We start from the raw sequence: 61,409 nt of genomic DNA, 5'->3' as shown, positions 1-61,409 counted from the left end.
ATAAATATTCAGATTTGTGGTCACATACTATAGATATTCATAAAATATTGTTTTAATTATGTTAGGATAGCTCCTAAGTTGACATTTTTATTTGTTTTAGCCAAAATAAAACATGTTTTAGTGTAATCGAGCTTCAAAAATAGCAGGAAATGTTTGCTATTTCAGCAAACAGTGACTACTGTCCGTTTTTCAGCAGACTTTCTGCTGTTTTAGCAGACTTTTCTGTTGTCCCTACTAACAAATTTCTTTGGGTGTAGCGTTCGTCCTTGTGGCCAAAAAAAAAAAAACACCCTCTACAAAATTGACTGTTCACTATGTGGTTTAAGGTATAAAAATATAATTTAATCTTGATTTTATAGATTTATTTTTGATTTTAGAGGCTAATGTCGATCTTAGTACCCACATTAAAGGCCAGTACCCAGCTCTTTTGAAAAATTTCCTTCCCATAGGAAATGCGTTGCTATTTGTACTAATGAAATATTGGGCAGCGTTCAATACTGCAAGCCAGTACACTCTAATCAAAATTTTTAACCATAACAGGGTTATCAAGAACATTTATTGTTCACAACTCATGGCAGCAACCATCATCATTTATGAGCAAGGCCTGTAAAGAATGGAGCGTATTTTATATAAAATTTTTAGTAGCGATCAACTTATTTTCAAATTGCTTTGCATTATTCTTCTCTATACTCTACCGAAAATTTTACAATATGTGCATACACCCAAAGAAATTTGTTATTGGAAACAGCAGAAAAGTAAAACTACAAAACGTCTTCTGAAAAAGGTAAAGCAGTAACTGTTTGCTGAAACAGCAAACATTGTCTGCTATTTAAAATAATTGTTAAACTAATACACTAAAGCATTTTTTAATTTGGCTGATACAAATAAAAATGTCAACGTATGGTAGGGGCTATCATAACTCAATTATAACAATAATTTATGAATGTCTATAGTATTTGCCCAAACATCTGAATATTTATCAAATTGAGGCATAACAGCAAACAAAAACTTCTTCTGGTTCTTAAATGTGCTTTGGTTAAAAATTTATAACCTAAAAATTTTATAAATTGTTGTTCGTTAGAAGTACAAAAATATAGCAACAGACATTGACTGCTATTTTTAACAGACTTCTTTCTATGAGTGTACCGACCTTAAAGAGTCAATTCCAAACAATAAATTAAAGGATGAAAAATATCCGTACACTCAAAATACAACTATTAATAGTAAACACTGATTGTTGTTTATCGGCCGACAAAAAAATTCTGTTTTAGCAGTCTTATATAGTGGAATATTACAAACAGTCTGCTATTTTGTAACAACAGATAATCTGTTGCAAAGGCAGTTGTTTGCTGAAATTTTCTGCTTTTCCGATTAAAATTATAAATTCACTCGGGTGATAAGATAAGCTTAATTCGTGATCACCACCAAAAACTCAAAATTCGATCCAAATCCTGAAAAAGGCAAATTTTTATAAAACAAAAAAACACCTTTTGCTCATATATCCTAAACTAAGCATCGTAGAGCAAAAATAAGGTATATTCGTGATCACCCCTACAAAATCGAAAATTCTATCCAATTACTGAAAAAATATGAAACAAAAAATTTACCAAAACAAAAATTTTATTTCTATAGAAAATAGTGTCAAAAATTTATTTCTGTAGAACATTTTTTCAAAATTTTATTTCCTTAGAAAATTTTGTCAAAATTTTATTTCTATAGAAAATTTTGTCCACATTTTATTTCCATAGAAAATTTTGTCAAAATTTTATTTCCATAGAAAATTTTGTCAAAATTTTATTTCTATAGAGAACTTTGTCAAAATTTTATTTCTATAGAAAATTTTGTCAACATTTTATTTCTATAGAAAATTTTCGCAAAATTTTATTTCTATAAAAAATTTGTTAAAATTTTATTTCAATAGAAAATTTTGTCAAAATTCTATTTCAATTTTCTATTGTTTCCATAGAAAATTTTGACAAAATTTTAATATATACAAAGAAAATTTTATCAAAATTTTATTTCTATAAAAAATTTGATCATAATTTCAGTTCTATAGAACATTTTGTCAAAATTTCATTTCTATGGAACATTTTGTCAAAATTTTATTTCTACAGTAAATTTTGTCAAAATTTTATTTCTACAGATAATTTTGTCAAAATTGTATTTTTATGGAAAATTTTGTCAAAATTTTATTTTTATGGAAAATTTTGTCACAATTTTACTTCTATAGAAAATTTAGATCTTTTTTTCTGGGGGTAAGGGAAGCGAAATTAAAAAAGTTTTGAAAGTCTTTGGACCGTTTTATGCTAATAACAGGTTGGCCGGTCTAACAAAGAAAAACACATTTTTTTGTCAAAATTCGTTTTTATTATTCAACATAGTTCCCTTCAAGAGCGATACAACGATTATAACGACCTTCCAATTTTTTGATACCATTTTGGTAGTACTCCTTCGGTTTTGCCTCAAAATAGGCCTTAGTTTCGGCGATCACCTCTTCATTGCAGCCAATTTTTTTCCCTGTGAGCATCCTTTTGATGTCTGAGAACAAGAAAAAGTCGCTGGGGGCCAGATCTGGAGAATACGGTGGGTGGGGAAGCAATTCGAAGCCCAATTCATGAATTTTTGCCATCGTTCTCAATGACTTGTGGCACGATGCGTTTTCTTGGTGGAACAACACTTTTTTCTTCTTCATATGGGGCCGTTTTGCCGCGATTTCGACCTTCAAACGCTCCAATAACGCCATATAATAGTCACTGTTGATGGTTTTTCTCTTCTCAAGATAATCCATAAAAATTATTCCATGCGCATCCCAAAAAACAGAGGCCATTACTTTGCCAGCGGACTTTTGAGTCTTTCCACGCTTCGGAGACGGTCACCGGTCGCTGTCCACTCAACCGAGTGTCAATTGGACTCAGGAGTGTAGTGATGGAGCCATGTTTCATCCATTGTCACATATCGACGGAAAAACTCGGGTGTATTACGAGTTAACAGCTGCAAACACCGCTCAGAATCATCACCACGTTGTTGTTTTTGGTCAAATGTGAGCTCCCATTTTGCACAGAGCTTCCGCATATTCAAATATTGATGATTGATATGACCAACACGTTCCTTTGATATCTTTAAGGCCTCTGCTATCTCGATCAACTTCATTCTTCATGGACTTTTTTTTTATTTTTTCGTCGGTAACCATCTCTTTCGGGCGTCCACTGCGTTCACCGTCCTCCGTTCTCATTTCACCACGCTTGAATTTTGCATACCAATCAATTATTGTTGATTTCCCTGGGGCAGAGTCCGGAAACTCATTATCAAGCCAAGTTTTTGCTTCCACCGTATTTTTCCCTTCAGAAAACAGTATTTTACAAAACACGAAATTCCTTTTTTTCCATTTTTTCACAATAACAAAAGTTGCTTCACAAAAGACGCTCTATCTCACAAACTAATTGACTTATAGATGTCAAATTTTGACACGAATCATTTGAAGGTTGGTACTATGTAAAACTAATATGCATTTAATGCTAGCGACGCCATCTATGTGTCAGACCGGGGACTTATCAGCCAACCTGTTAGGAGAAAATTGTCTCATTACCATTTTCGTCGTGAAATAAATTAACAACATAACCTTTTTCCACATGTTTGATTGTTTTATTTTAATTTAATTAATTATTATACACATTATTTTAACGATACTTAATATTTGGATTTTTTTTTAATAAATTATTGAAAATTATAAATAATAATCTTAAAAATAATCTTAATATCTATAAACATATTTAGGTATATACATATGTACATATATTAATTTAATTTTTGGTTATAGAAACCATCAGAGTAAATAATCCTTCCACAAGACAAATATTTCCGGTGATGTTATTATTTCTGAATTATCTTTAAATGTTTGATATATTCTTCCTGGTAGGATCTTCTTAAATTGTTTTCTTGTTGGATTTATTACCGTATGCTTAAACATTTTCCCATCAATCTGGTCATTAGTAGATATGTGATTAGCTTTTGAAATTAAATTCTTCAATGTCGTTGTTTCGTGTGTTGTGGATTCGGGAATTGCAATAAAATCGGCAATAATATTTGAATCGTCAGTATTGCCAGGTTTTTGTTGTGTTTTAAAATCATTGAAATGGAGATCCTGAACATTTGCAATTTCTTTGTTGTTCATGGCATTCATTTCGTTATCCAACCTATCCTTGGGTGTTTTTGATTTGGAAAGTACGATGGGGTAAAATGTTTCCTTTACACTTGGTCTTTGTGTTATAGGACTTCCATTGAGAATATTACTTAATGAAGTTGAGTCATCATATTCAGCAGAATAGTTAGTCTGTTCTTGAGTTGTGTGATTCATTGGTTGAATATGGAAAACAGTCGAGTTTTTATCAGGTTTTACTACAATTGATTTATTCTTATATACATTATCGCTGAAATTTCTCGACTCGGAAAATATGCTGGAGTGACTGCTGTTGGTTGTACTTGGTCTAGGGGTTATGTCACTGGAATTTCTCGAGTTGGAGTAAAGGTTTTCGTTTACACTTGGTCTATGTGTTATGGAATTTCCATTGTGTTCGGTTTTGAAATTCGCGTCCTCGTTGATAATACTGTTACTTGAAGTTGATTTGCCAAGGGATATCCCTTCTGCAGAGTAATTAGTTAAAGGATTTACCTCTTCTTCTCTCAGATCGATGTAATAAAGATCAGGAGCCATTCCAATTTTATTCTTATTCATTGTAATATGCTCATTATTGATATCAAGACTGTCGTTGAGTTTTATCAATTTGGAAAGGATGTTTGAATTTACACTTTGTCTTTCGGGAATAGAATTTCTGTTGCTCTCTTTGGGAATACTGCTATTTGAAATAGGTTTAGTTGAAGAAATATTTTTACCAGAATGAATATCAGGAATTATTGAATTATTCTTCTGGTTCGCCTGGTTGAGTTTTCCTAATTTGTTTGTATAAAATTTTCCATGTATGCTTGATCTATGAGCATTGTATGAGCTTAGGAAATTTCCATTGTTTCCATTTGAGAAAGTCGTAATGGAGCTCATTTCAATTTTTGACGGTTTTGTGTCATGATTCTGGTTTAATACTTCAGGATTTTCCACAATATGGTCTGAGTTGGAGTGACTAGTTTTTGATTTCATTGTCAATGGAATATGGTTAGTAATTATTTTTCCAAACATATTGTTTATTGTGGACTCAGGTCCTCCTTTGATTGAATTAGTTTTTACTGGCACGAAATTCCGCATTTGTATTGATTGCAAAATCTTGGAAACATAGTCCTTTTGAGTTTTTCGAGAATTAACAATCTTTGCTTTTGGAATATATGGCTCATAAATCTTGTATTTGTATAAATTACGATTTTCCATAGATTTCGTCACTATTTTGACAAAGTCCGGTTTAAGGATATTGTTTGTATTTAAAATTTCAGATTTTCCAAAGTTTGCCTTATTTTTTCTACTCGATAACGGATACATTGATCCACAGGATGTATTGATTTCATGTTGTAGAATAAGAAATATGAATATAATTTTAAACATTTTTATACAAAGATTAACTGATGACTGCGTTATTCCTCATGATTATAACCACCTTAAATACGTTAACGTCTTCCTAATATTTGTGATCTAATTTACCTGTTAAAATTGTTCCTATCCCACGTTTCCTCACAAAAGAGTTAATAAAAAAATTCCTTCAAAATTAGAAAATCCCAATATTGTTCTCACTCATTTGGCTCTATGAATGATCTTTGAAATCACGCAATGTGAGGTCTTAATGAAGAAAGGGGTTTTCCACTTACATATGTTCTAGCACATGCCAAGAAATATGAAAATATTAAAATTAATACCTGAAATGAACAGCATGGGAGTCTCCCAATATGTTACTAAATGGGTTAGTCCATTGATTGGTTCGGGTCTTACTAATTGAATGAAAATCCTACATCATAATAATAATTCAAGGACAAAACAAAACAAAGAATTTTCTTTCACACAAGAAAAAAGAAAATGGGAGGAAAATTTATAGCATGTGTATACTGAAAAAAGAGTAAACCCTCCAGAGCACTAGAACCAATTTAAATTAATTTTAGGAACCTACTTTTTCTTAGTTAAAGTTACTCCAATATGAATAAGATTCCTTCATTTTAATATTTTATGTTCACGTAAGTTAAATTAACTAAAACGAGAAAAAATATACAGACTGAAACAAGTAAGGAAAGTCTAAAGTCGGGCGGAGCCGACTATATTATACCCACTTTGTAGATCTAAATTTTCGATACCATATCACATCCGTAAAATGTGTTGGGGGCTATATATAAAGGTTTGTCCCAAATACATACATTTAAATATCACTCGATCTGGACAGAATTTGATAGACTTCTACAAAATCTATAGACTCAGAATTTAAGTCGGCTAATGCACTAGGGTGGAACACAATGTTAGTAAAAAACAAGTAAGGAAAGTCTAAAGTCGGGCGGGGCCGACTATATTATACCCTGCATCACTTGGTAGATCTAAATTTTCGATACCATATCACATCCGTCAAATGTGTTGGGGGCTATATAAAAAGGTTTGTCCCAAATACATACATTTAAATATCACTCGATCTTGACAGAATTTGATAGACTTCTACAAAATCTATAGACTCAAAATTTAACTCGGCTAATGCACTAGGGTGGAACACAATGTTAGTAAAAAAATATGGGAAACATTTAAATCTGGAGCAATTTTAAGGAAACTTTGCAAAAGTTTATTTATGATTTATCGCCCGATACATATGTATTAGAAATTTAGGAAAATTAGAGTCAATTTTTCGTTTTTCGACAAAGCAGTGGCGACTTTACAAGGGAAATGTTGGTATTTTTGTCGAAATCAGAAAAACATATATATGGGAGCTATATCTAAATCTGAACCGATTTCAACCAAATTTGGCACGCATAGCAACAATGCTAATTCTTTTCCCTGTGCAAAATTTCAACTAAATCGGAGTTAAAAATTGGCCTCTGTGGTCATATGAGTGTAAATCGGGCGAAAGCTATATATGGGAGATATATCTAAATCTGAACCGATTTCAACCAAATTTGGCACGCATAGCAACAATGCTAATTCTTTTCCCTGTGCAAAAGTTCAACTAAATCGGAGTTAAAAATTGGCCTCTGTGGTCAGATGAGTGTAAATCGGGCGAAAGCTATATATGGGAGATATATCTAAATCTGAACCGATTTCAACCAAATTTGGCACGCATAGTAACAATGCTAATTCTACTCCCTGTGCAAAATTTCAACTAAATCGGAGTTAAAAATTGGCCTCTGTGGTCATATGAGTGTAAATCGGCCGAAAGATATATATGGGAGATATATCTAAATCTGAACCGATTTCAACCAAATTTGGCACGCATAGCTACAATACTAATCCTACTCCCTGTGCAAAATTTCAACTAAATCGGAGCAAAAAATTGGCCTCTGTGGTTATATGAGTGTAAATCGGCCGAAAGCTATATATTGGAGCTATATCTAAATCTGAACCGATTTCAACCAAATTCGGCACGCATAGCTACAATGCTAGTTCTACTCCCTGTGCAAAATTTCAACCAAATTAGGGTAAAACTCTGGCTTCTGGGGCCATATAAGTCCATATCGGGCGAAATATATATATGGGAGCTATATCTAAATCTGAACAGATTTCTTCCAAAATCAATAGGGATCTATTCTGAGCCAAAACATGTGTTCACGGACAGACGGACATGGCTATATCGACTCAGGAGCCCACCCTGAGCATTTTTGCCTAAGACACCATGTGTCTATCTCGTCTCCTTCTGGGTGTTGCAAACATATGCACTAACTTATAATACCCTGTTCCACAGTGTGGCGCAGGGTATAAATATGGGAAACATTTAAATCTGAAGCAATTTTAATTAAACTTCGCAAAAGTTTATTTATGATTTATCGCTCGATATATAGGGTAAGTGCAGCAAATGTGGTATAGGCTGGTAATGTGGTATAGTAGATTTTTTCTCTATCTAACAACGTACGAAGAACTAAACCAAGCTGAATAGATTGTGGCTGTCAGAAAATGAAGCTATCAAAGATCAATTTGATGTTTGCAACTCTTTCTTTGTGCCAGTTGAAAGAATTACCATTTACCCGTGTTCGAAGGTTTTTTTTGTGGTTCTTAATCATTTCGTTTTGTGTGAAGATATATTTTAAATTTATTAATTTTCGGATGTAAATAACTGACGAGTATTAAATAAGCATAAAATGTATGCAATTGCGATACACATATTGCATTTATTTTTTTTTTACAAAAAAATCTACATTATGGTGTACCACATTACCTGCACATTTTATGAATCCGTGCTTAATGTGTTTTTTAATAAATTCGCAAATATATCCGAAATTAAGGGTTTCTAATTTTTCGCTCATAGTTGCGTGGATGGCTAACACTAGTAAAGTGAATGTGGTAAAATCTTAGCCTCGTCGAAGAAAAACAAAAAATTTGGCTTTCGAAAAACAAATGGGTATACCACATTTGCTGCACTTACCCTATGTATTAGAAGTTTAGGAAAATTAGAGTAATTTTTACAACTTTTCGACTAAGCAGTGGCGATTTTACAAGGAAAATTTTGGTATTTTGACCATTTTAGTCGAAATCGGAAAAACATATATATGGGAGCTATATCTAAATCTGAACCGATTTCACCGAAATTTGGCACGCACATCTTAGCTCCAATGTTAATTCTACTCCCAATGCAAAATTTCAAACTAAATCGGAGTTAAAAATTGGCCTCAGTGGTCATATGAGTGTAAATCGGGCGAAAGCTATATATGGGAGCTATATCTAAATCTGAACCGATTTCAACCAAATGCATAGCTACTATGCTAATTCTACTCCCTGTGCAAAATTTCAATTAAATCGGAGTAAAGGATTGGCCAATATGGTCATATGAGTGTAAATCGGGCGAACAATATATATGGGAGCTATATCTAAATCTGAACCGATTTCAATAAAATTTGGCATACTTGACTACACTACTAATAGTACTCCTAGTGCAAAATTTCAACCAAATTGGAGTAAAACTCTGGCTTCTGGGACCGTATTAGTCCATATCGGGCGAAATATATATATAGGAGCTATATCTAAATCTGAACCGATTTCTTCCAAAATTAATAGGGTTCTATTCTGAGCCAAAACACATACTTGTGCCGAATTTGAAGTCGATTGGACTAAAACTGCGACCTAGACTTTGATTACAAAAATGTGTTCACGGACATACGGACATAGCTATATCGACTCAGGAGCCCACCCTGAGCATTTTTGCCAAAGACACCATGTGTCTATCTCGTCTCCTTCTGGGTGTTGCAAAAATATGCACTAACTTATAATACCCTGTTCCACAGTGTGGCGCAGGGTATAACAATATTGTCATGATAGCAAGATTTCATGTCTATAAAATAAGAATGCCAATTTTGTTTGCTATAGAAGACGCATTCCTTTTTTCTTGTCCAAATGAAGTGGTACTGTCCTCTGTGTTAATCGACTTAAAATGGATATCTTAACATGATAGAATTTTTTATTAAGGTCAACTTGACTTTAATAACTCTGAACAAGTATATACAGCAGTAAGTTCGGCCGGGCCGAATCTTAAATACCTACCACCATAAATCAAATATAATACCTTAAGGCCGGTACTCTGTTCGGTTTTCGCGTTGAAACTCCATACAAAACCAAAAAATGCGAAAAATTTGCGAAATTTTTTCCATTTGTGATACTTTGTTTTTTCGTGTTGAAAAACTGACGTTTATAGCACGGCGCCATTTGCAATGTGAATTAAGAAATAATTTATTTATTAAAAACTATTTGTGCGGGTTTATAAATCAAACACGGACCATATTTTTGTTCCGAAACTATACAAAGGATCAAAGGAATAGCAGATCAATTGCCCAAGGAAAAATAAAATGTTATTTTGTAAAAACAAGCAACAACCACCAACTTAATCCAATATCGCTCCCTGTAAAATAGCGCTCCAAGCTACCTAAAAAAACGCCGCTTTCTATGTGCGAAATAATGGTTTCCATAAAAATTTTTCGCAAGAATGAACATAGTACCGGCCTTTAGTTTGAAAACTCTTCGTCGTAGCGGGTTACTTGATAATATATAGATGACAGATATTCTCCTAAGCAGATCAGTTCAACGACACCCAGAGTAGGAATATGATCACCTCAAACATGTTTCAAGAGCAAAATGTTATATTCGGGCGGGGAACACGTAACATGTTTATTGCAATCATGTTATTTTCTCAGAAATTATGCATCTGATTTTGGCAACAATGTACATTTTTGGCGAGAAAACAACATTTTTGAGACAAAAATGTTCCATGTTGTCTGTCCAAAAATAACATTTTGCTCTTGAAACATGTTTGAGGTGATCATATTCATTCTTAAGGTGCAGTACGCTTCCCGGTTTTTTGAGTTTTAGAGGAATCATAAACATTTCGTTTAAGTATGCAAGAAAATGATCAAATAACGCCTTGATTAAATACCGCCATTATTCAAATAATTAGAAGAAGTAAAATCTGAAAATTTTACTTCCAGTTTCAAGCAATTTTCATGATTAGTGCGCCTTCTACACCCTCAAGAAGTGAAATCGGTCTATATGGTGACCTTACCAAAAACCATATAGTTAAATCGGGAGATCAGTCTATATGTGTGGAATGTCAAAAACATGCACCGATACACACCTAATTGTGGGTCTAATAAACCTACAGAATCTAGACCCCAAATCGGAGGTTGGGTTTATAAGAGGGAAATATAATACACAATATATTCTGAATATCTATTTATGGTTCTAAAAAACCTCCAGATTTCAAATTTCTAGAAGACCAAGAAGTAAACTCGGGAAATCGGTCTATATTGGGGCTATACAAAAACATGGACCGATAGGCACCATTTTCGGCACACATATTTGTGGTCATAAATTACCTCTAGATTTCCAATTTCAGGGAAATCGGGTAGAAACTATGGTTTATAGAAGCCCAAGAAGTAAAATCGGGAGATCGGTCTATATGGGGGATATACCAAAACATGGACCGATATACCCCATTTTCCACACACCTATTGGTTGTTCTAAATTACATCTTGATTTCAAATTTCAGGGACATCGGTGAGAAAATACAGTTGCTAGACGCCCAAGAAGAACAATCGGGGGATCGGTCTATATGGAGGCTATACCAAAACATAGACCGATAGAAAACATTTTCGGCAAACTTATTTATGGTCACAAAATACCTCTAGATTTCAAACTTTAAGCAAATCGTATAGAATGTACAGTTTCTAGAAGCCCAAGATCCCAAATCGGGGAGTCGGTTTATATGGGGGCTATATCAAAACCTAGACCGATGTAGCCCATCTTCGAACTTGACCGACCTGCAAACAAAAAACGCACCTGTGTCAAATTGCAGGACGATAGCTCTATTATTGCAAGCTGTAGCGTAAATACAACAGACGGACATGGTTATGTCGTCTTAGAATTTCTCCCTGATCAAGAATATATATACTTTATATAGTCGGAAGTCGATACTTCGATGTGTTTGAAACGGAATGATAAATTTATTATACCCCCATCACCATTCTATGGTGATGGGTGTAAAAATTATTCATAATCCATGAATCGTCCTTAAATTTGTTTACTTGTTGTATCTTGACTAGAAAACAAAATAGCATCCAAAAGTAGGAGATGTTTTTCAATACTTTATTTTTAAGACGTTTTTTATTTGAAACAAGCATTATTTCAACTTGAAGTCCAGTCTGATTTTGGAAATTTAAGTTGTCGTTAGCACGTATTAAAGGGATTTTATAGCAGAAAGCTTAAAAAACGAATAAATAACAATTTGTTTCCTAGAGTCAAGTACGCAAAACTTAAATTTAAAAGAGAATTGTGTCCTAAAAGTATCCCTACTTCGATTCTCCTCATCTTTGGCTCTGAATCAATAACACAATCATTAGATTAAAAACAAAATCTCTGTAACCAGGCATGAGTTTTTCAGTGCACAAATGAAGAATTAATATTGTACATTTTAACGAAAATAACTTCATCACGAACTTCGCATGGCACATATCGGCGCTTACAAAATACGTTAGTTTAAAATTTCTACAATTAACCTATATTTTCTTTCTTGGTGGGTTCACTTTGTGAATTTTCATTTAAAGATGGATAAAAAATTAGAGTTTAGACTATTTAAGCGTGTAAACAGTAAATCTTAAAAGCAGAAAAAATTGTAACTATTCTTGGAAAGTACTATTATAACTTGAATGTGAATGAAGTATTTATTTTATTGATTTACGGTCTTTTTCATGTACCTCTGTTATGCTTTAACTCCCAGTTAACAGATAGTAATATATTCCCTCCGGTTAACTTTAACTGAAACAATTTCAGCAGTTAAGTTCCTAACTGGCATATGGAATATATACACGCAAAGAAAAAAAAAACGTGTACCGAAAACGTTTTTCTTTTGTTAGAGTTTTTTGAATTGCCTCGAAAAGTATACACTTTTATCACCAAAAAAATTCGTTTGTTACAAAATGTTTATTTTTTAATAAAAAAAAGTTATTTTTGAACCAACAACACAGTCCATTTCGTTTATATCAAACACTGTTCTTTTCTGACTTTAGGTTTTTAATAAGACACATTTTACAATTCATAGTAAAAATTCAATATAGTAGAATGTAATGTTGAACATTTTTTGGAATCTTCCGACCATATCTGGAATATATGTAAAAAAAAACTTTGGTCGAAGCAGGTATCGAACCCACGACCCTTGGCATGCAAGTCGGACGTAGCAACCACTGCTCCACGGTGCCCAACTAAATGTATTTTTCTGTTAAATAAACTTTGTTTAATCGGCTCGTGGGCGCCGCAAGCTATGCTATATAAATATAACTTATATGGGTAATTGTCTATTGATGACAATAACGGCTACATGGCTCAGTGGATAGTGTGTTGGCTTACAAATTGCATGGTCCGCGGTTCGATTCTCCGTCCAGGCGAAAGGTAAAAAAAAATTTTAAACATTTATAAAATCGTATAATTTCTTCTACATTGTTTGTATTACAGAAAAAGGTGCTAAGAACTAAAAAACTTCGTGGAAGTGAGAAAGATGTGAGGGAAAATGCAATTAGCCAGAAAATTTTTTTTGAGTTAGTCTTTATGAAATTGTTTTTACATCCTGGAAAAGAATAAACGTTTATCACAAAAAGTATATACTTTTCTTCCAAATACACTTCCTTACAACGAAAAGCAAATGAGAAACGAACTTTGTTTGTCTAAAATTTCGTTTGGGAGGAAAGAAATATTTTTTTGCATGTAGGCAAGATGACAGGTATATCCATAGTATGGTTTAAAAGTTCGTTAGCTAACGGAGCACTAACGGCAAGTTTCAAGCCGTTAACTGGTTTTGTTCGGAAGTTGAAGTTGCGTGATTTCAATAGAAAAATGGACAGACGAACATATCTAGATTGACTCAGCATTTCACCGCAACCAAGAATATACACTGATTGAAGAAAGTCTCCATATAAGCTTTTTATTTTTTTATAAAAACGATGGCTTTTCTACAATAATAGAAATGAAACAAGTAAATAAAGTCTAAAGTCGGGCGGGGTCGACTATATTATACCCTTCACCATTATGTAGACCAAAATTTGTGTTGCCATCTCAACTCCTTCAAATTTGTTGGGAGTTATTATCAAGGTTTATATTCCCGTATACAAATATTTATATCTGAAACGATTTGGAGACAATTTTTTGTACATCTACAAAATCGCTAGAATTAAAAATTAAATCGGCTAATACCCTGGGATGAAGCACAATGTTAGTAAAAACAAATATATACGGCCGTAAGTTCGGCCAGGCCGAAGCTTATGTACCCTCCATCATGGATTGCGAAGAAACTTCATCTAAACACTGCCATCCACAATCGAATTCCTTAAGTTGCGGTAACGCTTGCCGATGGCAAGGTATCTTAAAACCTCCTAACACCATATTCTAAATTGTATGTAAGTCCATACGTGGTATATATTAAATCAAAAAAGATCGATCCAATACGTATATAATTCAGTTTGACAAAGTAGACATAAAATTTTGACAAAATTTTCTACAGAAATAAAATTTTAACAAAATTTTCTATAGAAATAAAATTTTCACACAATTTTCCGTAGAAATAAAAATTTTGACAAAATTTTCTATAGAAAGAAAATTTTGACAAAAATTTCTACAGAAATAAAATTTTAACAAAATTTTCTATAGAAATAAACTTTTGACAAAATTTTCTATAGAAATAAAATCTTGGTAGATTATTTTTGGCTCGAGTGGCAACCATGATTATGAACCGAATAAAATTTGAACAAAATTTTCTATAGAAATAAAATTTTGACAAAATTTTCTATAGAAATAAAATTTTGACAATAATGAAAATTTTATTATGAACCGAATAAAATTTTAACAAAATTTTCTCTAGAAATAAAATTTTGACAAAATTTTCTATAGAAATAAAATGTTGGTAGATTATTTTTGGCTCTAGTGGCAACCATGATTATGAACCCATATGGACCAATTTTTGTGTGATTGGACCAATTTTGGTATGGTTGTTAGCGACCATATACTAACACCACGTTCCTAATTTAAACCGGATCGGATGAATTTTGCTCCTCCAAGAGGCTCCGGAGGTCAAATCTGGAGAATGTTTTATATGGGAGCTATATATAATTATGGACCAATTCTGGCACAGTTGTTAAAGATCATATACTAACACCATGTTCCAAATTACAACCGGATTGGATGAAATTTGCTTCTCTTGGAGATTTCGCAAGCCAAATCTGGGGATCGGTTAATATGGGGCTATATGTAATTATGAACCGATGTGGACCAATTTTTGCATGGTTGTTAGAGACCATATACCAATATCATCTACCAAATTTCAGGCGGATCGGATGAAATTTGCTTCTCTTTGAGGCTCCGCAGCCAAAATCTGGAGATCGGTTTATATGGGGTCTATATATAATTATGGACCGATGTGGACCAATTTTTGCATGGTTGTTAAAGACCATATACCAACATCATGTACCAAATTTCAGCCGGATCGGATGAAATATGCTTCTCTTAGAGGCTCCACAAGCCAAATCTGGGGATCGGTTTATATGGGCGCTATATATAATTATGGACCGATGTGGATCAATTTTCGCACGGTTGTTAGAGACAATATACCAATACCATGTACCAAATTTCAGCCGGATCGGATGCAATTTGCTCCTCTTTGAGGCTTCGCAAGCCAAATCTGGAGATCGGTTTATATGGGGTCTATATATAATTATGGACCGATGTGGACCAATTTTTGCATGATTGTTAGAGACCACAGACCAACACCATGTACCAAATTTCAGCCGGATCGGATGAAATATGCTTCTCTTAGAGGCTCCACAAGCCAAATCTGGGGATCGGTTTATATGGGGGCTATATATAATTAAGGACCGATATGGACCAATTTTTCCATGGTTGTTAGAGACCATATACAAACATCATGTACCAAATTTCAGCCGGATCGGATGAAATTTTCTTCTCTTTGAGGCTCCGCAAGCCAAATCTGGGGATCGGTTTATATGGGGGCTATATATAATTATGGACCGATGTGAACCAATTTTTGCATGGTTGTTAGAGACCATATACCAACACCATGTACCAAATTTCAGCCGGATCGGATGAAATTTGCTTCTCTTTTAGGCTCCGCAAGCCAAATCTGGGGATCGGTTTATATGGGGGCTATATATAATTATGGACCGATGTCGACCAATTTTTGCATGGTTGTTAGAGACCATATATCAACACCATATACCAAATTTCAGCCGGATCGGATGAAATATGCTTCTATTAGAGGCCCCACAAGCCAAATCTGAGGGTCCCTTTATATGGGGGCTATACGTAAAAGTGGACCGATATGGCCCATTTTCAATACCGTCCGACCTACATCGATAACAACTACTTGTGCCAAGTTTCAAGTCGATAGCTTGTTTCGTTCGGAAGTTAGCGTGATTTCAACAGACGGACGGACGGACGGACATGCTTAGATCGACTCAGAATTTCACCACGACCCAGAATATATATACTTTATGGGGTCTTAGAGCAATATTTCGATGTGTTACAAACGGAATGACAAAGTTAATATACCCCCATCCTATGATGGAGGGTATAAAAATATGGGAAATATAAAGCTAGAGCTATTTTGATGCAATTGTACAAAAGAGCATTTATGATTTATCAGGCTATACATGTATATTCGAGATATAGGACAATCTTAGTAATATTTACAATTTTTGCTTCTCAGCAGTTGCGATTTTATAAGGATATTGTTTAAATCTCGCCAAGATATGTGGTCAATTGTGGTTGTGATATATTATTTGGCCAATTCGGGCGATATTTCCACAAATTCGACCGTTCTGTGGAAAGTTTGGCATTACAGTGTGTAGGATATGACTACGATATGGGGAAATAATCACAGAATTTTGTGTATATCTGACGAAAGCCCCAATATATTTGGCTGCCCGAAATTTTGAGAAAATACGTTGATAAATACGGTGATAAATATATATGGCAACTATATCTAACATAAATCTGAACCGATCTGAAAATCAATAGCGATTGTCTTTGAGCCAATGTAAAACTCTGTGCCAAAGTCGGACTTAAAATGCGAGCTGTACTTTGCACACAAAATTACATATACAGACAGACGGACGGACAGACGGGCATCGCTAAATCGACTCAGAATTTGATTCTAAGCCGATCGGTATACTAAACGATGGGTCTCAGGCTTTTCCTTCTAATGAGCGAATGATGCCTCTTATTACCAACAATTTTTTGGGTGAATAAATATCCCTTGAATTGTAAATGTGTTGAATTTAAACAAGGGAGTGTTACTACTTCCAAAAAAAGAGAACATACCCGCAATGGACTTTGATAGTATGAAACAACACGATTTTTTTTAATATTGAATTTATAGAAAATTTTCTCCATATAAAAAAAAATTATTTCTGTAGAAAATATACCTAAAACTTTATTTGTATCTAATTTTTTTCTAAATTTTATTTCTATCTAAAATTGTTTTCAAAATTTTGTTTTCCAAATTTTGTATTATAAAAAATTTTCTCAAAATTGTATTCCTACAAAAAATTTTCTCAAAATTTTATTTAATTTTGTTTTCAAAATTTTAATTCCATATACAATTTTATTTCTATATAAATTTTTCCAAAATTTTATTTCTAAAAGAAATTGGGCAACATTTTATTCTATAGAAAATTTGGTCAAAATTTTATTTCTATAGAAAATTTGATAACAATTTTATTTATATAGAAAATTGAGTTATCTATAGAAAATTTGATAACAATTTTATTTATATAGAAAATTGAGTTATCTATAGAAAATTTGATAACAATTTTATTTATATAGAAAATTGAGTTATCTATTAGTTGGAGAGGAATGTTTTGGAAAATTCTAGAAACATCAAAAATTCTACCAATCTACCAAGCAGTAAAACGACTTCATTGACATGTTTATCGACTTTTGGAAAAGCAAATAAATATTAAACTTTTAATATTTTAATAAGTATTTTATTATTACTATAAATAAATAAAGTTAAAGTAAGACTTGGTCAGTTAAATCTATAATTATCAACTACACTTATATATCAAAGAAACTATATTTAATCTAGGGAAGGCATTACGTCTGAAGAATATCTTATTTTCTTTGGAGTCCGGTAATCATTGTCCAATTTGAGAGATCGGGATCCTGGTCGGTATCTGATAAATGTATCTACGTCTTCTTCATCATCCACTAATGAAATAGGGGTAGCATTTTCAAAAGATGCCATGGGTTTAGATTTCGCTTCCAATTCAGGTTCGTTCGACAATGAATTATTTAATACACTCTGCGAATGTGCAGAACTCACAGTACTAGAATTAAAGGCGAGATCAATTGCTCCTGCTTCATTCTGAGAGTTTAATGTGGTGGATTCATATAAATTTCTAGTTGAGTTCAATGCGATCGATGTTGGAATTATAGTAGTTAAATCGAAATTCTCGATAATGTTCTCTGTTAGGTGGGATATAGAATCTTCAGTTGTGAAAATTTCCGTTACAGTATCATTAGTTGATATCGTGGACATTTCATTTTCTAAATCAGATTTCATAGTTGTGCTTTGAATTTCTGTATCTGAAGTGGTTGATCCAAGTGCAATGGTAACCTCTGAATAATCTTCGGTAGGGAAGAAATCAGAAGTTATAATATTCATTGTAGATTCCTGATATATTTCGGTGGTAGAAGAAAGAGTTGATGATATGACTTCAGTTTCGCCGTTGATTAAAGTTGTTTGGTCATCATAAAATCTTTGTGGAGTTTCTGTTGTAGAAAAGACATGATAGGTTTCAGTTTCGCTTTCCTCGTACGATGTTCTATTTTCATCCATTTTTAATAGGGATTCTTTCAAATTTGAAGAATATTCAGAAATTGAGTTTGGAGGTAAGAGCTGGGAATCTGTTCTAATTTGATTATCTTCTTCATGAGAAGTTGATATCGTGGATACTTCCAGAGATAAATTATCATTTTCGAACTCAGATTCCATAGTTGTGCTTGGAACTGCTATAGTTGTGGTTCCAAATTCAGTTGTAACCTCAGTATCGTCTTCATTAGGGAAGAAGTCAGAAGTTACGATGTTTGCTGTAGTGTCCTCTGATATTTCTGTGGTGTGAGAGAAATACTCGGTTAAAGATATGACCTTATTACCAGTTTCGTCTCCGATTGTAGTTGTATGGTCATCGGGGATACTTTGTGGATTTTCTGTTGTGGACAAAACTATTTCGCTTTCTTCATATGTACTTATATTTTCGTACTCTTTCAACAGGGATTGTTCCAGATTTGAAGAGTCTTGGGGAATTTCCTCTGATTCTGATATTATGTATTGAGAATCTGTTGTTGTTGGAGTATCTACCTCATGAGAAGAGGTGGTTTCAAATCTCTCTTTCAACAGGGATTGTTCCAGATTTGAAGAGTCTTGGGGAATTTCCTCTGATTCTGAGATTATGTATTTAGAATCTGTTGTTGTTGGAGTATCTACCTCATGAGAAGACGTGGTTTCAAATCTGTGTGTTGTATATTCATTTGTTGTAGAAGTTATAACGGAGTTCACATTTTCATTGATTTTTTCTTCAAAATTACCTAATGTAGTGAGATAGTTAATATCGGATTCCGTGGAAGACTTTGGTGAGAATATAACTTCTGTATCAAATTGGCCATCGTTAAAGTCATTCATAAAATTTTGTGAATTTTTTCTAGAAGAGTGAGCATCCGGATATTCTATTTCAGGTTCCAAGTTTGATACTTCCTTTTCAATTTTCCTTCCATCAAGATTTGAAATTGAAAATGTTTCGGAGGTTTCTTTGGATTTTGAATATGGTGTAGTGCTTTCAGAACCTATATCTTCATATTCCTTTGCTGTTGTAATAGTAACTATTGTAGATGTTTTATCCAATTCTTCAGTTGGTAAGGTACTGGTGTAAAATGTCTGTGTTGAATTGATATTCTGTTGTATAGTTGAATCTATTAGTTGTTCTTCTGTTTTGGAAAAAATCTCTGAAGATATCGTTTGAGAAGTTGGCTCTTCGGAAGGTTTATCTGTAGTAACAGTCACTCTGCTTGGGAGAGGTATTGAATGATCCAAGTCTGAAGTTATGCTAGACAAACTATCCCTTACAAAAGCCGATTCTGCAAAATCTTTTGAGATCGTTTTGCTTGACTGCTCTACTTTATCGTATATTGAGGTTCTAATCGGTTCCATAGATTGATCCTCGTGAAAACTCGTAGTAGTTCCATCATTATCCTTAATTGATTCATATGACTTTGTAAGATGGGTTGCTGTGATATCACTGTCGGAATACATTATACTTCTTTCATCATTATTAAGAGCCGTATTGTATTCAGATTCTGTGATAGAATATTCGAAAGTGGAAAGGCTATTCGAATATGTCGTTGTTTCAAAAGTATCAACATCTTCTGTTTGATCAAGCTCTGAGGTCGATTCGGTATTGATTTCCATCAAAGAACTTTCAGTTACAGAAGATACATCTGAGGGAAAATATGGGCCAGTAGTAGAAGTCGTATCAACCGAATTGTGGTTTAATTGTGCTTCTGTATCGATTGTGAAATATTCCATGGGAGGAATTGTTGTTCTCTCTTTACGATCTAAATCGCTGATTTCATTGTAATTAGCTACTGTGCTTAGAAAGTTTTCTGGCATCAAAATTGCATCTGTGGTAGAATAATTGGTGATCTCCGAGGTTGTTGATTCAAGCCATTCTGTGGTATGTTCCATGTCGGAAATTAAATTGGAAGTTGTGGATTCAAACCATTCTATTGTGTCCTTGGAGTCGGGAATTGAATTGGAGTTTATTTCTATCGGAGAATTATCTTTTATTGAACTTGCGGAATATCCCTTATCCTCGGTGGTTAGTTCAAGCATTTCGGGTTCTGTCGTTCGATTCAAATATTGATATGGGTTGAAGGCATTCTCAGTTGGAGTTGTTGAGTATGTGGTATACAACTCTATGTTGTTGTCGGTTGTATCCTCAACCCTTATGGTTTCTGAGGTGTGATCAACGTCTAATGTTGAACTAGTCGAAATTTCTGTTGGCGTTTTCAATGACTCTTCAGTTATTGGTATAGTAGAATCTTCATTTACTGAAGTTGTGGAAAATTCGGTGGTTAGTTCAGGCAATTCGAGTTCGGTGATTCGATCTACATATGGTGAAGGACTAAATATATTATCTGTTGTTGTTGCTGGAATAGTAGAAAGTTCGATATTGTCAAAGGTTGTTGTATCAATCCTTATAGATTCAGTGGTTTGATCGAAATCTGTTACTGAACTAGTTGAGATTTCCATTGGTAATGTAGAAGACTCTTCGACTAAAGAGGATGTAAACATGGTTGTTTGTTCCAACATATGCATGTCATTCGATTCTTCTACATCAATGATCTGTGGGGAATCAATTTCTTCTTGCGAGCTTTGGGTGATGGCAGATGTATATGTTGGAGTTTGGGTAGTTTGATCCAATGGTTCGCTAGAGGCAGTTGAAAATCCATCGTCTGTGGAATTTATTATAAAACCGTCGTCTCTAGACTCTTTAAGTGTTGTGACATCATTAATTGGTGTCGTATAATCATCAGAATTTTCATAAGTACTCTCATATAGGATTTGTTCCATAAATGACATAGTGGTGGAGGTAAAACTTTCCTCTTCAATGAATTTATCTGTCGAAGCGATAGACCTGCTGTCTTCTGTGGTATATGGATCAGTTGGATTTCGATCAGTAGTAGATATCGAATGGATAATTGAGTCTCTTGGAGAAGTTGTGTAGATAGTTTCATCGGTAGTTGACACAAGTACTTTAGAATTTTCAGTAGTTGTGGATTCTTCTGTTTGTTCCCAATTTAAATCAGTGGTAAATGTTCCCCAGTTCTCTACAGTTGATGATTCCAAAATTTGTTGCTCATTTGTAGTTGTCTCCAATAAATCAGTAAATACTTTTGTGATGGTCTCAAGGAAATTCGTCTCAGTGGTTTGGTCCAGTTTGGATGAACTAGTGTAATCTTCAAATTCCAATGAATTAGAAAATATTTCTTCGGGAGCAGCAACACCCGAATCCGTAGTAACAATCACCATGTCAGAGCTTTCTTCTTCAGGTTTCGCAGTGGTATAGTTGGGAGTAACTTTCTCAACTTTTCCATTTGACAACGGGCTCTCAGTTGGGGAGATGAGAGAAAATGTCCCTTCGGTAGCTACTATATCGGGGTTTGTAGTAGCAACTACTATTTCAGTTGTCTTCTCTCTAGGCCACTCCGTAGTGGGGCTAGGTATAATGTCTTCCTGGTTCGAATTGGTTATCTGTTCGGACGTCCCATTGGAAATATTGAATTCATTACTTCCATTTGACATTGGTACCTCAGTTGGGGAAAGGACGGAAAATGAGTCTTCTGTAGCGTCTACATAATCGTCCGTAGTAGTAGTAAATAATTCTTCAGTAGTGCTACCGACAGGCCACTCAGTAGTCAGAATCACAATATCTTCCTGGTTTGTATTTGGCAAATTTATTGATGTCCCATTGGAAATATAAACTCCAAAACTTCCATTCGACATCGGCCCTTCAGTAGTTGGAGAGTTGAGAGAAAATGTGTTTTCGGGAATTGCTTCAGAATTGTGCGTATCAAGAATTACTTCTTCAGTACTTGTATTTCCAGGCCTCTCAGTAGTGGAAGTAGGAAGAGAAATCTCTACTTTACTCGAATTGGGTAAACTTCCGTCGATTCCGTTCGACATAGGTGTCTCAGTAGTAGAGTTGAGAGTTTTATTGGGCAACTTTGACGATATCCCATTGCTAATTTCAAATTCGCCACTTCCATTTCCAGCAGGTTTTAAAAGATTCAATGACTCCAAAATCTTATTGACATAGTCATTGGCCCAAAATATAGGCTTTGTTATTGGCACATAGGGTTGATATACTTTATAGTCATATGGCTTACGATTTTTTATATACTTTTCTGCTAAATTAATGAATTCCTCTCGAGATTTGAACAGGTGATAAGATTGTACTTTAACTCCAGGTACATTTTTATTTAACGATATTTGATGATCATTTGTCTTAGGTTTTCCACTTGGATTATAGAAATTAATGTGTGCTTCAGTGTAACTAATTATATTAATTACAAAAGCTACCAGGAATATTGAAAATATCCTTGATGTCTTCATGGTTGCAATATTAAAAGTAAACTGTTCGGGAGTTAGGAGTAAGATGCTCTTTAAGTACTTCAGAGATATTTAATTTTAGTTTACGTTTTTTGATTTTATTACCTGTCCAATTGTATTTTTGGGACTCAAGGAGGTGTTTTTACTTATTGTCATTTCCAAAGATTCCTTACTTAATCTCATTTATCATTACCATAAAAAGGGGTTGTATTTGCTCTTTGGCACATTGTAAATGAAAAATTCAAAACATCCAACTACCTGCTTTGCAACACTTGGTCGATCAACGCAAAATTGGTCAGGTAATTTGTACATAGAGTAATACAATAGGAGGTTTTATTTTGGATTTTACTAATGACCAAGAAATCCTGTCTTTGTGTTTTCTGGTAAATAGATGACATGCAATTTTATAGGGAAACTCCAGTTGGTCCATTAGAATTATTCTCATCATATCTTTCCCACGTTTACATTTTAAATGTTTCGAAACTAAGTATAGTGCTCATGAAATAACAATGGAATGTGGAATAATGACTATTGAAGTCGGTACCAAGAAGACGAGAGAACCCATTTAAAAGACGACAATATCCTCGAGTGAATATTTTAAGATTTTGGAATCAATTTTTTGCATTATTTAGCCATGCACTAAAATTATTAGGTTAATTGTAAAAGGTTTCACTTTAACAATTAACAGACAGTTAAAAGGGTGAAACTCATGTAATGCATAAGACTAATTGTCAGACGCACAACGGAAATATTTTTGGATCAAATTAATTGAGGTTTCCCTAACGTCTATTATTGTAGTAATAGACGTTAGGGATCCCTGCCACATTTATTAAATTTGAAGGCAGAAGGTTTAATAAACCTTGAAATAGGTAATTGTTACCGCAACCCAAGTAATTCGATTGTGGACGACAGTTTTTATCAGAACTTTGTACGCAATCTATGATGGAGGGTACATAAGATTCGACCTGGACGAACTTTCAGCCGTATTTACTTGTTTTCCCATCACATCTGACGCTTGTTAGGTTAGGTTAGGTTATGTGGCTGCCCGATGTATCAGGCTCACTTAGACCATTCAGTCCATTGTGATACCACAGCGGTGAACTTCTCTCTTATCACTGAGTGCTGCCCGATTCCATGTTAAGCTCAATGACAAGGGACCTCCTTTTTATAGCCGAGTCCGAACGGCGTTCCACATTCCAGTGAAACCACTTAGAGAAGCTTTGAAACCCTCAGAAATGTCACCAGCATTACTGAGGTGGGATAATCCACCGCTGAAAAACATTTTGGTGTTCGGTCGTAGCAGGAATCGAACCCACGACCTTGTGTATGCAAGGCGGGCATGCTAACCATTGCACCACGGTGGCTGACGCTTGTTACAGTGTCCTTTAATAGACTATGGTAGCGATGGGGTTAACATCGAACCTTGAAATGGTTAAACTTTTGAAATGGTTAGACGTTGCTGTTATTTCACTGCTAGAAAATTGAGGATATCTGCCCCCAAATCCTCAGCCATATATTTCACTTCATGGACGGCAGAAATACAAAGTCAGTTGAATGTTAAGAGTCGATGACGTAACAATTGTGACAACAATCCCGCAGTAGTAAAAAGGTGTTTTAGTAAAAACAAGTATATACGGCCGTAAGTTCGACCAGGCCGAGTCTTGTGTACCCTCCACCATGGATTGCGTAGAAACTTCTGCGAAAGACTGTCATCCACAATCGAATTACTTGCGTTGTGGTAACACTTACCGATGGCAAGGTATCTTAAAATTTCTTAACATCGTTTCCTAAATTGTGAGTTAGTCCATACGTAGTATATATTAGACAATAAAGTTATGTATAGGTAATTCTACAAATAATTACGAATCGATATGGACTTTTGCACGGTACGTGGAGAGCCAGAATTGAAATATGGGGGTCGCTTATATGGGGGCTACTACCCTGCCAGCATTTCAAAGTTCCATTTCATCCTCATCGCTACCACAGACTCGTAAATGTCACCACAACCATCGCGAACTGTGATGGGGAAGCATATCAAAAAGTACAAAATGTACATGAACGTATTTTGCCATCACTACTGTTAGAAGAGCCATTTTATTTTTTGTGAAACGCCAAGCGCAACCAGCTTGTTATATTTTATTTAAATAAAAACGAAAATGAAGTTCTGAAAACATAGATATTACGCTTAAAATTGTGAAAGGTATATGGTGAACAATTTTCGACTTTCCAAATAGAATAAAGTGATCGTTTTTCAAATATTTTTCCAGGCACGCTGTCTCCATCGAAAATAAACAAACTGGCTGATAGACGCTGCAATATGTAACTTGCTACTTAAAACTCAACATCATTCTTTTATTAATGCAAAAAATTATGTTAAATGTGATGAGATAAACCGAAAAATGTTATATTTATAAGAAATTATAAATGTTTAATCAAATCAATAAACATCTACACAATCGTGTTTTACTTGACCACAATGATTCTTCTACAATTACCTTAAAATGCACTTTTTCTGATAGTTTGCAGGGGTTCTTATTGGCGTCCTTCGAAATTGATCTAAATAGGCACCTAATAATTGCACTGATGAGAAACTTTTTCGTAGTAACTTGGCGTGGTACAACTTCTCAATAGTAACGGCGCTTTTCCGACGAGTTTTTGATGTCGTATATGATTGTTTTCGACGTAGTGGGGATTCTCAGAAGCGCCCCCAAATTCAAAAAATGTTGGCAGGGTATTATGAACTTGATATGGACCAATTTTTGTGTGAATGGGGGTCGATTTATCTTATATAACTATAGACCGATATGCACCTAGTTAGGCATGGTTGTTAACAGCCATATGTACAAAATTCCAACTGACTCGGATGAAATTTGCTCCTCCAAGAAGCTACAAAACCAAATCTCGGGATCGGTTTATATGGGGGCTATATATGAATATGGACCACTTTTGGCATGGTTGTTAAATATCATATACTAACACCACGTATCAAATTTCAACCAGATCGGATTAATTTTGCTTCTCCAAGTGGCTCCAAAGCCAAATCTCGGGATGGGTTTATATGGGGCTATATATAATTATGGACTGATATGAACCAATGGTTGCTGAATACCATATACTAACATCATGTACCAAATTTCAACTGAATCGGATGAATTTTGCTCTTCCAAGGGGTTCCGGAGGTCAAATCTGGGGATCGGTTTATATGGAGGCTATATATAATTATGCACCGATGTGGAAACTTTTTTGCATGATCATTAGAGACCATATACTAACACCATGTACCAAATTTCAGCCGGATCGGATGGAATTTTCTTCTCTTAGAGGCTCCGCAAGCCAAATCTGGGGATCGGTTTATATGGGGGCTATATATAATTATGGACCGATGTGGACCAATTTTTGCATTGTTGTTAGAGACCATATACTAACACCATGTACCAAATTTCAGCCGGATCGGATGAAATTTGCTTCTCTTAGAGGGTCTGCAAGCCAAATTTGGGGGTCCTTTTATATGGGGGCTATACGTAAAAGTGGACCGATATGGCCCATTTGCAATACCATCCGACCTACATCAATAACAACTACTTGTGCCAAGTTTCAAGTCGATAGCTTGTTTCGTTCGGAAGTTAGCGTGATTTCAACAGACGGACGGACGGACATGCTCAGATCGACTCCTATGGTGGAGGGTATAAAAATTTACATTTATTGAAAATTCGTGACATTTACGACATCACATGGCTTGGCATGGCGATTTGGAAATCTCAAACATAAGACATTCCGAGCACATTCGCTCATAGACACTATACACTTGTCTCCTGAAAAAATGTGTCAGATACAAAGATTAATTTTCTGTCATCTCATTCTGATTATTTCGTAGAGTCAGTCCCAAACATTAGTTTTCCGACATTTGCTTTTGTGTTGTTCGTAAAGAGTAATCCCTACCAACATTTTTTGAATTTGACAGCGCTTCTGAGAATCCCCACCACGTCGAAAACAATAGTATACGACATCGAAAACTCGTCGGGAAAGCGCCGTCACTATTGAGAAGCTGTACCACGCCAAGTTACTACAAAAAAGTATCGCATGAGTGCAATTATTAGGTGCCTTTTTTAATAAATTTAGAACGACGCCAATAAGAGCCCCTTCAAACAATCAGAAAAAGTGCATTTTAAGATAGTCGTAAATTTAGGGATGCCAGACGTGCTCTTTAAAGAGCACATGTGCTCTTTTTTTTTACAAAATGTGCTCTTAAAACGCACGCAAAAGTGCTCTATTTTTAGTTAAGTATTCTTTTTGTGCTCTTTGTATGCATCACAACAAATATTACTCCAACGCGATTCAATAAATGGTAAAAGTAAACTGAACATACCCTGCCAGCATTTCAAAGTTCCATTTCATCCTCATCGCTACCACAGACTCGTAAATGTCACCACAACCATCGCGAACTGTGATGGGGGAAGCATATCAAAAAGTACAAAATGTACATGAAAGTATTTTGCCATCACTACTGCCCTGTCAGCCTTTCAATGTTCCATTTCATCCTCATCGCTACCACAGACTCGTAAGTGACACTGCAACAATCGACAACTGTGATAGTATTTTGCCATCACTATTCGCATGAAAGTATTTTGCCATCACTATTGTTACAAGAGCCATTTTATATTTTGTGAACCACCAAGCGCAACTGGCTTATTATAATTTATTTCAATGAAAACGAAAATAAAGTGCTGAAAACATAGTTATTACGCTTAAAATTGTGAAAAGTAAATTGGTGAACAATTTTTGACTTTCCAAATGGAATAAAGTGATAGTTTTTCAAATATTTTTCCAGGCACGCTGTCTCCATCGAAAATAAACAAACTGGCTGATAGACGCTGCAATATGTAACTTGCTACTTAAAACTCAACATCATTCTTTTATTAATGCAAAAAATTATGTTAAATGTGTTGAGATAAACCGAAAAATGTTATATTTATAAGAAATTATAAATGTTTAATCAAATCAATAAACATCTACACAATCGTGTTTTACTTCACCACAATGATTCTTCTACAATTACCTTAAAATGCACTTTTTCTGATAGTTTGCAGGGGTTCTTATTGGCGTCCTTCGAAATTGTTCTAAATAGGCACCTAATAATTGTACTGATGAGAAACTTTTTCGTAGTAACTTGGCGTGGTACAACTTCTCAATAGTGACGGCGCTTTTCCGACGAGTTTTTGATGTCGTATATGATTGTTTTCGACGTAGTGGGGACTCTCAGAAGCGCCCCCAAATTCAAAAAATGTTGGCAGGGTACGTAAATTATTTATTTTCTAATTAAATAGTGTTTTACTTTATATATCAGAGTCGAAGAAGAGCACGCTGATGTTGCTTCTTCACTTTGTACTCTGTTCTAAATGTAAAGAAACTTCTTTCAATAACATTCTTCACAAAACACCAAACAAATGACTTACAAAGTATTGTAAGAAAATTAGCTTGAGTTAGGTTAGGTTAGGTGGCAGCCCGATGTATCAGGCTCACTTAGACTATTCAGTCCATTGTGATGCCACATTGGTGAACTTCTCTCTTATCACTGAGTGCTGCCCGATTCCATGTTAAGCTCAATGACAAGGGACCTCCTTTTTTTAGCCGAGTCCGAACGGCGTTCCACATTACAGTGAAACCACTTAGAGATGAGAAGCCTTGAAACCCTCAGAAATGTCACCAGCATTACTGAGGTGGGATAATCCACCGCTTGAGTTGAAAGTGGTTTAGTTTATGTATATGTTATGAACCTTTTTTATGTTTAAATGAATTATTATGGAATTAAATGTTTTTTTATTTTATTTGAAAAAGTGTGCTCTTTTTCTTCGTATGTGCTCTTTTTGCCTCTTCAAAATCTGGCATCCCTTGTTGTAAAAGAATCATTGTGGTCAAGTAAAACACTAGGGCTGTTTTCTTTTAGCACTGGATGCCCTAAGACGTGAAGGACTAAAAGAAAACAGAGTACTCGTTTATCCAGGACATCTCCAAAAATATATAAAACATAAAAACATTTATAAATTCTTATAAATATAACATACATCTATCACAACACATTTAACATATTTTTTTTCATTAATAATAGAATGATGTTGATTTACAAGTGGCAAGTTGCATGTTGCAGCGTCTATATGCCGGTGGTTTTATTCTCGATGGAGGCAGCGTGTCTGTAAAATATCTGAAAAACAATCACTTTATTCCATTTGGAAAGTCAAAAATTGTTCACCAATATACCTTTTACAATTTTAAGCAAAATAGCTATGTTTTCAGCACTTCATTATCGATTTTATTTAAATAAATTATAGGAAGCTAGTTGCGCTTGGTGTTTCACAAAATATAAAATGGCTCTTTTAACAATAGTGATGGAAAAATACTTTCATGTACATTTCATACTTTTTCATACGCTTCCCCCATCACAGTTGGCGATTGTTGCAGTGTCACTTACGAGTCTGTGGTAGCGATGAGGATGAAATGGAACTTTGAAATGCTGGCAGGGATGCTGCTCAAAATTAAACTTCGTATTTTCGCGAATTTTTTGTTCACATAGGATCTTTTAATGTATTACTTCATTTATCAATGGTGGTGCATCATAAACGTTCCAATTTTGTGTAAAATAGGCAAACTACAAAAAGGAAAACGAAAGAGAACGTAAGCGTGCTATTGTTTTTTTCGTTTATTCTTAATCTTCGAAACGGCAAATTTCGCTTGGGCACTTTTTTGAATTTTGTCCGGAAAATGTACTTTTTAGGTTATTTTCTAAAAAAAAAACAAGTAAGGAAAGTCTAAAGGCGGACGGGGCCGACTGTATTATACCCTGCACCACTTTGTAAATCCACATTTTTGATAGTACATCAAATCCGTCAAATGTGTTGGGTGCTATATATAATAGAGCATTGCATGAGAACATTCATTCATAGCGCACACAACTGAACTCATGAAACGGTTCGAGAAGACTGAATAATCTTCATTGATCGAATGAATAGAATGAGAACACTGGCTTGACCGAATCGGTTCGAATGAATGTAAATGTATGAATGAGACATGGTTTGAATCACACCCAATAATTCAGTATCGAGTGAATGTTGTTGTGACGTCACATCATTGAAGTTGTGCATTTGTTTCCATTCTCGGTCGCAAGCAAACATTCGATTGCATTTGGTGAAACGGGAATCATGCTTAATGAGAAAAGAAGTCATACAGTTTGTGTTTCTTTAGATATAAGTGTGTAATTAATAGTTAAGCTTATTGACGATAAAATGAGTAATTTTAACAAGGCAAATGTTTAAATTTGTTATGTTTTTATATGTAACTAGCAAAAGTAAATTTATTTTTGTATTTTTTGTCTGTTTTTTATACCATCCACCATAGGAAGGGGGTATATTAAGTTTGTCATTCCGTTTGTAATACATCGAAATATTGCTCTAAGACCCCATAAAGTATACATATTCTGGGTCGCGGTGAAATTCTGAGTCGATCTACGCATGTCCGTCCGACCGTCTGTTGAAATCACGCTAACTTCCGAACGAAACAAGCTATCGACTTGAAACTTGGCATAAGTAGTTGTCATTAATGTAGGTCGGATGGTATTGCAAACGGGCCATATTTTATCAAAATTTTATTTGTATAGAAAATTTTATCAACATTGTATTTCTATAGAAAATTTTATCAAAATTTTATTTCTTAGAAAACTTTGTGAAAATTTTATTTCTATAAAATTTTTTATCAAAATTTTATTTCTATAGAAAATTTTATCAAAATTTTATTTCTATAAAAAATGTTGTCATAATTTTATTTCTATAGAAAATTTTGTCAAAATTTTATTTCAATAGCAAATGTTGTTAACATCTATAAAAAAAATTATCAAAATTCTATTTCTATAGAAAATTCTATCAAAATTGTATTTCTATAGAAAATTTTGTCAAAATTTTATTTCTATAGAAAATTTTGTCAAAATTTTATTTTTATAGAAAATTTTATCAACATAATATTTGTACAGTTCGGCTTGAGGTCATATGAATAAAAACAGATGTTGTTGTGTTTTTGAGTTGTATTTTTATTTAATATTATCCAATATTTCGAAACATCTCCGATGTTCGTCTTCAGGGAAATTTTTTAGAAGTAAAGAACAATAAACTTATTCGCAAACGAGTAAATCTATAAAAAAATTTTATTTCTATAGAAAATTATTAACATTTTATTTCTATAGAAAATTTTCTCAAAATTTTATTTCTATAGAAAATTTTGTCAACATCGTATTTCTATAAAAAATTTAATCAAAATTTTATTTCTATAGAAAATTTTATCAAAAATTTTATTTCTATAAAAAATTTGGTCAACATTTTATTTCTCTAGAAAATTTTATCAATATTTTATTTCTATAAAAAATTTTGTGAAAATTTTGTTTCAATAGAAAATTTTGTCGACATTTTATTTCTATGGAAAATTTTGTCAAAATGTTATTTCTATAGAAAGAGAAAAAATGTTTTATTTCCTTTAAATACGAATGCCCCTTATTTTTTATACGAAAAAGTGAATTGCATTTTTAACGATTACTTACTATAATGCCCAAAAATATCATCCCAAATGTTTCTCCTAAAAACTAGAGCAATATTTTGTTTTCCTGTTAATACCTTTTTACATAGAAATGCAGAAGGTTTTGTCCACTTTATGTTATTTTTTTTTTACTTCATACACAAGCGCCTTTCCATCCAAAGATAATAAAAGAGGAAGATGGGAGATTGGCTACTGAGCACATCAAACCATTTACCACATTAGTTTAATACTCGAACCAAACTCGTATACGACAAGTATTGACATATCATTAAAATGCAAATAAAAAGAAATTAAGAGCACGAAATAAATTTCCATAAAGGGGAAAATGTAATTTTTTTTGTTGTTGCCTAAAATTTAACATTGTTTCATTAAGAAAATTACATTTTTCATTTAAAAAATAAATACGAAAAACAACTAAAAGATTACAAACATGTATTAAACTAATCTGGTAAATGCAACATTTGGTATGACGCAAGCCAATCTCCCATCTTCCTCTTTTATTATCTTTGTTTCCATCAACTTACAACTAAACAAATACATATAAAATACATATAAAAGTTGTTGTTATTGTTACTACGTGAGGACAAAAAAAGATTCGAAATCCTCGATTCCTTCACTTTGTTTTCGAAAACATTTTGACTCGTTGTGTTTGATCCCGAAGACTGAAGTTGTTTGATTGACCGTTTCATACAACACAAACGAGAACGAGTTATGGTTGTATTCGAACTTACAAACATCGGTCCAAACGGGAACAACTACAAATCTCTACCTTACTTGTTGGGCTTCGAGATGTTCTCGAACACAAAAATATATGACCGATGCAATGCTCTAATTAATATTAGTAGGAAAACGTAGATGTAGGCAATTTAAGTTGATTTGCCTGAATTTTAATTTTTTATTACCCCATCTAATACACTAGATTAACTTGGGAAAAATATTTAAATGCATTACATTCATAGGTATAAATGGATGTTCATAAAAACTAAGTAGCGTGAACTACATTTGCTCTTCTAAATATTTTACATGTGAATGCCGCCATAAATAAAAGCTTGTTTGTCAATACTCTCCAATCGCATATTCCGATTATGGCCTTAAGGCCGGTATGCACCTCTAGCGAAAAATTTCATTCCCATAAGAAATGCATTGCTATTTATGCTAACGAAATTTTCGGTAGCGTTCAATTTCGTAAGCTGGTACGCACCTCTAATGAAAATAACAGGGTTGTCAAAAGCATATTTTGGCAGCAAACATTTAATTTATTACAATCATTGTGTGCGTAAAAGTTTTAAAAGGTCTGTAAATAATAAAGAATTTATTTGAGGAATATTTGGAACATATATTAACAATTTTTAAAAGCTATTAGCTGGTTTAAAATTTGTGTACACAGCCCTGTTTTTTTGTTGTAGACTTAAATAAATTTTTGCTACCGAAAATTTCGCTAGAGGTGCATACCGGCCTTTAAGGCCGGTATGCACCTCTAGCGAAATTTTCGGTAGCAAAAATTTATTTAAGTCTACAACAAAAAAAAAACAGGGCTGTGTACACAAATTTTAAACCAGCTAATCGCTTTTAAAAATTGTTAATATATGTTCCAAATATTCCTCAAATAAATTGTTTGTTATTTACAGACCTTTTAAAACTTTTACGCACACAATGATTGTAATAAATTAAATGTTTGCTGCCAAAATATGCTTTTGACAACCCTGTTATTTTCATTAGAGGTGCGTACCAGCTTACGAAATTGAACGCCACCGAAAATTTCGTTAGCAAAAATAGCAATGCATTTCTTATGGGAATGAAATTTTTCGCTAGAGGTGCATACCGGCCTTTATAAGCACAATGACTCTATGGTATGATACTCATCACACTAATAACACACTCATCACACTAATTTGCATCTAAGCATATAACAGGTTGGCTGATAAGTCCCCGGTCTAACAAAGAAAAACACATTTTTTTTTCGTTTTTATTATTCAACATAGTTCCCTTCGAGAGAGATACAACGATTATAACGACCTTCCAATTTTTTGATACGATTTTGGTAGTACTCCTTCGGTTTTGCCTCAAAATAGGCCTCAATTTCGGCGATCACCTCTTCATTGCAGCCAAATTTTTTCCCTGCGAGCATCCTTTTGAGGTCTGAGAACAAGAAAAAAATTCGAAGCCCAATTCATGAATTTTTGCCATCGTTCTCAATGACTTGTGGCACGGTGTGTTGTCTTGGTGGAATAACCAGAGAATGAAGCCGACCCATTTTTGTCGGCGGCGGCTAACACTAAATTTTTGCCTCCGGCGGCGGCGGCTTGACGGCTAAGCCGATAAAAAATTGTCTGTTCGGCGGAGCAAAATTATCTATTATAAAATCCATTTGAAGTTTTCCCAATTGTAATGTGATTAGTTGTACAACCAATCTTACAATCAAATTTACATTTCATTCAAATTTTTTGAGCTAAATTTTTGTAAAACTATTATAGCAACTTGATACTAATTGATTAAAAGTGGAAAGTTCAAAATTTTGGCAAAAACTATAACAAATATTATTAAATTTTTCTGATATAAATCAATATTTTAGATTAATTGGCGGCTAAATTTGAGTCGAGATGAGTCGACATATTCGGCGGCGGCGTCGACTGCTAAAAACGGGTCGGCGACGGCTAAAATCGGCGGCGCGACTCGGCGGCTTCATTCTCTGGGAATAACACTTTTTTCTTCTTCATATGGGGCCGTTTTGCCGCGATTTCGACCTTCAAACGCTCCAATAACGCCATATAATAGTCACTGTTGGTGGTTTTTCCCTTCTCAAGATAATCGATAAAAATTATTCCATGCGCATCCCAAGAAACGGAGGCCATTACTTTGCCAGCGGACTTTTGAGTCTTTCCACGCTTCGGAGACGGTTCACCGGTCGCTGTCCATTCAGCCGACTGTCGATTGGACTCAGGAGTGAAGTGATGGAGCCATGTTTCATCCATTGTCACATATCGACGGAATAACACGGGCGTATTACGAGTTAACAGCTGCAAACACCGCTCAGAATCATCAACACAAATGTGAGCTCGCGCGGCACCCATTTTGCACAGAGCTTCCGCATATCCAAATATTGAGGAATGATATGATTCATTTTACGGTCATTCAAAATCATTTTGTGGATTTTTTTGATGTTTTCGTCGGTAACTACCTCTTTCGGGCGTTCACCGTCCTCCGTGCTCATTTCACCACGCTTGAATTTTGCATACCAATCTATATGACTTACAGACGTCAAATTTTGACACGAATCATTTAAAGGTTCGTACTATATAAAAATAATATGCATTTAATACTAGCGACGCCATCTATGTGTCAGACCGGGGACTTATCAGCCAACCTGTTATTAGAAATAAAGGAAAATTTGAGTCACTTTTATAAGTTTTCGATTTGGCGACGTAAATTGCGGGCATTTTCAGTTCTGTCGACAAACTAGAATGCTGCGATTGCCCTGTTTGCTCCCTCGAATTCTTTTCTGCCCGCTAAAATGATACATAGCATTGTTTTGTGTTGCTGGCAACATTTTAAAAATGCGCAATCTGTACACACAAAATGAATGCAAAGTACCTTATTATATGTATCCGCTGTAAACAGAGTAAGCGTTTGCTGGTATCAGAGGAATTGTTTTTGTGAAATTATAACACATCCTGTGTCAGAAGTGTTTAAAACTGAGATTAGCAAAGCCACAAACCGCTTTAGACAAAACATAGCTTGTCCAACACTATTCAATTTCATTTTCCAACACTGCTCTGTAATTCTAACTGAACACTGCTCGCAACCGGCACGATGTGTCAAGAATGACATTTAATTGTGTTTACACGCGAAAACATTGGTAAATTGGGAGCTCTTGAAGTAATGAATAATTTTAAAAAATAATCCAATTAAAGATATAGAAAACTAAGAGACCCGAGAGTGCAATATCTTCAAGTTTTTTTTTTTGATAATTGGACCTCAAAGCGATCATTTTGCAGACACGTTAAATGTTCAACTTCTTAGCTTGTTAAACGTTTACTAAAAGTGTATAAATTTTTGTTGTAGGTGAACATACATCAGCATTATGGATTCCGATTTGTATGATGAATTTGGAAATTATATAGGTCCTGATTTGGATAGTGATGAGGATGATGACCAAAGTATTTATGGACAACAGGATACACAAGATGACCATGATGTGAGTATACAAGTACATGTGTAGCCAATAAATAATTAATCATAAATTTTGTCAAGGATGATGCTATGGACGAAGAAGAAGATCAAAATGAAGATGAAGACAAAGAGGTAACAGCAGTTGTCTTGCATGAGGATAAGCGCTACTATCCCACAGCAGTGGAAGTATATGGTCCCGATGTTGAGACTATTGTGCAAGAAGAAGATGCCCAACCTCTGGACAAACCACTCATTGAACCCGTAAAGAAATTAAAATTCCAAATTAAAGAGCAGGAGTTACCTGAGACCACATACAATATGGAATTCATGGCCGATTTGATGGATACACCACCTCTTATACGTAATGTGGCCTTAATTGGTCATTTGCATCATGGCAAAACAACATTTGTTGATTGTCTCATTCGTCAAACTCATCCACAATTCGATTTGAATGAGGAACGTTCTTTGCGTTATACAGACACTTTGTTTACCGAACAGGAGCGTGGTGTTAGTATTAAAGCTACTCCAGTTACTGTTGTCCTGCAGGATGTGAAGCAAAAGAGTTATTTGATGAATATTTTCGATACACCAGGTCATGTAAACTTTTCTGACGAAATTACCGCTGCAATGCGTCTTTGCGATGGTGTTGTTGTCTTTGTTGATGCTGCTGAGGGCGTAATGTTGAATACGGAAAGAATGCTCAAACATGCTGTACAAGAAAAGATGGCCATAACGCTGTGCATCAATAAGGTGAGTTAATAAAAATTATGGAAGGAAAGGCCCAATAGAATTGAAAGATTTACACTTATTCGTATTTTGTTGTTAAAAAGTTACTTAGCTGAAATTTTCCACGAGAATTAACTACACGTACATTTCTCTGGTGAAGTCATATACTATTTGTCATGGTTTTATTATGGTACATCCTTCATAAATTGCTCAAGTGACACAATGTTTGAATAATAAAAAAAAAAAAACGTTTGAATAATAAATTAGAACGAATTACTCTTTAATTTTTTCCATTGTATCAGAAACTTAGTAATACTAAATTTCAGGGAGGTTTAAACCAAAATCTTATCGATATCTGGAACGAAAATTAAGTGGATACAATTTTCATATTGAGGTTCAATCCCAGTTTCGACAGAACACCAAAGAAATTTCCAGCGGTGATTTATCCCCTCTAAGTATTGCTGATGACTTTCTAAGTGTATCACAGTTAAAGTTGAGCTCATCATATAATCGGGCAGTACTCATTGATAAGATAGAAGTTCACCACTTGTAGCATCACATTGGACTGAATAGTATAAATGAGCCTAAAAATATCGGGCTGCTGACAGCCACAAAAAGAGACAAATTCTTAAAAAATTAGCAAAACGAAGGAGCCAAGAAATTAAAAAACGAGCAAAATTTGAAAAATTGATTTTATGAAAAGGAAAACGATCTAAACATTCATATGAACACAAGAGTAAATTCGGAATTCTTCCTTCTTTGTCGATATCATACAATTTAATTAATCACTTGTCTGAAATTATAGCCTATTAGTTAGGTTATTTAACATAGAAATGACACTGTGTTTACAAACTTTTGGATATAAGTGTTCATTAAGTCTTCTGCGTAAACTAAAAAATTCATTTATGCTCAGCTCTTTTAATAAACTATGCAATGAAATACGGTGACAAAGTCATCCGAACTCTTTATAATGGTCCATATTTATATGCAGCCCGATATAAAGTATGGGACCGCTTTTGACTTGTTGACCTCGTGGAGGACCAATTTTCATTTGATCTATATAAACTGATAAAGAATGAATATGGCTTATATAATTACATAATCTGGCTTCTTTATTTACCATATACTCCATATGGACTAGATTTAGAAGACAATGTTAAGAAGTTTTAAGATGCCTTGCCATCGACATATGTTGTAACTACAACTCACGATTGTGAATGACAGTCCTTTGGCACAACTTTCTATGCAATCTATGTTGAAGGGTTTATAAAATTCGGACTGATCGAACTCTCGTCCGTAAATAATTGTTTCTTAGCGTCTGTCTCATTCCGTTTATATTTTATATTCTCTACAAAAAACATTTTCTATTTGATTGATAATTTTGACTAGCATTCATATTTCAATAATAACTTAAAAATGAACATTCTCAGGTTCACGGTCATATAACGTTAAACTTTAGTAAATTTCTTCGATTAAAATGTAAGTCATTCATTAATCATACCAAAATCTTATGCGTTGACCCTTACAAATAGGAATGCCATCAATGTGTTCGACTTGATAATAGACCCAACTTAGAAAACGCGCAATTTCTCAAAAAGCCGACGTAAATTCTATCGTTATGTTACCCAAAATCGTAACATATAGTTAATATAGTAAAAACAGATCCTTATTCCAAAACAGAGAAGCATATCTACGCTAGCTTTTTTGAGATTTTGAGATATCGCTCAGAACATAGATAAGGTATTGCCACTTTGGTCAATGCCCTATATTCTCCGACATTCGTTACTAAATTCAAACATGGCATCCAATCGAGGAACGAAAAATTCAAAGATAAAAAATTATGCCATTCATTATCATATTTTCAAATTTTACTTTTCAGATCGATCGTTTGATATTGGAATTAAAATTACCTCCCCAAGATGCATACTTCAAACTAAAACATATTGTAGAAGAAGTCAATAGTTTATTGAGCACTTATGGTAATGCCGAAGAGACACAATTGGTGTCACCCGTATTGGGTAATGTCTGTTTCGCCAGTTCACTATATGGAATATGTTTCACATTGAAATCATTTGCAAAATTATATGCAGACACCTATGAAGGTGTTAATTATGTGGAGTTTTCGAAACGTCTATGGGGAGACATGTATTTCCATGGTAAATCGTAAGTTGGTGTTATGGAAAAATCTCAAAATATTTCACTATAATATTTTCCTTTTCCATTTGCAGTCGTAAATTTACCAAAAAGCCGCCACATAATTCAGCACAACGTAGTTTTGTAGAATTTATTCTAGAGCCTATGTATAAGATTATAGCACAAGTGGTGGGTGATGTAGACACTACATTGGCTGATACTTTGGCCGAATTAAATATTCGCATAACAAAAGAAGAGATGAAATCGAATATTCGACCTTTATTGCGTTTGGTTTGCAATCGTTTCTTGGGAGATTTCAGTGGATTTGTTAGTATGTGTGTGGAACACATACAATCTCCATTGGATAATGCCAAACGCAAAGTTGATCATATCTATACCGGACCCAAAGAAGGAGATATGTATAGAGATATGATACAATGCAATCAAACAGGATCATTATTGGTGCATAGTGCAAAAATGTATCCAACGGACGATTGTACATTCTTCCAGGTAAAATAGATGGCTGATAGATTTGAAGTAAATCATTAAAACGTACATCTTTCCTAGGTTCTTGCCCGTATTATATCGGGAACCTTACACGCTGGTCAGGAAGTTCGAGTATTGGGTGAAAACTATACCCTACAAGATGAAGAAGATTCTCGTATTTTACAAGTAGGTCGCCTGTGGGTATATGAAGCTCGTTATAAAGTTGAATTGAATCGGGTTCCCGCTGGCAATTGGGTCCTTATAGAGGGTATAGATCAAAGTATTGTTAAAACTTCGACTATTGTTGATGCAAATGCCCCCGAGGATTTGTATATCTTCAGACCATTGAAATTCAATACTCAAAGCATTATTAAAATTGCCGTGGAACCAGTCAATCCTTCCGAATTACCAAAAATGTTGGATGGTCTACGTAAAGTTAATAAATCGTATCCTCTACTCTCAACTCGTGTGGAAGAATCTGGTGAGCATGTAATTTTGGGTACCGGCGAACTATACTTGGATTGTGTTATGCATGATTTGCGCAAGATGTATTCGGAAATTGATATCAAAGTGGCTGATCCTGTAGTGGCATTTTGTGAAACGGTTGTGGAAACTAGTTCATTAAAATGTTTTGCCGAAACACCCAATAAGAAAAATAAAATCACCATGATTGCTGAACCTTTGGAAAAGGGATTGGCTGAAGATATAGAGAATGAAGTCGTATCCATTGGATGGAATAAGAAACGCATAGGTGAATTTTTCCAAGTCAACTACGATTGGGATTTGCTAGCAGCTCGTTCCATATGGGCTTTTGGTCCAGACGCTACTGGGCCTAATATTTTGGTTGATGACACCTTGCCTTCGGAGGTGGACAAGACATTGTTGACATCAGTAAAAGATTCCATAGTGCAAGGTTTTCAATGGGGTACTAGGGAAGGACCCCTTTGTGAGGAACCAATAAGAAATGTGAAATTTAAAATTTTGGATGCAGTTATAGCAAATGAAGCTTTACATCGAGGAGGAGGTCAAGTTATACCCACAGCTCGACGAGTGGCATATTCTGCATTCCTCATGGCCACGCCCCGTTTAATGGAGCCCTACTTATTTGTTGAAGTACAGGCCCCGGCAGATTGTGTTTCAGCTGTCTATACAGTTTTAGCCAGAAGAAGGTAAGCAATGAAACAACTTCCCATAATGTTAAGCAACTAACCATAATATGCCTTTTTCAGAGGTCATGTTACTCAAGATGCTCCTGTTTCCGGCTCTCCCCTCTATACTATAAAAGCTTTTATTCCCGCAATCGATTCATTTGGTTTTGAAACCGATTTGCGTACGCACACTCAGGGTCAAGCCTTTTGTCTTTCAGTTTTTCATCATTGGCAAATTGTACCGGGTGATCCTTTGGATAAATCTATTGTAATACGTCCTTTGGAACCTCAACAAGCTTCACATTTGGCTCGAGAATTTATGATTAAAACACGTCGGCGTAAGGGTCTATCAGAAGATGTTTCGATTAATAAATTCTTTGATGATCCTATGTTGTTGGAATTGGCTCGTCAAGATGTATTGCTAAATTATCCCATGTAATAAAATGCAGTTAATAAAGATTAAAATTTTTAGTAGGATATAAAAAACTTTTGATTGCGTAGCGAATAATAAATTTGCGTATGTGTAATGGAATCGTGTCGAATATTATCAGCTTTGCTGGAGCCTTACACTAAATTTTAAGTGGTCAAGTTCCTTACTGAATTCAACCCAAGTGCGTGACTTAATAATCTTGCTCCTAATGTGCTTATTTTGTAAGATTTGCGTATCTTCCGCCGGTCATTAATATTAACTTGAGTTTTTTTGGAAATAATTCTGCAAATTTTATGGTAAAAGGATAAACATATCAACAAAATTTTCTTTTTTCTTTTTTTGTGGAAGCTGAGTTTTCCTCAAAGTTTGCAAGTTTCATATAATCGAGATGACCAAATTTCCACGCCTATTGGCCAGACCGTGGACCCACCTCAAGATACCACACAAAGAAACAATTATGCTTTCATACGAAGAATATCCTAGGAACAATACCGGAATTTCCAAATTAGTTTGGCAACCAGAGTTAAGTGTTAATTTTCGGTCGGGTCTCCCTCTGTATCAAAATACTGCGGACTCCTTGTTTCGCTTTGCATGGTTTGGACTTTTCATCCCTAGATACACTAAATAGCATTCGCACGAGGCTTGTACAATACATCGGGACTTTTATTGCTCATGAAAGCGATGATCTGCGGAAAAAAATGAGTGGAACTTATATCAAAATACATTTGCGAATTCTTTCCTGTAAACATGGACCATTTCATTCGATGGATATCGTTAAACTTTAGCATAGTCGCTCGTCATATTCCATTGGCCACTTCAGATGCCCCGAAAAGCGCTACCACTAATGATAAAGTTACAAAAACTAACGATATCGTACTGGCAGAAAGTGGTCGGCGTAGATTCGGGGAACCTACCCCGGCAAACAATTGAAGAAGACTCTCTGGAAAATTGATTACTACCGTTAAAGAGTTGTAAATGCTGTCGATGATATTCTAAGTTAGGGATGCCAGACCATAGACAATATAACATATAGATGATCCACTATTCTCTTAAAAAAAAATGTGTCAGTTCCAAAAATGAATTTTCTGACATTTCGTTTTGATTTTTTCGTAAAGAGTCAGTCCCAAACATTAATTTTCGCGCATTTGCTTTTGTGTTGTTCGTAAAGAGCAATGCTGCTCAAAATTAAATTTCGTATTTTCGCGGTTTTGGTCGCAATTTTTTGTTCAAATATGAACTTTTAATATATTAATTTATTTATAAATCCTCTGGTGCATCATAAACGTTCTAATCTTGTGTAAAATTGGCAAACTACAAAAAGGAAAACGAAAGAGATTGTAAGCGTGAGCTTATTTTTCTCGTTTATTCTTAATATTCTGAACTGTCAAACATAGTTTGACACCCATGGCTCATCTATATGTTATATTGTCTATGAAAAGAGCACGCAAAAGTCATAGACAAAAGCAAATGCGCGAAAATTAATGTTTGGGACTGTTTGCAACTCTCGTGAATGTGCGTGAATGGGACTGAAAGAAATATGTCGTGCGTGAGAAATTAAATCGGTACGTAAATGAAATTTCTGCAAAATCACGCTCACGAAAAAAATCAAGAATTTATTCTTACTCGTATGTTAACTGAAATTAATTTAGCTGTCGAACTATATTCTATTTTTGAATTTCGTTACCTTTGTTCACTCCCGGTTGGAAAATGTCGTGAGTCTCGTGAATTTGTACTCACGCGCACACCTCTATATTACAGTGCAAAAATATACCAACAACTACTTTTGGTTCTTAACCCTTTGACTACCGATGTCCACTTAGGAGGACATTCGAAAACGACACCAAACTCTATTTCCCCACCTAGTTTCGATTTATTTCTCGATGTAATTTTAAAGTAGAGGCTTTAATCTACATCAGCTATAAGTATTTTTCACACCCAGAAAAAAGGGGGCTCTAATGCCAACTGAACTTTATTTTAGTTCATGAAGATTAGTTGATTATTTAATTGATTAGTTAAATTTTGCACAATATGAGTAAATGTTCCTTATTTTAATAATTTTTTGTTAACTTTAATGGCGTGAACTAAAAATAAGAAAGAAAGTTGTATACAAATATAGTGCACAATTTTACTAAAAAATAAAATAGTTCATATTTTCCTAAAATGGCAGAAGTTTGCTTAAATTGAGTTCATAAGTCTTTCAAATGAATAAATTTTACTAAAATTGTACCTGTCTCGAACTTCGTACAGACATTTTAACAATTTTTAAATCCAATTTTTTCTTCCAACACTGAAAAAAAAGCATACTCGGTTCCAAAGATTTTGTCTTTACTTTAAAAAAATTGGTATTGATTCCGAGCCAAAGAAGCGGAGGATACAAGTAAGGATACTTTTAAGACACAATTCTCTTTTAAATTTAGGTTTTGTGTACTTGCTTCTAGGAAGCAAATTTTAATTTTTCGCTTTCTCAGCTTTTTTCTTCATATGCTATCAAAGTCCTTTAAAAACGAGTTAACGGCAACTTTATTTTCCAAATTAGGACTCGACTTCCAGTAGAAATTATGCTATGTTTGAAGTAAAAAACTTTTTTAAAATAAAGTTTTGAAAAACATGTCCTATATTTGAACGATTTTTTGCTTTGTAGTCATGATGCAAAAAGACAACAAATTTAAAGACAATTTCATTAAATTTAAAGAATATTTCTGAATTGTTAAAGTCAAGTTGACCTTAGCCAAAACATTTTTTCTTTCATGTTATGATACCCATTTTTAATTCAAATCACTTAATTATAAGGACAATACGACTTCATTGAAAAGTTTATCGACTTTTGGACAAGGAAAAAAACTTTATATTAGAGAAATGCGTCTTCTATGCTAAGCAAAATTTGTATTCGTATTTTAAAGACATGAAATCTTTGACCTCACGACAATATTTTTTTCAGTGTGGGTAATTTTAAGAAATTTGATTTAGTTTTTTTTGTTTTTGGATCTTTCGAGTCTCTAGCAAATTGGAATGACTTAGACTTTAGAGCATTTGTCCAATTTTTCAATTATTAAGAATTCTCTGAGTACACTGAAAAAAGTATTTACGTGATATTAAAGATTACCAAATCTAAATTTTAGGATGCACAATTTACAAGACATTAAGTACAAATTTCATTAAAATAATGAGATTTTAATTAAAATAAAGTTTTTCTTCAAAACATTGTTTTTTGCTTCAAAATTTTTTTTTATTAAATTTAGGACACAAATTTTGGAAACATGCGTCCCTCCGTTATAGTCGTATGTCCTTGAACTGAGGCAAATTTTCCTTAAAGATTTAAAGAAATCGTCCTGGAATATTGAATCTTTAGAATTTATATAAAAACGTTTCAAATATTATTTCAAATAAATTATATTATTTTGAAGATTTAGCATCTTTTATTTATTTATTTACACATCATAATTAGCAGCTGGTTACAGTAAAATAAAAAGTATGACGCTTATAATACATTAAAAATAAAATAAAATAAAATAAAATATATCTATATAATCTATTTTAGAAATTGTAGGGACAATAGAAGATTTATAGGCAGGATTGGGACTAAGAATTGGATACAAACAACAAAAAAACAAGAGAAAAAAGAAGAGAAAAAAAGATAAGATAAGGAATAATTTTACAACAAGAATTGGGAATATAGTGTAAAGCTGGAGTAAATTCATTGCGGAAAAACTGGGATACCAGGGATAGAATGGGTTTTGTATTAGACGAATTATGGGTCAGGAACTAAGAGAATCAGGAACTAGGATGAATAAGGAACTAGGATGAATCAGGAACATGGTGATAGCAGGAATAAGGACAGCAGGAACGGATACAGGAAATGACGCCAAAGCATAGTAGGAGCATAGTAGGTATGTTGAAAGGAAGAAATTTAGGCAATTACAAGTCAGGAACCAGGAAGAATCAGGAACACAGCAGTATAAGGAAATGGAAAATAAAATCGGAGAGAATAATATCGCTTGAACGGGAGTTATTGCAGGAACATGGTGATAGCAGGAATCAGGAACACGGTGATAGCATGAATAAGGATAGCAGGAACGAACACAGGAAATTACGTTAATGGACAGGAGCATAATATGGAGTTATTGCAGGAACAGACAGGAACAATAAAATACGAAATACGATATAGTTATAGTTGACAACCCATTAGAGCATAAAACTAATCCATAAGGATAGCGCGTTTTATACAAGATATGGAATCAGTGAGTGAAAATAAATTAAAAGAATGGTTAAACTCAATTATAAGACGATTCAATGTGCTATTGGCCTCGTAGTTGTACTTGAATAATGGTAGTCTCAAGGGCAAAAAATGTCTCATTGGTCGACTTGGTACAACAAAGTTCAAGTGTCCAATCAAGAAATCTGAGTCAATCATACCATTAACCAACTTCACAATAAATAAAATATCCAGCATGCGCCGTCTTCTCTCAAGGGTTGGCAAATCTATCAGCCTCAATCTATTCACGTATGGAGGTAACTCCGTCACGTCACCCCATCCTAATCCTCGTAAAGCAAACAACAGAAAATTCCTTTGCACTGACTCGATCCTATCAATATGACAATTGTAAAAAGGAGACCAAATAATAGAACCATATTCAAGAATCGGACGCACAAGAGACGTATATAACCGCTTACCTAGGTAAGGGTCATCAAACTCCTTCGACCAACGCTTTATAAAACCTAAAACAGACATAGCCTTCCCAACACAGCTATCAATGTGGTAGTTAAAATTCAATTTAGTGTCCAACCATACCCCCAAATCTTTAAAACAAGATACCTTCTCCAGATAATAGTCATCGATATGATAATCAGTAGACAAAGCACACCTTCTCGAAAAAGTCATACTCTTACACTTCCCCCTATTAAGAGTCATACAATTCACAACGCACCAATTAATCAACCTATCAAAGTCCCCTTGCAACCTAGCAGAATCTACATCTGAAGAGACAGATGCAAAAAGTTTCACATCGTCAGCATACATTTGGTTTAAAGTTCTTTTGGAATTAAGAAAACATTTTTTACTTTGAAGTATTCGTTATAATTTGGATTTGGCATTTGCTTGTACATGAAAAACTTTATTAATATACAGCGAATAGAGAATAAAAATTCGAAATGAGTTCTGTATTGTTATTTTAATTTTATTTATCCTAGATTTAAAACGAGATAGGTCGAAAAAATGTCTGTATTTTAAAGAAGTCGCATCTTTGACTAGCAAGCAATACCAACATCCTTACGGCAAGTTTAAAATTTTGTTTTTTGAGTGTAGATACTGTTCCAAGGTTTGATAAGATAAGAAAATGACTGGAGAGCACATCTGCATGTAGGGCGTGTTTTAAGGATGATGAGTCCTTGGAACACTACCTTTCTCAATGTCCTGTCTTAACTAGTCAATAGGCAAATTAGTGATTTCGAACCTGGTCTGGAAACAAATTCGGGAATAAGTTAGAGAGTTCAGTCTTCCTGAAATAAAAGAAGGGTACAATGGAAAGAAGAAGCACAACTAGCCAAATACTAGCTTAGGTGTATGTCAGCCCACATGAGACAGGGCAACCAGAATTCTCCTAACCTAAACTATTCTATCTTGAGGATTTTGCATTTTGGTTTATTTATTTTTTATACCCTCCACCATAGGATGGGGGTATATTAACTTAGTCGTTCCGTTTGTAACACATCAAAATATTGCTCTAAGACCCCATAAAGTATATATATTCTGGGTCGTGGTGAAATTCTGAGTCGATCTAAGCATGTCCGTCTGTCTGTTGAAATCACGCGAACTTCCGAACGAAACAAGCTATCGACATGAAACTTGGCATAAGTAGTTGCTGTTGATGTAGGTCGGATGGTATTGCCATATCGGACCACTTTTACGTATAGCCCCCATATAAACCGACCCCCAGATTTGCCTTGCGGAGCCTCTTAGAGAAGCAAATTTCATCCGATCTGGTTGAAACTTGGTACGTGGTGTTAGAATGTGGTCTTTAACAATCATGCCACAATTGGTCCATATCGGTTCATAATTATATATAGCCCCCATATAAACCGACGCCCAAATTTGCCTTGGTAGCTTCTTAAAGAAGCAAATTTCATCCGATCTGTTTGAAACTTGGTACGTGGTGTTAGAATGTGGTCCTTAAAGACCATGCAAAAATTGGCCCATATCGGTTCATAATTATATATAGCCCCATATAAACCGATCCCCAGATTTGACCTCTGGAGCCTCTTGGAGGGGCAAAATTCATCCGATCCGGTTGAAACTTGGGAAGTGGTGTTAGTATATGGTCTCTAATAACCATGCAAAAATTGGTCCATAATTATATATAGCCCCCATATAAACCGATCCCCAGATTTTAACTCCGGAGGCTCTTAGTGGAGCAGAATTCATCCGTTTCGGTTGAAATTTGGTCCGTGGTGTTAGTATATGGTCTCTAACAACCATGCAAAAATTGGTTCATATCGGTCCATAATTATATATAGCCCCCATATAAACCGATCCCCAGATTTGACCTCTGGAGCCCCTTGGAGAAGCAAAATTTATCCGATCCGGTTGAAATTTGGTACGTGGTGTTAGTAAATGGTTTCTAACAACCATCCAAAAATTGGTCCATATCGGATCATAATTATGTATTGCCGATCCCAATCATAATATAAACCGATCCCAAGACTTGACCTCTGGAGCCTCTTGGAGGAGCAAAATTCATCCGATTCAGTTGAAATTTGGTACATTGCGCTAACAACCATGCCAAAATTGGTCCATATCGGGCTAAAGTTATATATAGCCGATCCGCAATCACACAAAAATTGGTCCATATCGGTTCGTAATCATGGTTGCCACTCGAGGCAAAAATAATCTACCAAAATTTTATATCTATAGAATTTTTGTCAAAATTTTTTTACTATAGAGAATTTTGTCAACATTTTATTTTTATAGAAAATTTTGTCAATTTTTATAGAATTTTTATTCAAAATTTATTTCTTTAGAAAAATTTTGTCAAAATTTTATTTCTATAGAAAATGTTGTCAACATTTTTTTCTATAGAAAATGTTGACAAAATTTTATTGCTATAGAAAAATTTTGTCAAAATTTTATTTCTATAGAAATTTTTGTCAAAATTTTATTTCTATAGAAAATGTTATCAAAATTTTATTTCTATCGAAAATTTTGTCAAAATTTTATTTCTATCGAAAATCTTGTCAAAATTTTATTTTTATAGAAATTTTTGTCAAAATTTTATTTCTATAGAAAATGTCGTCAAAATTTTATTTCTATCGAAAATTTTGTCAAAACTTTATTTCTATCGAAAATTTTGTCAAAATTTTATTTCTATCGAAATTTTTCTCAAAATTTTATTTCTATAGAAAATGTCGTCAAAATTTTATTTTTATCGAAAATTTTGTCAAAACTTTATTTCTATAGAAATTTTTCTCAAAATTTTATTTCTATAGAAAATTTTGCCAAATTTTATTTCTATAGAAAATTTTGTCAAAATTTTATTTCTATAGAAAATTTTGTCAAAATTTTATTTCTATATAAAATTTTGTCAAACTGAATTATGTACGTATTTAATCGGCCTTTTTCAGTTTAATATATACCACGTACACTGAAAAAAATATTTACGTGATACTAAAGATTACGCAACCTCAATTTTAGGATGCGCAATTTACACACTATTAAGGACAAATTTCTTTAAAATAATGACATTTTAATTAAAAGAAAGTTTATAATCTTTGCTTCAAAAATTTTTTTTATTAAATTTAGGACACACATTTTGAAAATGTGCGTCCCTTCGTTAAAAATGCATGACTTTAAACTAAGGCAAATTTTCGTTAAAGTAAAGAAACACATTTTTGATTTAAAGAAATCGTCCTTAAATTAACTGAAATATAGAATATTCAAATATAGGCTAAGACTTATTTTGAGGATTTAGCATCTTTGGTTTAAAGTTATTTTGGAATTAAGAAAATATTTTTTTACTTCGAAATATCCGTCATAATTTGGATTTTTAAATTGGCATTTGTTTGTACGTGAATAGCTTTATTAATATACCGGAAAAATAGAATGAAAATTCAATAAATGCGATCTGTATCCTAACTTTAATTTTATAGATCCTAGATTTAAAGCCAGATAGGTCGCAAAAAAAATTCCTTTTTTTAAAGAACCCGCATCTTTGGCTCGGAATCAATACCAAAATCCTTAAAGGAAGGTCAAAATCTTTGGATCCAAGTAATTTTTTTTTGAGTGTATGGACTAATTTACAATTTAGAAGACGGTGGGAGGGATTTTTAAGATACCTTGCCATTGGCAAGTGTTACCGCAACCCAAGTAATTCGACTGTCTTTAGTAGAAGTATCTATGCAATCCATGGTGGAGGGTACATAAGATTCGGCCTGGCCGATCTTTGTCTTTATTTTAAAGATGACGCAACTTTGGCTCAGAATCAAAGCCAAAATCTTTAACGCAAAGTAAAAATTGTTGAATCCAAGTAAAAGCGTTTTTGAGTGTCCATTGTTGATAAACTTTTCAATAAAGCCGGTTTCGACTTAAAAGTGGGTATCTTTACATGCAAGAAAATTTTGTTTGACTAAGGTCAACATGACCTTAATCCTTAAATGCACAAGGCACATATTATATATTTTTTCGGAGGAATCGGTGCTCCGAAAAAATATATAAGTTTTGTTTTTACAAATAAACCACTTGATTTGAGTGGAGAGTAATATGTTTATACTACACAGCTTCTTTCCCAACATTACTTTCATCTCTGGTAAATATTATTTAACTTCCAATTTGTAGTTTTTTTTTTTAATTTTTGTTCAAAATTTGATTTTTAATTTTGACTGCAGATTACTCAGAAGTACAACAAATTTGCCGGAAAAACATATTTGTAGAAATAGCGCTATGATGTAATATATACAACAAACTTGATTTTATAGAATTCGGTCAAAATTTTAAGACGTAAGAATTTTTTTCAGGTTGTTTCTTAAAAGATACAGTGCGCATTTAAGGGTTAATATTTATTTATTACAAATCTAAGAACTATAATGAACATTAAAACACAGCTTCAATAGCTATCGGCTTAATGATTTTAATAGTTCTGAAAAATTCTTCAAAATGAATAAAATTATATTTTTGTATTTTAACTACAAAGAAAAAAACGTTGATGTTTTTCAATAATTTATTATAACAGGTTGGCTGATAAGTCCCCGGTCTAACAAAGAAAAACACATTTTTTGTCAAAATTCGTTTTTATTATTCAACATAGTTCCCTTCAGAGCTATACAACGATTATAACGACCTTCCAATTTTTTGATACCATTTTGGTAGTACTCCTTCGGTTTTGCCTCAAAATAGGCCTCAGTTTCGGCGATCACCTCTTTATTGCAGCCAAATTTTTTCCCTGCGAGCATCCTTTTGAGGTCTGAGAACAAGAAAAAGTCTTTGGGTCCAGATCTGGAGAATAGGGCGGGTGGGGAAGCAATTCGAAGCCCAATTCATGATTTGCCATCGTTATCAATGACTTGTGGCACGGTGCGTTGTTTTGGTGGAACAACACTTTTTCTTCTTCATATGGGGCCGTTTTGCCGCAATTTCGACCTTCAAACGGTCCATTAACCCCATATAATAGTCACTGTTGATGGTTTTTCCCTTCTCAAGATAATCGATAAAAATTATTCCATGCGCATCCCAAAAAACAGAGGCCATTACTTTGCCAGCGGTGCGTTGTCTTGGTGGAACAACACTTTTTTCTTCTTCATATGGGGCCGTTTTGCCGCGATTTCGACCCTCAAACGGTCCATTAACCCCATATAAAAGTCACTGTTGATGGTTTTTCCCTTCTCAAGATAATCGATAAAAATTATTCCATGCGCTTCCCAAAAAACAGAGGCCATTACTTTGCCAGCGGATTTTTGAGTCTTTCCACGCTTCGGAGACGGTTTACCGGTCGCTGTCCACTCAGCCGACTGTCAATTGGACTCAGGAGTGTAGTGATGGAGCCATGTTTCATCCATTGTCACATATCGATGGAAAAACTCGGGTGTATTACGAGTTAACAGCTGCAAACAACGCTCAGAATCATCAACACGTTGTTGTTTTTGGTCAAATGTGAGCTCGCGCGGCACCCATTTTGCACAGAGCTTCCGCATATCCAAATATTGATGAATGATATGACCAACACGTTGCTTTGATATCTTTAAGGCCTCTGCTATCTCGATCAACTTCATTTTACAGTCATTCAAAATCATTATGTGGATTTTTTTTTGATGTTTTCGTCGGTAACCACCTCTTTCGGGCGTCCACTGCGTTCACCGTCCTCCGTGCTCATTTCACCACGCTTGAATTTTGCATACCAATCAATTATTGTTGATTTCCCTGGGACAGAGTCCGGAAACTCATTATCAAGCCAAGTTTTTGCTTCCACCGTATTTTTTCCCTTCAGAAAACAGTATTTTATCAAAACACGAAATTCCTTTTTTTTCCATTTTTTCACAATAACAAAAGATGCTCTATCTCACAAACTAATTGACTTACAGACGTCAAATTTTGACACGAATCATTTGAAGGTTGGTACTATATAAAAATAATATGCATTTAATACTAGCGACGCCATCTATGTGTCAGACCGGGGACTTATCAGCCAACCTGTTAAAGACTATTCTTACTTGGAGCCTAGTGTGAATTTGGAAATTTAAATTTTCGTTAACATGTTTTTAAATGACTTTGATAGCACATTAAGGAAAATGCTAAAAAACGTATAAATTAAAGTTTGTTTCCCAGAATCAAGTAGACAAAACTCAACTTTAAAAGAGAATTGTTTCTTAAAGGCATCTTTACTTCAATTCTCCGCTTCTTTGGCTCGGAATCTATACCAAAATCATTAGTGTAAAAACAAAATCTTTAGAACAGGACATGCATTTTTCTCATTGTGGGTCACACTTCGTGTCAGCTAACTTGTATACTAACGATAAGTAAACAATTGAAGTGAAAACACAATAGTAAATTGATGATATTGCAATGTTGATTAAAAAAAAAAAAATAACCTCCTTCATGTGTGTATACCAAATAATATGGGATTTAATCTCTGCAATTTTTTTTACCACTGTTGACAATGTTAATTTTACAATGAATCTCTCGGTATTATCTCTTATTTACTTACGCGGCAAATTCAGATTTGCAAAAATAACTTGAACAGTTATTAAAATGGCAACGAATATTCCATGGTTGTGCAACAGCTTGGAAAAACCACCGTGTGATATGCATTGTGGTCATAAATACAATTAGCAATCGGCATAAAAATACATCTCCTCACCATTCATACACAAAATAATTGAGAACAATAAAGAAGGACAATTTGTTATTCAGGATGTTTTCTTCTCATTGGTTTTTGTTTAAACTCGACTTACCGTTATTCTTACCGTTCAGTGAACATGTACACATACAATTAATTGTGGTGCACAGTGGGGCAATATCGGGGGGAGATAAAAGCAAACTAGGAAAAAATACTTTTTGTAAGAAAAAGGTACTCTTTGCGATGTTCATAAATACGTAGTCTTCTCCTATTTGTGTCGGACAAGAGTTCGACCCTAAACTATTGAAATATATAAAACAATAAATTATTCTGATAATTGAATTTTAGAAAATGGGAGGATCCAATAATATTTTAATATGAAGAGAGTATAGAAATCAATAAATTATATACAAATTAAAAAAGAATGCGACAAATTGGAGCATTGGTACAAGTCCTGTAATAGGTCCGTTAGTGGAAATTTGTACCAATTTCCTCTTGATCTTAATGGGGCCCGTATTTAATCCGATTATGGTTAAATACAGAAATCGAACGAATATATATCCATGGTGCAATGGTTAGCATGCCCGCCTTGCATACACAAGGTCGTGGGTTCGATTCCTGCTTCGACCGAACACAAAAAGTTTTTCAGCGGTGGATTATTCCACCTCAGTAATGCTGGTGACATTTCTGAGGGTTTCAAAGCTTCTCTAAGTGGTTTCACTGCAATATGGAACGCCGTTCGGACTCGGATATAAAAAGGTGGTCCCATGTCATTGAGCTTAACATGGAATCGGGCAGCACTCAGTGATAAGAGAGAAGTTCACCAATGTAGTATCACAATGGACTGAATAGTCTAAGTGAGCCTGATACATCGGGCTGCCACCTAACCTAATATATCCATTGGAGTTTGGTAAAGATCAAAGTTTCGACCTATCAAATCAACTCCAAAGTCGATTGGTGACCTTTAGTCAACAACAAAAGTCAGTCGATTTGATTCGATTTTCGAAAAATAAAAGGTCGAATTTGAAGACATCCAAAAGTCGATATCGGAAAAAGAGTCGATCTATGGAATAGTTGATTTTTGACTTTTATATACCTGGACTGTATGCAACACTTACGTTAAAAATATTGAAATAATCTAGACTTTCGTGAATTACATTTTATGGAACTATGGAATTTAAAATTTAAAAAAAAATTAATTTTGCTATATTTTCTGACTATTAAGAACAAATTAGCTAATTTTTGCAATAAAATTAGTTTGATCGAGCTATTCCCGATAGTTGGCAACACTGCAGACAACACGCGTAAAAATGGAGTTATTGATAGGCGAGTTCGATAAAAAATTTTATTTCACGTTTGGGACCGGTCAATTGGCCGCCTAGATCGGGCGATTTAATGCCGTTAGACAATTTTTTGTTGAGCTATGTTAAAGCTCACGTCTACACAGACAAGCCCGCTTCAATTGACGCATTAGAAGACAACATTGAAGCATTTATTCATTTGATACCGGCTTAAATACCAACATTGGACTAAGCGGATGGACCGTTTGCACACAGAGAAGGAATATGATCACCCCAAACATGTTTCTAGAGCAAAATGCTATTTTTGGACGGTGAACATTGAACATTTTTGTCGCAAAAATGTTGTTTTTTTCGGCAACCATATACATTGTTGCAGAAATCAAATACAAAATTTTCGAGAAAATACCATGGATTGGCCAAACATGTTCCATGTTAACCGCCCAAAAACAACATTTTGCTCATGAAACATTTTGGGGTAATCATATTCCTTCTCTGCACTCAAAAAAAAATGTTTATTTGGATCCAAAGATTAAATCTGATATCTAAAGATTCAATATTTTAGTTAATTTAAAGAGGATTTTTTTTTTAAATTAAAAAAGTATTTCTTCACTTTAAGGAAAATTTGCCTTAGTACAAAGATATACGGCTTTAACGGAGAGACTCAAATTTCCCCAATGTGTGTCCTAAATTTAATGACAAAAATGTTTGAAGCAAACTTTATAAACTTTATTTTAATTAACATTTCATTATTTTAAAAAAATTTGTCCATACTATTTTGTAAATTGTACATCCTAAAATTTAGGTTGTGTAATCTTTAATATCACGTAAATATATATTTTCAGTGTGGATGTGAGACGCAGTCGCGGTAAACATTTACATGAAATAATCTTTAAATATTAAATTATGTGGACCTTACTACCTACTCAAATAAAGATTTCGAACATTTTTATACCCTTCACCACTACTGTGGTACAGGGTATAATAAGTTTGTGCATTTGTATGTAAAGAAGGAAAAGTCTTAGACCCATCGTTTAGTATACACACAAAAAAAAATTTTTTTCTGATTCAATCACCAAATTAATTGATCCAATTAATTTTTTAATTGAAATGTCTTCAATCACGAAAATGATAGTATCAATCATAGTTTTAATTGGGCATAGAAAAAATTCTTGATTAAAAAATTAATTGATTTTCAAATTAATTTCAATTAATTTTTTAATTGATACAATTAAAAATTTAATTGATGTTGATTGAAAAACTCAATTAATTTATTAATTAAAAAAGGTAACTATTTTTAATTACTTTCTGAATTGGCTTAGAGTTTTTATTTGGATTAATAAATGGTTGTTTGAAATACATTTTTAATTAAAAATTAAAAAAAATCAGCACCATTTTTAACTGAATTAGTCTTCCGAATTTGATTAAAAAGTTAATTGTATCAATTAATTTTTTAATTAAAAATTTAAAAAATTTTCAATCATTGACTTAATTAACTTAATGCTTCTATCATGATTAAAAAGTTAATTGTATCAATTAATTTATTAATTGAAAAAATTTTCAACTTCAATTAACTTTTTAATTGGAAATATTTTGGTGATATTTTTTCTGTGTTCCGATCGTCTTAGAATTAAATTATGAGTCGATTTAGCGATGTCCGTCTGTCTGTATATGTAATTTTGTGTGCAATGTACAACTCGCAGTTTAAGTCCGATCGTCCTCAAATTTGGCACAGAGTTTTACATTGGCTAAAAGACAATCGCTATTGATTTTGAAAAAAAAAAACGGTTCAGATTTAGATCACCGATCTGGTCATAATTGACGTATTTATCAACGTATTTTCTCAAAATTTCGGGCAGCCAAATATTTTGGGGCTTTCGTAAGATATGCAAAATATCAGCCAAATCGGTTCAGATTTAGATATAGCTCCCATATATATCTTTCGTCCGATTTGAACTTATATGGCCAAAAAAAGCCAGAGTTTTGTCCTGATTTGCTTCAAATTTTGCACAAGGAGCACGTTTAATAGTATTGTTAATTGTGCTAAATTTGGTTGAAATTGATTCATATTTAGATATAACTGTCATATATATCTTTCGTCCGATTTCGACTAATATGACCGCAAAAGCCAGAGTTTTGGCCTGATTTGCTTAAAATTTTGCACAAGGAGTATGTTTAAGAGTACCATTCAGTGTACTAAATTTGGTTAAAATCAGTTCTGATTTAGATATAGCTCCCATATATATCTTCGCCCCATTTAGACTCATATGGCCTCAAAAGCCAGAGGTTTGCCCTGATTTGCTTAAAATCTTGCACAAGGAGTATGTTTAATAATATCGTTAAGCGTGTCAAATTTGGTTCAAATCGGTTCAGATTTTGATATAGCTCCCATATATATCTTTCCTCCGATTTGCACTTATATGGCTTCAAAAGCCAGAGTTTTGCCCTGAGTTGCTTCATATTTTGCATAAGGAGTACGTTTAATAGTATCGTTAAGTGTGCGAAATTTGGTTGAAATCGGTTCAGATTTAGATATAGCTCCCATATATATCTTTCGCCCGATTTACACCCATATGACCCCGGAGGTCAAAATTATTCTCCCATTTACGTTTTTTGTTGAGATAGCAGGATTATTATTTTAACTATGCATGTCAAATTTGGTCAAAATCGGTTCATATTTAGATATAGCTCCCATATATATGTACGCCAGGGTAGGGTAAATATGGTAGAATGTTTCATATTTTAGAACCATTTTCAATGGAGTTTCCTCCAATTGACTCGATAGATTCCACAGAGAATACATTTAATATGCTATTTAAGTGTGCCATCTTGATCTAATATGGCCAAAATACCCACATTTTATACAAAACTCTGTGATGATTTCCCCGTATCGTAGTCATATCCTACATACACGCAGAGAAGAAACATGATTGTCACAATCATATTCGAAGAGCAAAATAATATGATAGGAGCTATTTTTGCGGCGACCATGTAACATTTTAACCTGCAACCATGTTGGCCCAGTGAACATGGTTCTAAGAAAAATATAATTGTCCTCATCTAAAATGTTATTATATTGATAAAAAGAATTTTGTTTGAATGAAAAAACAATGGTCACGATTTAAAATGTAATGGTATTCATTAAAAACGTTATTCTTCTAGTTAAAAGAACATGGTCACAACCTAAAATGTTTTGATCTTTATGGAAAAACTTTTTTCATCGTCGAAAAAAGGACGCCACTTGAGAAAAGAAAACACAAAATTAACTTTATTTATTTGTTTTTATTTATTTATAAACTAATTCATTGTTTATTTGTATGTATTTGCCGTTCAAGCAAACATCATATATTTTTACACACTCTGTTTTATTTCAATGTCAACAATAAGTAATTATTCCATATTTACATCGTGCCTATCAAATGTACAAACGCATACGTCATGTAACTGCAAATAAAAATAAATGATGCATATAGCAAAATGCAGAACAAACCCCAGGTACATTTTTATACCCTCCATCATAGGATGGGGGTATATTAACTTTGTCATTCCGTTTGTAACACATCGAAATATTGCTCTAAGACCCCATAAAGTATATATATTCTGGGTCGTGGTGAAATTCTGAGTCTAAGCATGTCCGTCCGTCCGTCTGTTGAAATCACGCTAACTTCCTAACGAAACAAGCTATCGACTTGAAACTTGGCACAAGTAGTTGTTATCGATGTAGGTCGGATGGTATTAAAAATGGGCCATATCGGTCCACTTTTTCGTATAGCCCCCATATAAAGGGACCCTCAGATTTGGCTTGTGGAGCCTCTAACAGAAGCATATTTCATCCGATCCGGCTGAAATTTGGTATATGGTGTTGGTATATGGTCTCTAACAACCATGCAAAAATTGGTCCACATCGGTCCATAATTATATATAGCCCCCATATAAACCGATCCCCAGATTTGGCTTGCGGAGCCTAAAAGAGAAGCAAATTTCATCCGATCCGACTGAAATTTGGTACATGGTGTTGGTATATAGTCTCTAACAACTATGCAAAAATTGGTTCACATCGGTCCATAATTATATATAGCCCCCATATAAACCGATCCCCAGATTTGGCTTGCGGAGCCTCAAAGAGAAGAAAATTTCATCCGATCCGGCTGAAATTTGGTACATGATATTGGTATATGGTCTCTAACAACCATGGACAAATTGGTCCATATCGGTCCTTAATTATATATAGCCCCCATATAAACCGATCCACAGATTTGGCTTGTGGAGCCTCTAAGAGAAGCGTATTTCATCCGATCCGGCTGAAATTTGGTACATGATGTTGGTTGGTCTCTAACAACCATGCAAAAATTGGTCCACATCGGTCCATATTTATATATAGACCCCATATAAACCGATCTCCAGATTTGGCTTGCAAAGCCTCAAAGAGGAGCAAATTGCATCCGATCCGGCTGAAATTTGGTACATGGTATTGGTATATGGTCTCTAACAACCGTGCAAAAACTGGTCCACATCGGTCCCATATAAACCGATCCCCAGATTTGGGTTGCGGAGCCTCAAAGAGAAGCAAATTTCATCCGATCCGCCTGAAATTTGGTACATGATATTGGTATATGGTCTCTAACAACCATGCAAAAATTGGTCCACATCCGTTCATAATTATATATAGCCCCCATATAAACCGATCCCCAGATTTGGCTTGCGAAGTCTCCAAGAGAAGCAAATTTCATCCAATCCGGTTGTAATTTGGATCATGGTGTTAGTATATGATCTTTAACAACCGTGCCAGAATTGGTCCATATCGGTCCATAATTATATATAACCCCCATATAAAACATTCTCCAGATTTGACCTCCGGAGCCTCTTGGAGGAGCAAAATTCATGCGATCCGGTTCAAATTAGGCACGTGGTGTTAGTATATGGTCGCTAACAACCATACCAAAATTGGTCCAATCACACAAAAATAGGTCCATATCGGTTCATAATCATGGTTGCCACTAGAGACAAAAATAATCTACCAAAATTTTTATTTCTATAGAAAATTTTGTCAAAATTTTATTTCTATAGAAAATTTTGTCAAAATTTTATTTCTAGAGAAAATTTTGTTAAAATTTTATTCGGTTCATAATAAAATTTTCATCATTGTCAAGATTTTATTTCTATTGAAAATTTTATCAAAATTTTATTTCTATAAAAAATTTTGTTCAAATTTTATTCGGTTCATAATCATGGTTGCCACTCGAGCCAAAAATAACCTAAGATTTTATTTCTATAGAAAATGTTGTCAAAAGTTTATTTCTATAGAAAATTTGGCAAAATTTTATTTCTAGAGAAAATGTTGTCAAAATTTTATGTCTACTTTGTCAAACTGAATTATATACGTATTGGATCGATCTTTTTTGATTTAATATATACCACGTATGGACTTACATACAATTTAGAAGATGGTGTTAGGAGGTTTTAAGATACCTTGCCATCGGCAAGCGGTACCGCAACTTAAGTAATTCGATTGTGGATGGCAGTGTTTGGATGAAGTTTCTACGCAATCCATGATGGAGGGTACATAAGCTTCGGCCTGGCCGAACTTACGGCCGTATATACTTGTTTCAATTACACTTTCCTTTTTTGTGTTCACATAAACCCACGTGTCACTTCTGAATAAATAAATTAACACAAAACACAGTACATCCGTATTCTCCGTCCATTCCAAGAAACAATCAACACACGACTGACGCGCAAAATGACAATCGTGTGTACCTGCTCAATGTTTTTATAAAATTCTTTTCACTGCAAATAAAATTAAAAAAGTAAATGGTCACGAAAATAATGTACATGGTCTTTATGGCCATGTAATGGTTCTAGATTTGTCTATACGTAACCTATACAAATACTTTTGTCCCTGCAAAAAAGTAAAAAAAAATTGAATGGTCAGGTACATGATTTTCCTGACCATGTAATGGTCTCAAATTCTATCATTTAAATGATAGAACATGTTTGCGGTATTTGAGAACCATTCAAATGCTTATTGCCACCATACATTTTTCTCCGCTCGAAAACTATTTTTACAAAGACAAAATACATGGTTTTCGCGGCAATTACATGCTCTAGATAAGCATTAAATGAATGCGGCAACCATGTCCAAACATGGGTTTTCTGTGCGTGCACTGTAATGCCAAACTTTCCACAGAATGGTCGAAATTTCAATAAACCTCCGACTTGTGGAAATATCGCCCGAATTGCCCAAATAATATATCACAACCCACAATTGACCACAATTTTTTTTAAATTTTCCTATAGCTCTTAAAAAATCATCCTTTATTTGTTTAGATCTTTATACTGAAAAGTTGGTGAGTTAGTTTTTGTTTTTAAATTCATTAACTAGTTCGTCGACAATGTACTCACATTTTATTTGTTTCACATATTGTGAACCACTGTGCCCCATACATATATACAAATGTATGAATTAATTACGCTCAAATTGCGGATTTACAAACAGTTTGTTTTATTTATCAATAATAAAAAAATACACAATAATAATAATAATAATAAAAAAGAACAACACTACAACATGCAGATTGTAAAAGAGTCCTTGGGAAAGACGGGTAGAAGTTGGTCAAAGAGGATTGATGGGGAGGTGGCTGGTTGTAAGAATAAGTCTTTACATACATAATTGAATTTTATTTATATACGTATGGGTAGATATGTAAATTATGATTGTATTGGAAACTTGGATATTCGCGGTTGAATGAGGGGGAATGCTACGGTGGTGGTAGTGGTGGTAGTGAACACTAAAGATGTTAAAATTATTTCCTTCCGTATCCTGAATGTGCATAGTGGTCAGCATGTTGATGAACAAAATGTTGGCTGCAACTGTTGTCTCCATCATCGTCATTGTCATCATCATCATTATCATCATCATGATTGTTATTGTAAGGCTCACTCATGCATATGCCTTGGTTTCCTGTGACATATGTGTGTTGGTATGGGTGAACTTATCCTTCTGCTTGTGTTTATTTTGGTGGGGAAATTGTGGGGGTGGGGAGAGAGGGGGGGGGGGGGGGGTTGGTTTGGATTATGAGCATGTGGAGTGTGGAGGCTTTGTATGTATTTGCATGCGGGTATTTACATGCCACCATTTTGAATGTCAGCTTCATATGCAGCATTTTCTTCTTGCTCCTCATCGAATTCAACTTCCTCATCAACGGTGGCCTCCTGCAAAGAAAACAATGGAAACAAATAAATAAACAAAGATTTCGATGAACGTTGCACGAACGGATGAACGAACATATAAGCCCACATCATCAATGAATGGGCATTACGTTGCCCAAAAGATTTCAATGCAAGCATTCGGTGACTGTGGCAAAACAACAGCAGCAACAACAACAATCCAAAAATCATTGAAAAATTGTTTTTAATTAAAAAATATCAAACATCAAACAGTTTCCGTTTCCTGCCAGACTCATATGGCGTCGTCGTTTGGTCGAGAACTAAAATACATGGCGTATGTGGTATGTGATCAATGCGTGCAACCAAAATACCCATACGCCACATGTACCTCAACGAATTTTTTTTGTATTGGGAACTTCCTCTAAGAGTGGAATATCTCAAAAAAAAAAAAAAAAACAATGGTGGATAAATTTAATAAAAATAAACTGCTTAGTCAGTACAAGGCTACAAAATTACTTTTTGATCTGTGTTAGAGGAGCTTTCTTTTTTGATATTTGATACCAACAGCAGCACTTCGTCGAAATGCTTTGGATTGGTTTTCTAGGAAAACCTAGAAACTCTCGCATTCGACATATGCCATTCTTGAAGTAAGTCAAAAAAATGTGTTTTGGTATTCGTGTTCTTGCTTGCATGGTAGTGGATAATGTGTGCACACCATCATTCGACCATAGCATTTGGTATGTGAACGTTATGTCCGCTCTAAATCCTGTGTCCATTCCAGTAGTTAGTTAGAGTACAGTTGCGGAAATAATAGTAAAACCAGCTAATGGTTCTAAAGGTTGAAAATAAAGGTTATCAATAACATCAAGAGGACTTGCTATAGCATAGCATGCCCGCCTTACATACAAAGGCGTCTGAGTCTATACAAATTTGTCTATTCGGCTACGGTAAATTATCCATAAAAATATCAAATTAAATTTATACAAATCACTATACTATTAATTGCACAACCAATCGGTCAATCAAGTTTATTTTATTCATTTCTGCGGTGCATGGGTTTTGTTAAATTGTTATAGAAATATAATATTAGTTTGGATGAAGAATTCACTTTCTTGGCACAAACTACA

The 61,409-nt window shown here is 34.2% G+C and overlaps 4 protein-coding genes and 1 long non-coding RNA gene across 8 annotated transcripts in view; 2 read left to right on the top strand and 3 right to left on the bottom strand.

The window, feature by feature from the left end:
* Window positions 1-17,693: 17,693 nt before the first annotated feature.
* LOC142231627 (uncharacterized) lies at window positions 17,694-22,835 on the bottom strand. The gene has a single exon (XM_075302263.1). The coding sequence runs from the start codon at window positions 22,833-22,835 to the stop codon at window positions 17,742-17,744; it is 5,094 nt and encodes a 1,697-aa protein (XP_075158378.1). The 3' UTR covers window positions 17,694-17,741.
* Window positions 22,836-24,923: 2,088 nt separating this feature from the next.
* Window positions 24,924-25,303, top strand: LOC142241968 (uncharacterized). Its single transcript, XR_012723894.1, has 2 exons — window positions 24,924-25,032; window positions 25,100-25,303. It is a non-coding gene; the product is annotated as an uncharacterized LOC142241968 (long non-coding RNA).
* A 9,890-nt stretch (window positions 25,304-35,193) lies between these two features.
* Window positions 35,194-40,555, top strand: LOC142221795 (116 kDa U5 small nuclear ribonucleoprotein component). Of its 3 annotated transcripts, none has more exons than XM_075291614.1 (7): window positions 35,194-35,262; window positions 35,469-35,601; window positions 35,658-36,326; window positions 38,182-38,465; window positions 38,531-38,945; window positions 39,003-40,090; window positions 40,151-40,555. In XM_075291614.1, exons 2-7 carry the CDS (start codon window positions 35,488-35,490, stop codon window positions 40,506-40,508), a joined length of 2,928 nt encoding a protein of 975 aa, XP_075147729.1. In that variant the 5' UTR covers window positions 35,194-35,262; window positions 35,469-35,487; the 3' UTR covers window positions 40,509-40,555. The 3 variants fall into 3 exon arrangements, with proteins under 3 accessions (XP_075147729.1, XP_075147730.1, XP_075147731.1); XM_075291615.1 differs by having other exon boundaries at window positions 35,225-35,282; XM_075291616.1 differs by lacking the exon at window positions 35,194-35,262 and adding an exon at window positions 35,308-35,405.
* Window positions 40,556-44,694: 4,139 nt separating this feature from the next.
* Window positions 44,695-45,378, bottom strand: LOC142231619 (uncharacterized). Its single transcript, XM_075302250.1, has 2 exons — window positions 45,171-45,378; window positions 44,695-45,032 (listed from the first exon to the last, which is right to left on the bottom strand). The coding sequence occupies exons 1-2, from the start codon at window positions 45,376-45,378 to the stop codon at window positions 44,695-44,697; spliced, it is 546 nt and encodes a 181-aa protein (XP_075158365.1).
* Window positions 45,379-59,593: 14,215 nt separating this feature from the next.
* The window catches only part of betaTub97EF (beta-Tubulin at 97EF), a 352,917-nt gene continuing 351,101 nt past the window's right edge, over window positions 59,594-61,409 (bottom strand). For both annotated transcript variants that reach the window (XM_075291628.1, XM_075291627.1), the window contains exon 7: window positions 59,594-60,327. In XM_075291628.1, coding sequence (XP_075147743.1) covers window positions 60,238-60,327 — 90 coding nt within the window. In that variant the 3' untranslated portion in view covers window positions 59,594-60,237. The remainder of the gene's footprint in view (window positions 60,328-61,409) is intronic.

This window comes from Haematobia irritans, chromosome 1 (assembly GCF_050003625.1).
Source record: "Haematobia irritans isolate KBUSLIRL chromosome 1, ASM5000362v1, whole genome shotgun sequence".
Classification (NCBI taxonomy): domain Eukaryota; kingdom Metazoa; phylum Arthropoda; class Insecta; order Diptera; family Muscidae; genus Haematobia; species Haematobia irritans.
The sequence above is the reverse complement of the archived record's forward strand: the minus strand, read 5'-3'. Positions and strand labels throughout refer to the sequence as shown.

What these genes read in the sequence shown, in the direction of transcription:
- LOC142231627 (XM_075302263.1), bottom strand. Translation starts at nt 22,835, where the DNA reads ATGAAGACATCAAGGATATTTTCAATATTCCTGGTAGCTTTTGTAATT.
- LOC142231619 (XM_075302250.1), bottom strand. Translation starts at nt 45,378, where the DNA reads ATGACTTTTTCGAGAAGGTGTGCTTTGTCTACTGATTATCATATCGAT. An exon ending in GTTTGATGACCCTTACCTAG is followed by an intron (nt 45,033 to 45,170) that starts GTAAGCGGTTAT and finishes TACGAGGATTAG; the next exon opens with GATGGGGTGACGTGACGGAG.
- LOC142221795 (XM_075291614.1), top strand. Translation starts at nt 35,488, where the DNA reads ATGGATTCCGATTTGTATGATGAATTTGGAAATTATATAGGTCCTGAT. An exon ending in ATACACAAGATGACCATGAT is followed by an intron (nt 35,602 to 35,657) that starts GTGAGTATACAA and finishes AATTTTGTCAAG; the next exon opens with GATGATGCTATGGACGAAGA. An exon ending in ATGTATTTCCATGGTAAATC is followed by an intron (nt 38,466 to 38,530) that starts GTAAGTTGGTGT and finishes TTCCATTTGCAG; the next exon opens with TCGTAAATTTACCAAAAAGC.